Source organism: Ptychodera flava, chromosome 8 (assembly GCF_041260155.1).
Source record: "Ptychodera flava strain L36383 chromosome 8, AS_Pfla_20210202, whole genome shotgun sequence".
NCBI classification, from domain to species: domain Eukaryota; kingdom Metazoa; phylum Hemichordata; class Enteropneusta; family Ptychoderidae; genus Ptychodera; species Ptychodera flava.
Genome location: NC_091935.1, coordinates 26,427,590 through 26,483,591, shown reverse-complemented (window position 1 = coordinate 26,483,591; position 56,002 = coordinate 26,427,590). Strand labels below are relative to the sequence as shown.

Here is a 56,002-nt window from a genome sequence, read left to right as displayed (position 1 = left end):
TCACGTCTTGACTAAATATTGTTGACTCTAGTTTACTGAAGTGAAAGCATCTCTATGCAAAATGAGGCTGAAATATCTATAAGCCCTAGTATTTCAAAGTCATCCGAATTGATTAAATTCTCATTCACAGACACTTCACGATGACCGTCTAGTCCTCAGTCTTGGTCGTACAGTGAGCGCATATGGCAAACACCCATCATAAAAACAAAGGTGACAGTGAATGCCGCCGGGCAGACTCGTTGGGGTGGCGCCAATCTGCTGCGAACTAAAGTGGGACTGAGTGGGAAATCTGGCAGAAATGTTTTTCTTTCTTTGTCAGAAAACACAACTTTGATAATAATATCAATATCAAAAGATTAGCAATTGCAGGAATCGAAAATGATAATAATGCAACATCTGACATTATTTATTGTATTACTTCCTTTGTAAAATACACAGTTTGGAATATTCGAAATTCGGTTAGTCTTGATGGGGTTCCCTTCAATCCTATGTCATGCAATGGTTCTACTCCGGAATAAAAAGGACGCGATGCGTACGCCGTTCTACATACTCAGTACGCCCAAATAATCACGTGATGCCGGTACAAACAAACCCACATGTGTACTGAACGCGTATGGAAATACACGTACGTTCGTGCGAATTTGCGCACATGGCTTTGTTTGTACCGTGGTCGATTCGAATTCCGGGTTTGGCCTATTGAAATGTTATCTCTCCTCATGGATGAATACATTATATTTCACTTATAAGATGATGATCAAAACTAAGGATTTTATCGCAAAGTTTTCAAGCCTTGTAAGACTTGAAGGAGAAGAATGCATCCTGAATGCATTCATATGATGATCTTTGTAATTAAACAGCTAATTATTTGTTTTTTCAGACAAGACGCATTGTAATTTTAATGCATTCACAGTTATGTAGATTTGTTTTATTTGTGACCTTGTTGAAAAAAAAGGACTGAGTGGGAATGAGACATCTCTTCAGATATTGTGTAGAGGTAAGCGGAAGGCACTAAGGTCTGCTGAAAGCAATTAAAAACACGATCGTCCAAATGATCAGTAAGTAATTTACTGTTAGTTGCCTAGGTTCCACAAAATGGTACTTTCATTATTCTCTATTTCTTCGCTAAAATTGGTATACGTTGAGTCGATGTAATTATTCTATAAGTTTTGTTGGACGATATCAGTGCAGATTGGCAAGTTTTTTGTAATTAGTGTTTAAGTTACTTTCCATGATGTACTTCATTTACACCCACATATCTAACAGTTTCCGTCAACATGAATTTCCTTTGTCTGTACAACTGACAGAGGTTGCCAATTGACGGGTCATTTTTTTATTCTAGAGCTTTTCATTTGGATTTATTAGGTGCGTTCTTCAAGCCGCGGGACATAAACGGTCTCTTAATTAATTGGGTGCTCACAGTGACGACGATGAAGTACAAGTCGGTTAAACGTTACCATGAAATTGTGTGACAACACATTTTGAATACGCGCCACTGGTAGCTTGAAAATTATAGGCTTGCCTTCAACGGTTCTTCCCCCATTTTTTTATGAATTTTATTTGATACGAGATACTATTTATATTGTTTGACATGTTGAAAGATACTGAATGAATGGGTGACCATGCATATATTCGACCCCGGTTTTAGACAAATTAAACGAAACCATCGCGAGAATGGTCATGACCATTAATCCATTTTTGCGATGGTTTCATGTGTCGTACGTGTCTAAAACCGGGGTCGAATATATGCATGGTCACCAATTCATTCAGTATCTTTCAACATGTCAAACAATATAAGTAGTATCTCGTATCAAACAAAATTCATGAAAAATGGCCGACTTTGTCCCTTTAACTGTGAAAGCGTTTATCGCATTCATTCAATTTGCTTGGCTATAAAAATAAGTGACAGAGGTAGATTATCATGAATTGCTAAAATTGGACAGACGAACGGATGTGATTGCCACTGGTGATTTTTGCCATATACTTTGTAGCGAGAAACCGCAATAAAGACTGCGTCGCCCTCAGTCTCTAGTGGGTATTTCTTGTGATCTTTTGTTTTTACATTTTGCCACAGCTGTATATGATGATTACAGACAATGAGTTATCAGTGTCGTCAGCTTCATCTTTTCTTCACGCCTATCTTTGCAAATGAAATATGAAATTTCAAGAAAAGGCGTTGAAAAACAAAAACACCTAGCAATCCCCGTGCCGGTAATCTCAAAATTTCTCCTTGTGGCCTTTTATGATGGATATAGGAAACATACTGTCAGCGTATTTGGTACCAAAACGGCAATCGCAATAAGCACGAATTCTAAACTCCTTTGACTTCATTAGAACTTCTCACGTCTGCCTGTTTAAGTGCTGAGCATCGATGTATTGAACACAAAAGGTAAAAATGAAAGAGCACAGCCGGAATAAACAAAAAAAAGAAAGAAAGAATAAAGCATTCTGTGAGATGCAACAGTAGCAGACAAGTCATCGGGCAAAAATCGGTTGTGTTGCAGCACTGTTTGACGTTAATGACGTCACTCGAGGCGCCCCAGCTGAGATAATCGATCGCACGCGCACTCATGCATATGCACAACTTGATGAGTGAGAATAACGTCTAGCAAGTAGCCTGAGAATGAAAATATAACGGGCAGTTACAAAACACCAATACTGGGATGGTGATACTGACCGAAATATTGATGGTGCCCGAGTCGCAGCCGAGATCAGTACTATAGGCCAGGTGTAATCAAGCTATTTCCATCAGAGATTCTGATGAAGTCTTTCAGCTAATTGAAGATGTACACACGGAAGATTACTGGACATCCACATCTTCATAATTGTAACCTGCCTTTCCTTTCCGTTACATATGACACTCGTCATCGTAATTCAGCATGCGACTTCCAATTGGTAACTGCATATGTGCATACTTGGGGCCTACGCGCACGCGGGAAATTAAATATCGTAAACGAGATGAACCGATAGTCGCCCTTATAATTCACGCTGAATATACTCCCAAAATTTAGAGGTTGTCTGCGGCACTACGTACGTGCCCAAAGTTTATATTGAAACAGCAGTGCCGGGCCTATTTAAACTCCTGACTTTTTTTAAACACTTTGATGGCGCTGTTCGGCTAGGTAATCAATCGTATGAATCGTGAATAGGTGTCATTGAAGGACGTCCAGTCCTAGCATATCAGATTCACTACACAACACGTACACCGCCGAACGGATATTACACTCACTCTGCGGTACAGCGCACAGACCCAACCTGGAACTATACAGATGAAACCGCCCAAGGTACGTATATTACATTTGAAAAGACTGACTCCAAATCCACATAGGTCATATCGTCGTGGCGAAAAATTCACCGAAACACTGGTTTTGACAAAACTGAGGAGATGACAACTTTCGATCCCCGTGTCCCGCGCTGCCCTTTGATTGCTATGCACCTTGACGGCCCTGAACCCATTGATAGACGAGCAGTCACTTCACAGGGTAGGGCCGAAGCGTGGCCCGCACGGATACGAACAAAGCGTAGGTCGTGGCAACAATAGGACAGGCATGCTGGACGGGGACATCAATTGACAGTGGGCCGCAATGAATCGTACATCATGGGTAAATTTAGGCAATGATCAAATCGAGCGAACAAAAATAATCAAGAAAACAGTTTCGATCTATCTGGCATTATTTACCCGGTCCTGACAGTCGAGTACTGCAGTAGCCGAAAGTTCGTAAGGTGGGTAATGACTTGGTGATAATCACGATCCACGAGATCTTTCAGTAAAACAAAACAACGCGCCGATCTTATATGCAGTTCGTGTCCTGAAGTGTCAAGCGCTGGTACGGTGTCAATAGACAAGCCGCGCACAGTCGCGCGCGTCCATTGAACATAGAAAGTAAACTTACTGAAAGACAGCAGTTTTCAAAATGGATGTAATCGCATAAGCGTGATTTCACCAGCAACTCGACAGTTCCCCGCATGTGTCTGCTCGTTATTGCTAAACGCGGTACATGACTCCACTACAGCATTTACTTATTGATTTAGCTGCGATGGTGTAGCCCGCGGCTTTCTCCAACCAAAAATATGTCCACTGCTGTTGCCAGCCTACACATGAACACTGTGTACCTAATAGCTACGCACCGTTCGAATGGCTCAAATTTTGACCTGTGGTTTACGAGAGGTGGAGAGCGCACTGTACACGGTCCTGAAATTGAGTACGTCGCGATTTGTCTGAATATAATCGCCGACAGGTCAAGTTGAGTGCTTACTTTCTAATCAAAACACCAACAGGAAATACTCACGTCATTAAGGCTATAGCGTCGCGAGCGATTTCATTCATGTCGTGAAGTATACCAGTTTGGCCAACAGCTGCCCACATTTCATATTGTAAATCGGGTGAAGATCATGTATTGTCGTGAGAAAGCTTATACGTATAATTCTTCTCGTTCATGGTAGTTTAGGTGCAATTTCATTTCGATTATTTAATATTAAAAAGCCCAAGGCAATGAATAAACAGTCCATATGTGTGACGGAACAGCACAACAATACAGCATGAGTTACAAAATCTCCCCACACTTGCTCTTTTTATCCAGTAGCCATGTGCATTTCGTTTTGTTACCATGGCAACATTCAGTCTTCCGCTACTGAACTGTGCGCAACTTTTCAAACAACTTGATTCCTGATCATTCCGGGATACCCTACCCAGTCATTGTCACCACAGAGCACATACACACCAATGTGAAGCTTCTTCATTGCAGGCTCTCATCACCAGAACAAGAACAAATCTAAGACTATGTGCTTGAAAAACAACAATTTTTCCCCCTGAAATTTTTCTACTGCTCACTATTCCTATACCCGGATGGACCATGAGAACTTTCCTGGGTAGATCACAAATGAGAAAACATGTGAAATTTATTTGAAAATACTCAATTTTGCAGGAATGTTCACATCTATTGAAAAAGGAGAAAAAGTCAAATTCTGATTGGGAATGTTGGATGCTTGTGCACTCCTAAAATTATATATGTTGTATCACAGAAAGTAAGATTAAAGTGTGTCAATTTACCAAGGCCCTCTCCCCCTCCAAGATGTAATGGTATATCCTAAAGGTTATATTGCCTGAAGGCTAGGTGATAATTTGTTCAAAAATTGTTACAACTTTGACAAATAGTTTCATGATGTTACAGTAAATAGCTTGGCACTTTGTTTACATGGCACTTCTCCTCAAAAGAGTTTGAGTTTTGTAAATCCCTTAAAATTATTACCTAATAGCTTTGATGGATCTAGGTGATCAGAACTGTTATTGGCAAACTTATGACATCAGATTCCCAAAGTTTACTCACATGTCACAGCCAAGGTCATTGGTCATGGTGTGTTACTGACAGTAAAACCATAAAACACCTGATTGTAAAATTCAGGTTTATAGGGTCATTTACAACAGGTTAGAAAAAAAAGACAAAGTCTACCAGAGCTTAACCCTTTGAGTGCCGTAATTTTTCCGACCAAAATTTTAGTGCAGCAACATTTTACCAACTTTTATGAATAATTCGGTAATTTTTTGATAATTTTGAACCAAATCGACATTACATTTCATTTGCTACAAGCTTTTATAAAAATTTTGGCAAAAGTCGGAAAAAAAATTGACTATGGTACACTTTATAAAGGTGACAAAAATTGAATTTTCTGCTCAAAGGGTTAAATGTTCCTCTCTTAAATGCTGTTTATGACAACTGACAGAAATAAAAGCAATCAACATCTTCAAATTTTCCACCCTAATATTTCTAGTATCAGCAAACACAAGTAAAACATAAATTGTTTAGAGTCTTATTATGCTTTTGAAAATTAATGTATAAATTATCAATTCCCTGTTCTATTCAGTTTCAACATCCATGTACGAAAATTGCATAAAACCAGATATCAACCACATCAGTTTGAAGAACCTCACTTTTTTACTCTGAAGGAAAATCAGAGTAGGCTAGGCTGCCTTGGATCGAGGAAAAAAAGGGAGAATGGAAATTTGTTTCCATTGAAACTGATCAGCCTTCTTTTTTTCAGACGGAAAACAGGCATGATAATATAAGCAGTCAACTTCTTAGTGTTTTGTAGTCATTGAAATTCTTAAAACATAATGCGTCCATTAAAGATTCACAAACGCGTGTAGTTGCTGTCTTGTTGCTGGTAGGCAATGGTATCAAAGTAGTACCGCTCAGAATTTATTCATACTCCCATTGCAGTTAGAATGCATAAATTAGTCCATTGAGGTGTCAGTACATGTGACATCAATAAATTAACATATATTCTGCATGTAACTATATAGAAAGACAATTTTTTAAAAAATGACAAAGCAGCTTTAGTGAGGCAAATGCCACCAATGATAGTCAAAGCTTCTTTATTGAGGAAGTGAGTACATGCAAACAGCACAACCACAGGGCCATAAGGCATTATAGCTATAGTAAATGAATTTGTGCATATTGTATGGATTATTTTTAGGGGTCTATATCAATTTTCAGTGGAACACACTCAGCCACACAGTTTTTCTTCTGTTGCAATAGTTCACACTTTAGTAGGTCATGAGTGTCTTACAAAGTGTGCAGCTACTTGTTTTACATTGTCATCTTGGCAGACTTTGGGTGTTGGTCGGGAATAATGGCATGCCCCAATGATACTGCTCTACTATGATGTCTATAGTCATAGAAGAATGTGGCTCTTCTTCTTCTGTGAACTTCTGTGAACTTCCTATACATCTCCACAGGTTAGACTGACACCATTTTATTGTTGGTAGGTTCAGGACTATGGGGAAGTGATCGAGGCTTACACTTGAATATCATTTAGAATTCAAGTACTGTAAAATGGGGGGATCTTTTATTCTAATCATTAAGGCACAATGCACCTGAGTCACAAACAGAAGTTTAAAATCTCAAACTTTTGCAATACCTATTTGGTCTGCACTTGTAGGGGCTCATTTTAAAGCTTACAGAATAAACAAAGTTTTCAAAGGCTTATTTTGGTGAAAATTGAAACTTTATTTTTCCCCATAGTGCATAGTTTTGACACATGGATGGCGGCCATTTTGACTTTCAAGTTTCTGGAAATTTTGGGTAATTTGATTCCATTGCATCAAAGTTTGCACTATGACCCCTAATTTTCAGTTTTGATTTTTGAAAGAGACTGGTTGAAAGTTTCCTCGGAATTTTTCAGCAAAATTTAAAAAAAACAATTTCAATTTGAGGCACATACTAATTAAGCCTTGTGCCAATCAATTGTGAATTTTATATCAGTGAGAAGAACGCATCAAAGTACATTCATGAGACAATATTTCTGCAACAGTTCACACTAATCTAATTTTTGGCTGTGGTATAAGTAAATTTTCTTAATGTCTTCCCTAAAGTATGTTAAAATGCATTGTGTGTTGTGTGCAATATGTTATTTTTCACGTATGAATTTAAGTTTAAACACAATATACCAGCCAATGTGTGACTTGGAGTATGAAAGAAATGGGCAACACCTGTACAACTTTGTTGGTTATGATGAAAGTTAACAGGAAATCATACAGCCAGTGAAATGAAATTTGATGTGGATTAAGGAAGTGAAATTTTGAAGCAGAAATTTCATCTGAAAAAATGCTCGGAAAATTACGGCATACTGATATTTTTAGACACACGGAATCTTTTTCTCAGATGCCTACTATAGTCACTGAAACGAAAACTTGAATTTTCAGATAAGCAATGACTGTTAATGTTAGTATTTGCTTGCACTGAAGTGAAAGTTGATGTACATTACTCTAAAATGTAAAATATTATACTCTCTGTAAAATTGGGAATCAATTATGAGTATTGAATTTCATTGTAAAATATATAAGTCCGAAGAATAGTTTGATTTGAGTTGCGGAGGCAGATCATACAATTCTTTCATCAATCTTCAAAGCTTTTTTACCTGTAACTTCGCATGTGTGCCCCAGTATTTTTGTTGTATTTATGTATGGTAAAGCTCCTTGTTCTATCAAATGCCTATGTTTGTGTTCAACTAGTCCAAACATGTATAGCCATGTAAGTTTGAAGTTTAATTTTCAATGTTGATGACTGCATGAATTTTACATTTAGTTATAGTCGTTTTCCCAATAGATCACCCAATAGGGACAATCAGCAGAATGTTTACTCTTGATTACAAATGGGAAAATGAAGTTCTGCTTTGCAAGACATACACGTACATGTATGTCTAGACATTTATAATTCAATTAATGAAGTCTTGGATCTAGGTATACCCAGTAATGTACTACGGGCAAGAATTAACAGTATAGCCCCAATGAATATCTCACAAACCTCATTTTATATATTTTAATTCTCACTGTCAGAAACGGCATAATTTTTTTTTTCCTTCAAATGTATAAACACCTTTATCTGCACAGGAAAGATGGGGGCGCAAACCTGAACCAAGAATGTACACAACTACCTATAAGTATCCATTGATTAATTCTTATCTTGAAAGGGTTTGCCACAGGATATGGGAGTGCCCTGATAATGGTATGACCTTTGAACTTTAGTGATGAAATCGGTTCACAGTGGGAAAGTAATTATCGTAAAGGTCATGACCTGTAATGGAAATTGCAACTTTTAATGATCAGGTGATTGTGAAGTTCTGTATCTGAAAATCACAAATTGTTTGTCAAGGAAAAGACTAAAATATGCTACCAGGTAGAGACTCCGTTCAACTGTTTTTCCTTTTCTCAAGGAAATAACTAAAACAGTACCATCAGGGTAAGTTGTTCAACTGTTTTTGACATTGTTGTCATTTGTTCTGTGCTTCTCACTGGTGGCCTTCACCAAATGTTTGTTTTGCAAACATTGAATTTGATACAAGGTCCCTGAGGTGGATAAATATCCACTTACTGATGTGTGTGCTTAAAAGGTGAAGATATTTTGGTCAACGGTTAATGCCCTTTGACCCTTTCAAGGTGGATACACCTCTGTTTTACTTTGCTTGGTATATGCCTTGTTAATCCTTCCCCTCTCCCCTCCCCACCACTGCACTTACACAGAACACTCTGGGTAAAAGTGTTGACTTTGTACCTGTAAACGACATTGGCCTTTGACATTGGATCACATCATTAGTTTGACAAAAACGACATGAGGGACTGTTTAATACATTCAAACAAAATATTTTAAATTGTGAAGGCATTATTATTTTTACAATATTGCATTGGCTGTACTCACTACATGTGACTACGATATTAAATTTTTGTGCAGTGGTGACTGGATTTCACAATTAAATGCAAAAGTAAAAACTCAGTTGCAACAGAAAGTAAAGTACGGTATCGTCATGTAGTCTGGGAGCTATACTGTTTCCAACCCAATGCTGCCACATGACATATGTTTATACCATTATCTCGTAAAAGTCCTAACATACATTGAAATAATCTGTACTCATTTCATGATAATGCAAAATATATTTTTTAAATGTACAAATCCTTTCTGTTAAAATCTTGGCCTAGAAATAACATATGTTCATCATGCAAGGCTGACTAATAGCTTTATTCAGTCTCATTGAAATTGTCACTTTCATCGTATTGGATCAATGTAAATATCAATATATTCCAAACAAAAAAATCATCTAGGTTATTGATTTTTTGGCCAGTCAATTGTTTAGATGATCTTATTCAGTAAAAAAATCATGATAAATATATATGCTTGAATAGAATGACCTTCCGAATAAGTTTCAAAATGTAACATGCACAATGTATGAATTTCATAAATTCCTGTAGCATGGATATTGTTCATATACTGATATCGCGTAACAGCTGATCTATTTTGTCGAAAGCTGTAAGTCTTTTCCGCATGACTAAACACTCACGAGAGTTTCACGTCATTTGGTTCTTGATAACTGACATATCACAGTCCTGCTGTTGTAGATTTCACAGAGTAATCTACGTCAGGCGTAGGTATTGCCATCTGTGGACATAAATAACACCATGCACATTTCTCTCAGGCTTAAATTCTTTCGCTTTCTCTTGGAGAGAAGAACATTTCAGATCTGTTGAATATTTACTCTCTGACACTGCCAGTTCCCTGTGAAGATCTCGGTCCATCTTCATCATTGAAAATAATTGAGGATTGGGCCAAACCATTATGGAGAAAGGGACGAACTGTAAATATAGTTTTAAAAATTTAAATTTCATACTGTACTTCACAAGAGGAAATTTCCATTCATCTCTGACAAGTACAAGTGAACCTGAATGTGTTAAATTAATTTGAAGATTTTTAATTGTGCAGGAAAATCGTCACACTAAAAACTGGAATGGGATATCACAGTGAGAAATGATACAATGTAACTGCATGTAATAACTGCCTTTTACACATTTAATACCGACAGTACATGTATGTGGCAGTGGCGTACCCCACACTTTGAGGTTAAGCATTCCAAGACATTTCCTTTCCACATTGAATTGTCAATTCTCATTAACTTTATTGGCTGGGAGTTGGTATGTAGATCATCATGTACTCTGTGCCGTCAACAGTATTCTAGGAATCAAGCTCTGGTTTCCCTATTCCAGCACAATGTGGTCTATGCTGTTTTCACTTGATATATACATGTATTAAGAAGTAGACGTCTAACATCCCATCTTGGAGACAATATTGACAAAATGCTTGCGGCAAAATGCTTTCAACATAAATGCAATCAAATTCAAGGAAAAATTTAAGTTAAAATCCCGAGGCTTTGTCACAATATTGTGTACCATATTAGATGAGTCATAACAATAATCCTAAAAAGATATTCTTTATACATAATTTTTATTTTCACACTCAGAAATATAGTTATCACCTGATTTTGGTATTTTCTGTGAAATCTTAATTTATACATTAATAAATAAATATGTCCGTTTCAAATTTCTCTAATTGCAATATGCACTGTCACTTGTACAGCCATGTTGTGTATCTGGGTTTAAAGGTTCATGGAAGGTCTGTGTGGCGTACTTAAACTATCGTTTACATGTTTGTGTTTGTCATGTTTCTATATAATTAGTGGTTGTTGTACAGACATGTAAAATTACGGCCAAACAGATCATGCCCACATTTTGAAATCTTGTCTGAGAAGTTTTGACAACTTGAGCACCACTTAATCACCTTTTCAGTGTATGAACAATTTGTAGGTCATATTTGAAACCATATGGTGAGGTTGGGTTTATTCCAGCTAGGTACAGTGAATTTCTGAAATTATACGCTTTGTATGAATAAACTGTTGAAACGAGCAGCTGAGACCATACAGTGAAATACAGTTTCCAAACAGACTTGTATAAACATTTGTACATTAGGATCAAAAGCAGTTAAATAATTGTTTTGAACTGTAATGAAACACATACACGTACTTGCAATGCTAAAGTTTAGCTGAGCTGTAGTGTAAAGTTGATAAATAGATATGCATTTCTGAATGGTTGCTCATGTAGTTCACAATTTTTTTTTCCTTATTCAATGAATACTCTATACTTTCATTCCAATTTTCAAGTATCAAGATATGTGACAAAGATAAACAGGCAAATTTAAATTTTAGGTTTAGAAAACTGAGACAAACCCTCTCTGGACAAAATCTGCAGGCTGCAGCTTTCACATCTGATTACATTGTATATGGCCACTAGTCGTGTTATTTTCTGAACGTGATCAATTTACCATTACACACATCATTTTTCAGTCAGAGCTATCAAAAGAGGTATCGGTTCACCGGGACATCTGCAGAGTAGGTATTGTATGATTGGTTTATGGTGTCATATTCCTTTGTTTATTATATTACAAATAATTGAAATTTTGGTAAAATGGCACATTCGTCATCACTGAAATATCATGTAAGAGAAAGCATTGTATGCGAGGGTAACTTTAGACTCGACTAGAATTAATGAGATGAATTCTTAATTTGTGATCCATTTAAATTACAGTACTAAATTAAAAAGTACTTGTTAAAAAAGTTACTGCCGTCTCCGCCTATTCTCCTGTTCTGCGGTGTTTTATCATCCTCAAAAGCATAAAATCAATAAGTAAAATTGGAGTTGAAAAATACCTCTCCTTAGTAAATTACTGTCCCATTTGTTAAGCTCACAAGTTACCTCCAGCCAGTATCATGTCAGGTAACAAAGTTCCTGATGACATCTCAATATATTGCACTGTCAATTTTTTCCCCTCATACCAATCTTAATTACCCTCCCCCATTTGAATCAATAAAAGAACCATTTTTGTTAAACCTTAAACCAACCCCTCCCCCCCAAAAAAAAAAAAAAAAACAAAAAAAACCAACATTTTAAAAGTCAAGGGAGCAGGATTTTGATCCGGTATAGTTTTGGGTATAATCACCAGGCTCAGCTCATGTTTATTTTTAAAATCAATGAAAGGTGTTTTACATATCTGAAGGCTACATTTGCGTATGTAGAAAGAGAAAATTTAGCATGAATGTCATTGTAAAATGGAATTTTTTCTGAAGCCAAGAGCTGTACAGTTTACATGTATATACCTTTAACCTTGTCAAGGTATTACAAGCAGTGTAAAAGTGTACTCAGGAACAGTAAATGGAATTTTATGGTGAAAGAATGCTGACGTTTTGAACTTTTTGAAATTCTTTAAGGAGTCTTGAGTGTCTGTTTATTAGTTTCAATAACAGTGTTAGGACAAGGTTAAAACCAGTCAGGTGGATTAACATACAAGTAATGCTTTAAAAAGAGAAAAATGGTTGAGAAAGACCAAAAACTGATAGTCACTCTATCCCAATCAATGAAGCATGATTCCAAGACCCAGTCAAACCCTCAACCAATCAACTGCCCCACCCCCTTCCTATATATCCAGAAGGGAAGAACTTTGCAGTCAGTTGAAAATGATATGGTCTCATCAAAGTCAAGTCAGAAAAGATACAAGTCATACACTGTGAAGTGAGTATATTAAGGCAAAAAAAATAATAGGTTTGTTTCTGGTCATTGACATGTGGCAAAAATGATGCGCCAACGCAATTTTTTTTTTCAATTTTTTTAAATTTTTGATGGAATTTGATACGTTTTCCCCTTTTTTCCATAGGGGCAAATGAAAAACAGTAAGAAAAAGACTTAACATGCACACTTTGAAATTCATGCGTGCGATGACCAGAAACGTCCAGCTTTTAACTGAACCCTTTTCATTGTCTAATCTTCAGCATGATTCATTGTCATTTATTGATTGCTTGTACCTACCGTATGTATATATCTAAACAAAGGAAAGGGGATATGGAGTTTAATGGTTGACTTACACTGGTTAAGGTCAATTCCAATCTAATCTCATCTTCCCATTCCTGGAGGCTGTTTCACAATTTTATCTCTGCACACTGTAACATATCTAGAAACTTCAAAAGCAACATCACTGTGTGTTTCTGTTCAGCATTTACAGTACTCAGTAAACAGAAAATGGAAACTCCACTTTTACTGAATTCATGTAGGCTGTCTGAAAATTTGAAAACTCTTAATTTGCAAATGAAAAAATCTGAAATCCCTCAATGTTTTTTGAGTGAGTGTTGTGAAACCTCAGTCTTATTGAACGCTCTAGCAAGCTATAGTGTATCACAGAATGGTGTCATGTGACCATTGACAAAATATCTTGTAAATAATATCTAAAGACATTACAGTACACGCCCATCTTAAGACCTGGCCAGCCAGTGAGTCACGACGTATCGGGTATTGTCTGTCATTGTATTCAACCAAGTGGTTATTGCATGAGTAGCACTTTAGGATAATGGTTGACCCATTTATTTCAACATATCTGAGATACCACAGTTTGATGTCTGTTTGATCTAAAGACCAAGTGAAGAAAGACAGAGTGGATTGACAATCACCATGTTTTTTCAAATTCCCAATGGCAGTGTGTGTTAAAATGACTGCAGTGCTTCTGAAAAAATTCCACTCAGCTCTGCAAAACCATAAGTGTACCACCCCGAGTTCTTTACCAGTCAAGTTTTGTCAAAGAAAAGTATAGGGAAGACTACACAAAATTTGGTGAGTAAAAGAATTTGGACTGTTCCCCTCCATCCCTGTTAAGGTTTGGGCCAATTAAACCATGATAGTGGGGTTTTGGCGGGTGAGAGGTGGCACAAATTAGCAGGGATGAATTTTAAATCTTTATATGTTTCTACTCTGAGAGACTTGGATTTTGTCCAAATATACCCTTGATGAAATATGGCAATGCAAATGTTAATCTTTTTTATGTAAATTTAAAGTTGTCTTCATTTGTTTAGTGTATTTGAAGTTCATCTAAACAACATTACCAAGCTCAGAGTAAATTTAATTCATTCTTAGGGTCATGTATGGTGCCAGGGGATGCAAGTTGAAGTTATTAAGCTATCAAAACACTTCTCATTGAAGACAAAAAATCATCACTAAAATTGTTTGAGGATGACACAACCTTTTTTCTGTTCCCTCTCCTTAATGGTGAGCCTAGACCAACTGCTGACAAATTATTATTGACAATTGTAAATGAATATAGATGAAAAGTAATATTTTAAAATTTAGTATAAACATTTTATGAAATTCAAATTGAATACCAATTGGTATTCAAATTGAATACCAATCAAAAGAGACGCTTCAAACTGTAAGTTGAAAGAAAATGACAAATGGCAGTATAAGTACCCAGTAGCTACAGCTGATGCAAAAGTTGATAAATCGTCGGCTTACACACAATTGATGACAGACACTTTACATTCATCCATGGAAATATTTTGTGAGTATAGTAGTTGTCTACAAGCTGGCATGTGCTGCATGGACTCGTCAGTTTTCTTTCATAATGTAAAATCTCACAAGCTTAAATTAAACACAGATGGCAAACTGTTCTTGTGTAATCGATCAGTTTATCAGATAATTGATAATTTTAATAAGATGGTAGCGATTAGCCAAGTGATCAGGGATACATCAGAGATAAATAAACAGGATTGATGAAACCCAGAGTTTATTGTTAAGCAGTAAACTCCTGAGGGCATCATTAGAAATTGAGAATTGTATAGGCCTGCCATATATGGGATATATATTACAGGAGAATATACGTAAGTTTTATTGTTGATGAAAGTGAATCGAGCGTAAAAAACATAAGGCTCCAAATGGTTGATAGCCATCAGAAATAGTCAACTGTATCAAGGACGATAAAATCTTTCTACAAAGGGAAAAATTAATTTGGCATTTTAAATCCAAATTTTACTCCCTAAAGATTTGTTGAATTGAAGCTTGAACTAGGTCACTGCAAGTGTGGGGACAGCTGCATGCTTTTATGGAATTACATTTTAATGGCATGGAGCTACTTTGCCTGGAAACGGCAATAATGAGTCTTATCGCAATATGTGCTACAGCTTGCTGTATTGTCCATATGGTTAGGTACATAGTAATAAATGAAGGGAGTTAAGGCTGAAAATTCTAAAAATTCAACTACCATTATTCTGATTTTGGATTAGTGTACATGTAAACTCTATTTCATTGTTAATTTCATTTCTTAATTTTACAAAATGACATGATAATGTAATTACCCCTTGTGTGTGATTGTCATTCAAGGAGCGTAACGAGACATTTAACTTTGACATTTCATTTTTGGTGTAGAAATTCATTCAGAAAATATTAATCTAGATAGTTCAATGCATTATTCTAACTCTGTTTCAGTCATTTTTTTTCTAAACTCTGAAAGATTTGTTATTCTCTGGTAAAATTGTTGATTTCCTTATCAAATTACATGTATTGTGCGTGAAAAATACTCAAGCCATAGCCACATTGTACTATCTTTCCAAATAGGGTAACATTGTAATATATAGTTGATATGTTGTATCTGTTAATTGATTTTATTCACCATTTTCAAAAAGTAATTTGGGCTGTACTAAATCTAGTTTAAAAATTTTTATTTATGGCCTATAAGTCTCATAAAGGCCATCTTGCCCTATATGTATATACTTAGCCATTGAGTACATGTATGTGGAACAAAATGAATATTCATATGTGCACAATTACACATAATGGTATTGCAAGGTCACATGGTACAATAGGGTACCTGACCTCGCCTATTGTTGACTGTGTCCCTGTTTCACCTATCAATTTCAACCAGCTTTCAGTCTAAATTTTCACTTTCCAACTGGTTTTGATGATGTTTTCATTGGCTCTTATGGAAATTTAAACCCAAATCCATACTCGTTATTATTTTAAGCTGATTGAACTGCAACCCGATGGCAGCTAAGGCCTGTACTGGTTAAATTAAGTGTATCATCACAGAAACTCTGTACTGCATTTCCCACAACCTGTTATTTAGAACTAATTTTCAGTCACTCTATAGCATTGTGTCAGCCACCGATATCGCTCTTATCTGAAATGGTTTTTTCTACATGATATCTGCATTAAAATGTCACTTTTCCCAGCTCTTTGATCACACATGACTAGCAAACACCCAACTCATAATCAGCTGAGTGTAGCAATTATCTCAGCCATGAAGTATTTTCAAGGTATTTATATCGCCATTATCAATGATCGAACACACCCTGCAATGTGACAAGGCCACCAGGTGACACAATAATGGTATCAATTTCACCTGCGTTGATCGAGGTTCTTGACTGCATCAATGAGGATCAGGCATTGCTATCATTGCTTTTAAAAAAATATTCACATGGTGAGCATTTAGTATCTTTTAATATATTTAAAATTCAAATCATATGTAAATCAGAAATGAATTAATTTTCCATGACTCTGAAGGCCAGTAGTCATTTTGAAATATAAAAATTACTTAAAGGGAGACTGTTGTCAGAACTCTGCTCAAAGGAACCCCTACAATCGATGTATATACGCTGTATCTAGGGTATGTTTGCTATTGATGAAAGTTAGAATATATGTTTGTTAACAATGAATATTGTAAAATTTAAATGTTGCGGTTATGTTGATGTTATGCATCTAAATATCATGCATGAAATACATTGTTTGTATCAAAACAAGAAAGTCACACACGCGCAGTTCTGATGACACTGCAATTAGAGCCTCCTTTTAAAGTAGCAAGTTAGTGAGAAGTTTTCATTCCTAAAGCATTTGAACCTACACTGAATAAAAAAAATGATAAATTAATTCACTTCCCTTTTTGACAAAGTCACATAGGGTCACATTTTGTGCCAAATATAAAAATGACATGACATCAGAACTTTGAGTGTGGACTGAATGTCCATGGTCATTGCAGTATGCCTGGCCAGTCTAGAAAATCTATACACATACTCTGTACATATGTATTGTCTCTCTAACAGAACAGCTAGTACTGAGGCATGCATACAGACAAATTAAATTATGGTGAAGACTCACTGTGTATGTCCAGTAGTCATAAATATTCTGAGGTCAGCAGAGAAACTGAGGTTTTTCATTACTGTGAAATGAGTTGCATGCCCACAAATGTGGATTATAAACACTGATACTGCTTTCATATTGAAGGCAAAGTTCAAACCTTTATTAGAAATATACCAGCTGATGCCATTACCAATACTCAAGCACACACTGATGTTTTAAATCATATGCTAGGATAGGCATTCAACTTTTTTCAAAGTAGGTCAAAAATGAAATCACAAAAGGGAGATAGGTTTGCCAAGTACATGCTCGATAGGAATCCTTAAAAGCCAGATGCATTTATGACCCGCGAGAAGTACAGGGGTCAAGATGTGGATTTCAATCCATTCATGATGTCTTTTTTTGAAGGGCTACCACCAAGAGGTGGTACAAGTGGCGGAGAATAAAGGAATTTGGGATTGAGTGTTAAAACAAGAAATTACCTCAGGCTTTTCAGGTCTTTTGTGTAGAACAGTGGTGCTGAACAAGGACATAACAATTTATGAGGTGTTTGCTATTTGCTTCTGCTGCATACAAAAAATACTACAAAACTTTGAGACAAGATTACATGTAAGTTGGTAGACTTCTCAAAATGAGTTTACTTGCTAGGTAGGGCAAGGTGAATGTCTCAAGGTAATTCCTGCACGTACGTCATTTGAAGTATAGACATCCTGTGCCTTTGATATGAGATGTCAGGAGATTTGCATGAATTGATGTAATGTGATAGTGGATGGGGTTGTTGACCCTCTACTACTGTGGAAATACTGGGTGAATGTAAACAAGGTGTCAGAAATGTCCAGGTGATGGAAAGCTCCGTGTCAAATATTACTGTACAATATACATTTGGCATGTCAAAGCTGCTAGTATGAAGACAGAAAGTCATGTGTTTATTAAAGTATACAAATTGGATAATTAGCTTCTTTTTTCACAGCAAGCAGAATACTAGGTATTTCAGTTTGCAAAAAACAAAACTAGTAAAAAGTCATCAAATGTTATAGCTACAGGCCCTTTAAACCAAGGTGTGGATTTGAGTATATATGTCTACTCTATCTATATTCCAGTAGAAGCTGTTACAACAGTATGTCAAGAAGAAGAAATAACAGCATTTATTCCAATAAGGATCCATAAACGTGGCATATATGTTCGGAAATACATTGTATTATATAAAAAAATATTAATAAGTTAATACATGTAATTTAAAAGCTTACGGTAATTTTTAAAGTGTAGTAAACTAATAAAGTTTTGAAACCATATACTGTAGTGTAGTATGCAAGCCCTACAATTTGCTTGCTTGACCCACAGTTGCCTATTAATCAGACATACACTGAGGGTGATCCTGACCTAGTATGCAATGGTGGTTTTCTATTTAGCTTCTCCATGGAAAAAGTCATCTTTCATTAGTTTTGGTCACGGTGGCCGAGTTCCAGAAGAAGTGTCCAGGAGAAACCACTTAGAGTAAATGGACCAGTCAATTGATTTAATGTGTGAAAAATGTGTACTGGGAGAGATAAAAATTGAAATCCCCCCTCTTGAGAACCATCACCACCCCATCATCCAAACAATACATAATTTATCGACATCCCCAGTGGACCACAATTACCAGATTAGTGTGTAGCTGTTGTCTGGCTAATCAAATGAAGGTACTGATCTGTTTGGATATCAGATAGCGCATCACAGATACCAGTTGTGGATTGTTTTGCATTCCCTATCTGTGCACATATGGCAAGTTTAAAAAATATACAAGCTCAAGGCATTCTTGAAGTTCCCGATGCCAACAATACTTCTAAACACACTGAAGTTATCATGGTTATATATATTTTCGGGTTAAGGTCTTTCCCACAGGCTTTAAAGTCTTCATGAGGAATTTTTGCGGTCTGTTTTCTCTCCTTTTTTTCCATCCTGTAATTATTTATCACCCCTCACCAAAACATTTGCAGTTCATAACCTCTTGTGAAGCCTTGTGTAGAGATTAAGTGATTTACTGTGGATGGCCAAGAAAAAAGTGGTGGCTTGGGGCGATCAAGATAATTCAGGGTTGTTGAGATTAGAGTATTAAAAGATAGTTTGTTTGCCTTGTACATTGCAAATACATGGACACAAGTACATACAAGTTTTATGCAAGATTACACAGATTATAAAGTTTAACTTAAAGGTCAGGGTGTTTTCTAGTTTTTCAGTACTCCCCAGTGTTTCAGCAAAAGAATTAACCCCCCTTGTTGGTAAAAATTGGAATGAGTGAGGACCTTAACCCTTTGAGTGCCAAAGCCAATTTTTGTCACATTTATAAAATATAGCCCAGTCAATGTTTTTCAGATTTTAACCAAAGTTTTGACAAAAAACTGTAGCCAATGAAATGTGATGTCCAGTTGATCCAAAATTATCATTACAGAAAAATTAATAAAATTCGTAAAATGTTGCACTAAAATTTTGAAGGGAAAAATTACAGCACTCAAAGGGTTTAAGCATATATGGTCACTTTATTTTCCGTGGAAACATTGGCTCCAGTGCACTTCAGATACATGTATGACATGAAATCATTGATTCAAGATGCATAATTAAAGATGGGTAGACATCAAAGATGACAATACATCAACACAAATCAGAATGAATTAGAAAAGCACTTTGTTTGAAATATTATATTACTTCAAAATTATTGCTTTTCCAATTCAATGGTTCTAAATTTCCAGCAAAAGCACCTGGGTACACACAGAGTGTTCAGATTTGTTTTCAAATCCTTAGCAAATTATGTCATTGATCAATGGCCAAGGAAAGGGAGAAATTCAAAGGTTTACATCCGTCTACATGTATGGATGGGGAAAATCCAAACAAGTAAAGTTGTGTTATTACTGAAGGTTACTGTTCAAAATTACTGAATAGCCAGTCAGTTTAAGTCTGGTATCCAGCTTAAAATGAAAATACTGGCACACATATATACATGTATGTAGGTTGAGCTAACATTTCCGAGATTTTTACTTATTCATGTATTTTCCTTTCATTTTATTTCAGATTATGTGAGGAATAACTGCTCTCATCAAACAAGATGAAGCCAATACATCTATACATCCATGTTTTGATAATTTTCACTGATTTATGCAAATCAGCAGGTAAGTTACAACAACCTTTGATAGTCAATTGTACGTTGGTGGTTTGTGTTCAAGTGTATATAAGACCGCGGTACAGGTTGAACGTCAGCTAGTCCAAACATTTGGCTTTGCGAATACCAGCTCGTGATAAACTGAGTGTAAACAATAGCTTGATCATGGATTATTTCCTTGGTATATTCTATTTAGGCAATTGATACTATAAATGTGCAATATACTGACTGCAATGCTACAACAATAGACCCTTCATGTATTTCCGACGGTCTGTGCCATGTACACCGTGCCAATTTGGAATAAAATCCAAATATCATTCAAAATTCCAGTGCAGTTGGGTCTTGTGCAAGCTAGTATACAATAATGACACAAATGTTATATTTTTATCAACATTGTTCATAGATAATAAATTTATTAATAATTTAAAGCAATTTTCAAACTGTTGTTATGGCTCATAATGGTATGTGTTGTAAGCATCGTATATATTCCACCGACTTTGGTACATGTCGTGGATAATCAGTAATAAAGTTTGCCCTCTACAGTTTGAAGTATATTTTGTAGGACATAGTACAGTATCTCATTGCATTGCTTACTTTTTCAGTGTACAGCCAACGCTATTATTTTTCCATCAGAGTAAACAATGAAGTCTGAGATGTATTTCATTCAGCTGAAAGGAAATAAATTATCACTATTTAGAAATGTTAAACTTTAAACACTCATTATTCACTCTCAAAGTTCTTCTTTCAAAACAGTACTGTAAGAAATAGAATGATGGCATTGACAATACAATACAAAGATATTTGAGAAGGGCAAGAGTCAGGCTTTTTGTAAAAGGAAATTAATGTGAGGGAGAATGAAGATGGAAAATTCAGTGACAAAAAACATAGTCATAATTTGTTTCCTGAAAAACTGAAATATTAATGAAAGTTTAAAATCTTCACTGAAAATCAGACTGTCATATCGCTGCTGTGACTGAAGTGGCCTTTACAAGCGGCCTTTTGTGAGTTATCCATGATGATAGGGTTACTTCCTAACCTAAAGCTGTTAGTCCTTGTCCTGCAATGTCCCGGATTAATTGTTTTCAATGAGTTACAATGCCAGGGATATCAGATATCAGCAATTCTATCCCCAAAATGGAAATCTTAGATAGCTGGGGTGCACAGTTGGAAAGACTAGCAGTGCTTGGAGCTGCAGGGCTTTACTGTAAGTTCTTGAGTCAGTTTACCAGTTTTATACTTGGGAATATGGTTCAACATTTATTTGTAATACAGTGTAACTTCATTATGAGATGAGTTTAATGCAGTGTACCGTTGTGTGAACGACCAGTTTTTTTGAAAATTATGAATTAACAATTTGCAAATTTGCAAAAAAGTGATATGTAAATGTTGTACATTTAATTGCAAAATTAATGTTCATATATGTATTTTCAGGAATATTGCTGGCTCACATTTTATATATTGCATTTCTTACAATATCCTTTGAAATTTTAGAAGCACAAGTAATTAAGATACCCCATCTTTGTCTCATTCAGCAATGTAAATTTACAAAACATAAATGAAATTTTCTATATTTCATTATCCAATTGCACTTGTACATGTATGTCCCAATCAGATAAAGTGTGTTTTAGATAAAAAATTGAATAATTATCATTATTTTTGACTCCTACTTAGCCAGGGTGTCAGGTTATGAGTAATGTTTTGTCTGAGAATTGCTCATTTGTTTTGTATCATTTGCTTTTTGAATAGGGATAACATATGTATATATTGTGGCATACATGTATTTTTTATTTGTTGAATATCATATTGATTGCCTCCTTCATATGTACATGTTGCTAAGTTACAACTTTGTGCAGGATAATAGTTATTTGAATTTCTTTGCACACAGGCTAAAAAAATTTTCAAGCCATCATATTTTGAGTCTATTTATGTGCGGTATTTTCAATTTTCAGAATATGGAGGTAGCCTCCTCTTCATTAATTATTAATTCTTAGTGCATTTATAATTTAGTTTTCCAGATTAACTTAGAAAGTCAGACAGAAATTTGCACTCCAGAGCAATGAAAATCTGGAAAACATAAATTTGCCAAAATTTTAACTAATTAGCACTTTGATTATTAACAAAACAGTTCAAAGTCAAAGTTTTTAATGACACATCATACATAATGATGTACATTGTAATTTCATAATAGGGTTGTCTTTCAATTGTTGATCACATAGGAGGTATAGTTACAATAGTGTCTAGGGAAAAAAGTCGTCGTCATTGCATTACAGTAGTTACCTTGACAACATGAGTAAGGAAGTTCAAAAGTTATATTAATGGTACATAGACAGTTAGCTAGGAATATCACTCATCTGTAACTACAAGATGTCATAAAGTTGATGATGTAATAGATATGAACTTTATAATGAACAAAATATTAACCCCACTAACAACATCAAAATGAGTTTGTACTTTTAAAAGTAAAAAAGAAAATTCCTGAGTCACTAATTCGAGTGCAAAAGTGACATTCAATTACCAAATTTAACTTTACACCCTCTCCCTAAACAGAATATTTTTTGCATTTTTAACATCTGTGACAATCTGAGGTGGTACCCAACAAATGTTTTGTAGTTTCAGAATTTATGTGCATTGTCCAATGGCTGTTGTATTGGCTGTTGCATCAAAACTTGAATGACCAATCAGAAAGATGTCAAAATTCATCAAGCGGTTTAAAGAAAATTCTTTGTTTGCCGTCCTTGGATTTTTCAAAAACCTACCTTCCAGCCAGATCAAAAAACAAACACAGACAAAATACACAAGTGTATCAACAGAAGTAAATTTTTATTTGGTTTCTTTTGAAAAAAAGAATATCTTTATTTGTTATAGTGTTAACATTGTGTTTGTTTTCTTGATTTTTTGTGAAAACCTACCAGCACTCAGACGGCAAACAAAGAATTTTATTTAAAGCGCCTCATGTAGATTTGCATATAACTCTGAATGTATGTTTTTTCTTTCAAGGAATGCCACATTGGTTGAGGGTTCGCAGGGCTGACAGCACCTACACAACATCTATCTGTGAAAATTCACAGGCGATCCTCAGATGTCCCTCCCCAGGCGACACCATGCACATCGTTTCCGCAAACTACGGCCGCACTGATGATCGGACATGTGTCAGGGGGCAGCTGGTCTCTGAAACCAGCTGTATCTCTGACACTTCATTCCACATTATCTATGACAGGTACACGTATATGTCATCATTCGTCCATTTTGATTAGTAATGGTTGCATGGCTTAACGCATTGTCAATTGTTGCCAATTAATATCTTTTCTGCTTGAGCTCTCTCGGAAGTATGTTTACCACTGATGAGTATTAAGAGGTCACTTTGCACAAAGTCATATTGGATGTATCTCTGGTAAACTTATTCAGTTTGGATTATATTGAAATACATGTTGAGAAACAGAAGAATGAATTATCATACATTAATTTTATTTTAAAGTGTGGAAATTCATGAGTTGATCATTCCCAGCATTTGTCAAATCTCAATGAATTAGTTTTACCGTAAATCATCGGTCAGCTAAATATTCTATTGTCTTCCAATTTCTCCAAAATGAGAGCTATTAGATATTAAAAACTTGAGGAAAAAAGTCAGTGGCTCCATGATTTCATATTTTGATATCGATTACACTGTAAATTCCATGACAAGGGGATGCACTGGGATAAGTGCCTGGAAAATCACTACTTTTGAAAAGCCTGACATACGGTTCTACTCCATTTTAATAGGGCCACAGAAGCATTGTGTCATGGTCTCTCTTTGTGGTCAGGGACTGTGGTTGTTCAATACATAGTGTATTTTCTAATTTTCACTGTTTGTATTCACAATGTTTAGATAGTGTAAGCTTGCAGTGTAACATTTTTTGTCAATTCTGAGATGTACTCTCTCAGTATACTTTTGAAATGGCCAAGTGCTTTTAATTGGGAACTTCTATATTAACATGTCAAAACACTGCCACTTGATGGCACTGCTATAAAATCCATCTCAAGATGTGGGTCTATGTGAAAGAGGTTTTCTCTGGGTCCAAAATCCACTGCATGAAAAAATTAAAAGATCATCATGCAATGATCTGAATGTCAATGTGATTGAAAAGAACTGATGAAAGTTGTACCCATCAATATCTGTAGGTGTGAAGGCAGGACCACATGTGTAATCCCAGCCAATAACGGTGTGTTCGGTGACCCTTGCCCTGGCGTTAGAAAGTATCTGGAAGTCAAATATTCCTGTGGTGCACCGCAAGATCAAAGTAAGTGGGAATGAACACCTATTTCAAAATTAACTTTATTTCAAAGATGTTCTTTTGACAGTCACCTTTGCTTGTACAAATTTTGAACAATACTCTGATATATAGAACACATGGAAAAAGGCTGAGACAAAGTGTTTGCTTACACATTCATATTATCAAATTTTAAGGTAGAATGTGCCTCAGAGACAGATATTCAGACTTCCAAATTTCTACAATTCTTTACTGATCTACCACAAGTAGGGCTCATTTTAAAGCTCTTGGAGAAAGAAAAATTTTCAATCTTAATTTCCCGAAAATCCAAAATATAATTTTTTTCCCAAAACGTTAACTCAGGGATTGCAGCCATTTTGAATTTCAAATATCACAATATTTTGGTAAATTTGTTTCTCTAGTTCGAAACTTTGCACGGTGACCCCCGATTTTATTGTTGATTTGGTAAGACAATGGTTGAAAGTTTCATCTAAGAAATTTTGAGCAAAAGTCTTAAGTCTTTCAATTTTGAGGCGCATACTTAACCTTAAATGTCCTCCTCACAAGCCTTTGAGGTGGCAAATGGAAATATATGTAAATTGATGTTTGTGAAATCATGAAAATTTTGCAGTATGTGCATGAGTTTGTGTGTGTGTGTGTGTGTGAGAGAGAGAGAGAGAGAGAGAGAGAGAGACAGACAGACAGACAGACAGACAAAGATATTGTGCAAACCATTTGCAAACCATGAAATTTTGTAAAGTCAACTGTAAACGCTGAATGTGAATGTTAATCTTGTGCTTCGATGTTACATCTAACTGTCCTTGTGTATCTATTTTATCTCTTAAAATTATTTCTTCTCTTTCCTAGCCTTACTATCCTTTCCGCCAGTCCAAAGATAATCCTCTACCAGCTAGTAATCCACACTAACTTTCTGAGTAAGTTTTCCATACTCTTAGCAAAATCTTTTATCTTAATCCTCTGTTGGTTTCTCATATTCTTCCTTTGCATTTTATCAAAAAAGTGCCACTAGGCCTGAAACAAGTTTATAAAACAGCAAAAGTTGCAAACATGTATAATGAAAAAAGCATACTAATAAAGCAATGCAAAGGCCTGGAATGCTGTATAACTTTTATGTGAAATGCCTAAAGCTGCCTTAATCTTAACCAAGAGTTTGTTAACAACAGATCTTGAATTGATATTTAAAAATGAAATACAAAAACAAGAGAAAATTTGTACCAACAGCAAGTGATGCACCTGAAATTCAAAGTACAGTGAGACAGACAACACATATGGGGCCAACCTCAATGGTGCAGACAGGAAGACAAACTACAGATTTGAAGGAAAGGTTAACATACTCTCTCCGTCCAACTACAAAATCTGCTGCTCAGGAGACAACAGTCGTGATGCAGCAAAGTACACAACACAGCACTGTTGCAGGAACGGCTTCTGTTTCATGGGGAACATCAACAACAGATTCAAAATTGGTCACCGAGCAACTAACTGATGAGAGATTGCCCAGTTCAAAGAACCCGTCGGCAACAATTCAATCACAAACCTGGGATGCTCCGTCAACAACGGGTCTATTGCCCAGGCAAACAACAGATGCTGTACAAATGGAAACTTCAATGAAAACAGCGGCAAAACCTACATCTCAACAAACAGGGTACACGTTAACACAGCCAATAACTCTGCCAACAACTGCTACCATACAGGTACAGCCAGAAACGCAGAAGACATCTAGTGTTGCACAGGGCACATTTCAACAAACAGAATTTACAAGAAAACCAGTCACCACGTTATCAACAGTTATGAAACAACCTGGAACAATGGGAACACAAAGTGCCACAGCACAAACAGACAATGAACCGACAACTGTGGAAGGACAACCAGGAATCTCTCATACAACGATGGTTTCACGACCAGGGACCAAGGAATTACCATCAGTTTCTCACTCAGAAACGAAGCAAACAACTGTATTTGGACAACTGCCATCAAGGCAGGTAACATCATCAGAAGAGCCAGACACCCATCAAACAATGGCACCAAAACCAGGGACCGATCAAACTGTAGTCAAACCAGAACCAGAAACTGATGCAAGAACAGAGGCACCAACACCGGAAACAGATCACATAACAATGGCACCACAACCAGAGACCCATCCAACCACAACCAAACCACAACCAGAGATCAGGCAAACAACAGTATTATCCAGATCAAGCACCAATCCAAGAACGATGTCACCACAACCGGGCAATGAGAAAACAACTATAAAACAAGGAGAAACTTTACAATCAACAGCTGCAGGACAAACAATCAACATGAAATCAACAATGGAAAAAACTCTACTTACCAAGGAAACAGATGTTGTAACAAAACCAGAGACAATACAAACAACTAATACAAACCAGTTTACAGTAATATCTTTGACACCAACAACACAGATTGTGACTGAACAGAGAGTGACAGATAAAATACAGTCAGCTCCCAATCTTAGACAAACCACAAGAGTCGAGAGAGGACAAACAACTGTACATGACACTGATCAACCTTCTTCATACAGTCAAACTAAAGGTATCTTATGATTTTCAAAACTGTTTGAAGAACTTAAGTTGCCAGAAATTTATGAATTGTTATGTTGTTCATGGGAAACTAAAACTTTGCAGATATTTTGCTTTTTTAAAGGCAGGACCAAATTACCATTTTGAGGGTTATATACATGAACAGTAATTGTTCCAGAGATGGATAGATTATTTACCTTTATGAGATATATTACATTTATGTATCAGCCTATTATTTGGTTTCTACTTAAAATCTGAAATAATTATGGACAGGAGTAAATTAAGGCTTTGGTAAAGGGACACTACACTTTGCCCTCATCCAGGTTTGTGAAGTTCTCGATCGGCAAGACTGAATCAACACTGTCAATAAGAAACAGTTAAAATACAGATCTACCTTTACTACCAAATTACAACCCAAATCAAATCTGTTTGCATGTTCTTTTTTTCATTACCCTCTTCAAACTATTATCCATCTCTTCCCTATCATACTATGTCTTTAGTATTTGTGCATAAGTGTTGCTTGTAACTAGCTTAGTCTTTGTGTAATACACTGACTTGTGTAATATATCCATGTGCTGCGTTTTCTCTCCAACAGCTACAGCTGCTCCAACTGTCGCTGTCCAGACTACAACAGAACCAGAAAAACCAGCAACCACACATACAACCATTTCCACAATGGAAAGTAGCACAGAGGAATTGGTCGTAACAGTGGAAATGGGCACTGAATCACCTGTCAAACTGACAACAGAACAACAAGTTGCCACCGTAGCAACAACATCAGATGAACTGCCAGCGACAGAAGAGCAACGGTCATCATCCGCAAAGCCAGCTACTGAAGACAACATAACTATGGAAATGCCAGTAACAAGAGAAAATGTACCTGAGTCACCTACACAACCCATTACAGTAGAGCAAGGTGTTACCATGGCAACCACTGAGAGTCATCTTCCCCTGACTCTGCAAATGACCACAGAGTCCCAAGGAGCAGGTCAGACTACAGAAAGCACAGTGACAGGGCAGGGGACAGCAGAAACACCAGCTCATGAGTTTACCACGAGAAGAGACCATATTTCACTTTTGTCCACTTCAAATGGTCTGCCTTATCCTTCATGGGGAACATCGCCAGATGTTGTTACCCAGCGATATACTACCACTCCCCAGCCTACGATTGACACCAACTCACCTGTGAACCTGACACCAAGTAAACCTTACAGGCAAACAACACAATTATATGTGTCCACCAGACACCAATCCTCTGAGACACCACAACTACCAGTGGAGACACCAGAAACACCATTTGGCAATTACCCAACAGTACCATCTGATGCACCAAAGACACCTGCTGAGACAACTAGAACACCAGCTAGGACACTTCAGCCACCCAATGGAACAGTAGAACTGCCGACTGAGACACCAGCACCAACAGCTGAAACACCAGTGTCATCTGTTAAGACACCAGCTGAAACGCCAGCAACATCTGCCAGGACACCAACATCTAAATCACTGACAGGAGCTCAGACACTAGCGCCAACAGTTATAACACCAGTGCAACCAGTCAAAACACCAGGGACACCAACAGCTGAAACACAGACAACAGCAGCGGAGACACTGGCACCAACAACCAGGACACCAGTGCGGCCAATTGAAACATCAGTCACACCTGCAATGACCCCAGCACCAACAGCTGAGAAGCCAGCAACTCCTCATGGGATACCAGTGTCTCCTGCCCAGACACCAGCTGAAAGGCCAACAACCCCAGAAAATAGTCCAACACCACCTGGAGAGACTCAGACACCAGGTGCAACCTCCACCGGAGAACCAGATGAGGATCCTGGACAGCAGTCAACTTCATCTGATCTGCCGTCCATGGCAACAGCAGCCATGGCAACCAAGGATTATGGTGAGACTTCAACACCAGAGAACAGGAGCACCAAGCCCTATCCCAGAATCACTACCAAGAAACTCCCACCTCCAATCACTGACCCAGTTGTGGGCACTACAAAGTCAGAACACCTGTCAACCAGGGAAACAAAGCAGCCAATCATGACCAGTATTACAGAACCAAGGACTAAACAGACCGAGGAACCAATAATAACACCTGTAAGTTCAGGAACACCAATTAAATCTACAGAGCAACCAAAGCCGACTACAGCAACTGGCTCACAGTCATCAGCTACCAACTCTGAAGAGCCAATCAGAAGTTCTGTGTCAGAGCCATCACCAAGTCACACCGAGCACCCGACGACAAAGATTACAAATGCAACAACAGGAAGACGGCAGACATCAACAGCAACAACACAGAGAAGAACAGGTAAACAAAATCATCAAACTATATGTATTTAAGTTACCATTATTCATGACTATTTGAATATTTGTAAGGTATGTCTGTGAGAAAGAAATTGTGTATAAAGAACAGTATGCATGAAATATCAGACAACAGAACCAATTTCTGCAGTTTTTAACAATTAAGAGACATTGAGAAGGTGAGCATACAATACTGACAGAAGTAGCAAAGACAAAACTATACTGAAGTTATGTTTAAGCATCGTATGTCTTTGCACTAATTTCAAAACTGTCCTTCATCAGTTTCATTAAAACATTTTGTTCTATGTCTTCAGCAAAGCCAACCCCTCCAAGTCCTGTGATGGTTTGTGACTCCACTGTGGCCAGAGATCTGACATGGCCAGCAACCAAGACTGGTAATCTAGTGATACAGCAATGCCCGGAGGGGACCACAGGTAGATATATCTTCTTTCTCATAAACTTTGCAGAATTTCTTGAATTTTTCTGGAAAAAAAATAATAGAAGATGATATGTATAAGAATTCCCTGTAATGTTGCCTGTATATGCATTTGTGTACCGTAGACACTCAAGCATTTTCCACGTAGGCCATAACTCATCATTGATAGGTTGGTCACGGAAGCGGAAGAGATTTCAAAAAGTACATTAATTCCCCTTCATTGAGAGGAAGTTTTCTAAGGGAAAATAGCTAGCCAAAACTTGTTAAGAGCCAGTAATTTGTTCAGTGTGAGGCTAAAATGACACATGGTGGATATCAGATCAGAATTTTGTGATTGTTTCTTTCATATTTCATTGCCTTGTATTTTTAGGTCAAGCCATCTGGTACTGTGATGGCACGCCTGCAAAATGGAGTCCAAGTTCAGGGCCAGATCTTAGTGACTGCAAATCACAAGCTGTTGAACAGATCAGTGAAATGGTAATCTTCTTTTACCTTTTTGGCAGTCATGTATGATGTAGCTAAAGTGTCCTGCAAAAGACCATTGAGAGAGAGAGAGAGAGAGAGAGAGAGAGAGAGAGAGAGAGAGAGATTGTTTGTTTGGAGTTCCCCTTGCTACATCAGAGCAATTGTATTTTAGAATATTGGAAATATTAGCAGGGTGCCCACTTTGCAAAACAACAACCGTCGTTTCTTTAACTTCAGCAAAGTCACCTTGTCAGACATATCCTATTATATTGTACACATTTTGACAGATTTCAAATATTAGCAGTCCCAGTGATGTCCAGATGGTGACAGAATTGCTAGTGAAAAGTACTTCTGGCAACCAGACACTCTACGGCGGTGATATCGTGGGATCCATCGATAATATGAATGAACTACTACTGAACATGGATCCGTTCCTTCAGAACATGACACCAGAGGAAAGCTATCAGTTTGCTGATGGTGTGGTGGAGGTATGGCTTTATATCCCAAGCTGTTTCAAGCAGTTACAACCCTTTATAGCAACATGGTGTAAAAGCATTGACAAGCACAGTGACAAAATTATCATCGGTCAATATTTATTTCTGGGTACAGATGTGTCATAAAAAAAGGTCTGCATGCATTGTTACACTTTCAGAGATCCTGGGACTAAGTACACGGTGTATACAGTCTGTTATTATATACAATGGATTTGTATTGTGGTAGTGATCATTTAAAGTGCATATCACATTTAGACTTTCATGAAAGTGTATAACTTTGAAAAAAAATTGTAACATTAATTCCTTGCTGTTCTTGTCATTACTTCCCATGCTATTTGGGTGGAAATGGCCGTGATATGCCATTCTGACTAAATTCACTGTAGGATAGTTTGTTTTTCAAAACTTGGAAAATTATGGCCTTCCATATCATGGGCACTACATTTGAAAAAAATTTGATGTAAAGTAATTTATGCAAATATTTCGTTGCATTTTATTTGTTATATGTACATGCAGTTTCTTATCTGTTAGGGTATCAGCAATTACAAAGTTAAACCTTGCAATGAGCTTATGTCCTCTGTGGACTTGTGAGTGCCATATGAACTTGATATTACTGTATGAACTTGAAAGTCAGAGAGTGCAGTCATTTTTGTCAGATCAGAACTTCAAAATGTAGAATATACATGAATATTGATATTGAGTGGGATTTTTTTACTTCAGGCGAATCTGAACACAGGCAGTAACCTACTTGAACACAGCAATGCCTGGGTGGATCTACCAACTGACAAACAGTCTGAAGAAGCTACAAAACTACTGCAGTGTATGGAACAGAGCGGATTCATGCTTGTCAATCAGTTACAAGTTGGCAGTGCTGTGGTCACAGTGACAAACAAAATTTGTAAGTTTTGTTTTGCCAGCATGATCAAAGGCAATGCAATTGACTCAGGTTTACAAAAGTAACAGCAATAATATTGAGTGCATATTGCTATTAAACTTGCGACCCATAGGGCACATACTTAACAAAGAAGAAAGGTATCCAAACCCCTCAGCTGCTTCCCATCCTCGATAAAGATGTTTCAATAATTGAGTTGTATTGTCACAATTCAAAGCATGCATGACCCCTTCAACTTTTTATAGCAGATTTGACTGAATTCAAGTGATGCAATTGTATATCTCTGAATATTGAACACTATATTACATGTATAGCACATCTCCGGCTGCTCAAGAATGACTTTAAAGTTATTTTGAGTCATGAATTTTTGATAAATAGTAAGAATTGTTGTATCCACATTTCAATAATATTAAATAATTCAATTTTGCATATAATAGTTTGGGTGTCCTTATACAGAACATAATTCTCGGTTTGCTCTCTGCAGTGATGGAGCTTTCTGCCCAGAACACCAGTGATGAAAACTTGACAGATGCAGAGTTTCCTGGCAAGGACATGGAAGATGATGCCACTCAGTGGAAATATGTCACAGATTCAATAAAACTGACCAATGAAACATTGAAACAGAAAAGTGTGAATGGTAATTTCCATGTCTTTAACCCTTTGAGTGCTGTAGTTTTTCCCAATTTTAGTGCAACGTTTTACCAACTTTTATGATATTTTCCAAAATTTTTCTGGTAATTTTGGACCAAATGAACACAAAATTTTATTGACCACAGTTTTTTATCAAAATCTTGACAAAAATCTGACAAAAAGTGACTTAGGTATACTTTATAAGGGCAACAAAAATTAACTTTGGTACTCAAAGGGTTAAATCTCTATCAGTGTATTTATACTTCTTTGTGCACTGTAAAGTCTGTCATAAGTTCTTCAAAACCCTAATTTGCATCAGTGCTACTCAGGTTACAAAGTTTTTCTTTTCGTTCCTAAATCTGACTTCTTCCTTTCATAATTGCTATCATTTTTTCCAGTATGCCCAATCCTCTGAATGTTAGTCACATGACCATGTTCAAATCAAGAAAATTAAAATTTTCGGTAAGACTTTTACATGAGGGAAATCACAAAGTGACAAATTATAGACTCCACCAAATAACAATGACAGTGTATTTGCCATTTATGTTGGTCTGCTTTGATATTACTTAATTTGATTCATGTTCAATTCTCCTTTCCCAGACACAACCAGGTTGGTGTTTTTTTTATACGATGAGATCAGTGGGTTTCTGTCCGTTGGTGGCAAGGGCAATACTGCTGAAGAAAGTAACAATACCACAGAGAGTATTGTCAATTCTAAAATCATATCAGCATCAATAAACCAAATGAGTACCCCTTCAAATCTTGCTGAACCAGCTATCATTGTGCTTGAGCACACGGAGGTGGGTGTTTTTTTTTGTAGAAATCTTCATCCTAAAATACAAATGTTACTAAAATTGACCAATGCACTGATTTTTTTGCTTATTCGTTTAGTTTGAATATGAAAGTCTTTACAAAGCCTGTCAAAATAGAAGCATCAGTGTTTGTTTTCATTTTGTATTTTTAAGCATGCTTCATATTTCTTTTTCAATGAAATTTATCTATTTGTTATAGACATATTACAAAGCATTGCATGTTATGTCCATGGAACAAAGATTGTTACTGAAAATGTTGTGAAATGGACATTTCCTAGTTTTAAAGCATGGTTAATGACAGCTGTCTTGTCGTTCATTTCTTTTTGATGTTTAGACTGAAAATGTAACAGCTGCAAGATGTTCATTCTGGAATTTCACCAGAAGGTAAGGGAGATCTTCAGAAATATGGGACCCAAAATTAATCATACAATTTTGAAAACTGCCATAATATTTCTAATTTCCAATGGATAGAAAGTTCTTACTGTATTCCCCATTTTACTTTCCTCTACAGTGGTGATGGTGAGTGGTCAGACTATGGTTGTGAGACAGTGGAAAGCAATGAGACACACACTGTGTGTGCATGCAGCCATCTTACAAATTTTGCTATTATTATGGATATCAGAGGCCTTAGGGTAAGTCAAACACTTTTTTATAAATGCTCCTATTATATTGCGTAAGTGTTAAAAGCACTCTAAATTTTAGTCTCCTTGTTCTGTTCTAAGTTTTGAATAGAAATTAACATGCTTTATCACAAACTGTCTAATAGAAGAATGTCATGGTAAACATTTATTTATTTAAACAACTTTCTTTATTTTTATACTTTAATGAATTCACAGACACACTTTTCAGGCTGGTTTGAGATTCTTTCTCACCCCTAGAATTACAAACCTTTTGGAATCGGTTCTCATTTAGCCAAAGATCGCCCTCTTCAGGTATACATTGTTAAAAATCAGTACTCTTGTTTTTATTTTCAGATCCCGCTGGTACACCACTTTGCTTTATCAGTCATTACATATGCTGGGTTTATTATTTCTATATGCTGTATGGTCCTTTGTCTGGTCACATTCTGTGCTTGCAGGTAAGCATACGTCTCTTTCTCAACTCAGTAAAACAGGGTTTCCTCAGTGTATAATTATCAATGCTCGAGTGTGAATTTGAACAGGCAGTTTCATGATATAACTGGCTGTGACACCAGGAGAGATTATTTTTTGCATAAAAGAAGCAAAACAAAGTGGACATGCGCTTGTAAATGTTGACATACTGTCGCAATCACCCAGAACAATTATTTTGTGACTCTGTCCAGATTTTCAACTTCATAAAAATGGACAGTAGTTTGCCCGATTATTTTTCATGCATTTACCTAGTATATAATCTCTACCTCTATGCCTGACAGAAATCTACAGAATGACAGGAACACCATACACAAAAATTTGTGTTTGTGTTTGCTGATTGCTGAGGTAATCTTTATGGCTGGGATAGACCGGACAGAAAATGAGGTAGGTACTGATCTTTAAAATCCATTAGTTCAATTACCTTTGTAGGGACACTCATAAGAAATATGCTCTTCCAAACTTGGAATGCAATATGAATATTTGTAATGGCTTGAGGAGCTTCCATCTCTGAAATGAACGTGTATGTATCAAAGTGTATAAAAGAAATCAGCTCTTCCAAACTTGTAATTCATTATGAATATTTGCAATAGCTTGAGGAACTTCCATCTCTGAAATGAACATGTATGTATCAAGTGTATAAAAAAGGATGGTTCATTTCATGTCCTTGTTGTCAGGAAATGAATTTCCTATATTTCCAAGAAACTTTTAGTTCCACTGCCTGAATCTTGTTGCTACAAAATGCCAGTAATTATCAACCAAATTATACTAAGATATAATATCGATTTTGTTACCTGCCCAACCCTCCCTCTCTCCCACAGAAAACCTGCGCCGTGATTGCTGGTCTTCTCCATTATTTCTTCCTGGCGGCATTTGCATGGATGAGCTTGGAAGGCATTCAGATCTACGTGATGCTGATTGAAGTCTTCGAAGCTAAAAAGTCAAGGAAGAAATACTACTACCCTTACGGCTATGGTAAGCAAATCAGAAATCCACTCACATCTATTCTACACTGTCAGTCTGCTTTCAAATATGTGAAGTGATCTCCATATCATCAAGTGTAACAATGGCATATCTGCAAGCGTAATAATGCTTTTTGATAAATATTGTCAGAAAAAAACAATATTCCAAAAGCAAAGATTGCTTGTGATGAACAAAACAACATCCATTATACCTCAAAAAATTTCAACTTTTGAACCAGTTATAAATACTACTCTTACAATCACAATATCAGGAGAAAGGAGATTCTAAATGATATGATGTATTTTTTTATCCTTTCCAGTGGTTCCAGCCATTGTTGTGGGAGTATCAGCCGGTATCTATCCGCAGGGCTATGGCACTTCACAGTAGTAAGTTAATCTTTATTTAGGTGTTCAGATCTTGTAAGAGATCAAGTCTACTGTTTAGGCAAACAATTTCATTGGCAATCATCAGGGAACAGCAGAAATGGATTGTTCCCATTGTTGCGTCTGCTTGGGAGTTGAATTCATTCACTGGTTGTAGCAGTAATGTTTATGACATGCCATTGTGAATAAAATTGCTCACTTAGAAAGCGTATATGTGTCTCTTGTTCGAAAGAATTATGAATTAATCTGTGGCACATACACTTTGCACTGGTTTCTGAACGGGTTATTCAGATGTATTAGGAGATTAGATATGACAGCTTTCAATACATAAGAGAAGTAGTGGGTGATTGTTATGACATTGTGACACTAATAAAGGCTTGAAAGTAGTGATTACAGCTACTTCTCTCAGCAATTCTCTCGTTGTCTGATTCATTCAAGTAAAATTTTCCATGAACTTGAAAATTCATCTTAAGTTTGCAAAATAAAACAGCAAACCAGCAACAACTGTCGAAAAGATCTTTTTGCCCAGAAGTCAGTGCAGAAATCAGTAGGTGTTTTTACAAAAGTATGCCTTTGATTGAAGTTTTGCAAAATTTTGTGAAAAAGATATCATTTAGACTCGATCATCACTGTTCATCATGATGCATACTTTTGTATTTATACAGTTTTCTTGTAATTTTAAAATCTTGAAGCAGTCTGGATGGATGAGATCAAAATGTTCTTTTTAAGCCAGAATCTCTGGTAGCAAAACCTGCGATTCACTGTTACAGCAGTGGTCTCATGGAAAATTTAAAAAGAAATCTTTTTACTGACTGCATGTGCTTATATTCTTGCAAAGATAGTGTCAATTCCGACTGTTGTCAATTTACTCCTGTGTCCAGTTGATATTCTGTTTCAGCTGTAAATGGTATTTGACAAACGAATAAGTAATTGTTTTGGTATGCATTGTTGTTACTAGTATTGTGAAATTTTGTCGTGCCAATTTGGCAGACACAGGGGTAGATCTCTCACTCTTGGTAAACTCAGTATTTAGCTAGTCTCGTGTTGTGATTTAGTTAATGGGTAACATATGTCATTTTCAGTGTGCGTAGAATTCAGAGATCAATGATAGATTGCAGGTTACAGTGTACTATCTTGTTTAACGACAATTTTATCTTTAAAAGGCTATTTTTAATTTTATAAATTAATCAGCTTTTTTAAAAGTTCAAATATTATAACATCGGTCAAAACTTTTATTATTTTTTAATGGAGATGTGTCAGCTCTGAGCTGTCTGTCATTTATACGGAAATTAACAAGATATTGGAAGAGGGATATGCAGACATTGGCAAATATTGAAAGAGACAATATTAAACACAGACAATGGCAACATCAGCATGTATAGCAGACACTGTCAAATTTATTTATGTTACTATGGCAAGTTTACAAGGAAGGGAAACTGACCGTTTATCAACCACTCTCGCAAGTACTACATCCACAAAACTACTGGCGTTAATATTTAAATTTTGATTGGAATTGCAAAATTGAAGGAAGTGTGAATCACAGATCTTAATATCTGCCAGATTTATACCAAAAATCCAATGGAATTTCATCCTTCCCCACTCAGTCTCATCTGGATGATCAAGTAGTGATTACTACTGAATCTGATTTCTTCTATTTATTTTCCTATTGCAGTTGTTGGATTACCATAGAGAGGGGTTTGATATGGGCATTTGTCGGACCTGTTTGTGCGGTAATCCTGGTAAGACTAGTGTTTGTTTCCTCTTTGTGTTTATTTGTGTAACATTTGTTTATTGAGATCTCAAATTATCACAGTCTATTACTGCACAGGTTCAAGTAGAAGGATTTGCGTCTGTAAATATTCAGACAAAAGCAGATTGACATTCCTAATCATATATAAAGACGGATATTATAAACTTTTATACATATCTGTATTAAGATTCTTTCTTTGCTCATTTCCAGGTGAACATAATTTTTCTGCTTGTTGCTGGTGTTATAATGTATCGTCACTCTGGCCATGCTCCTAGTATACAGCAGAACAAGGATGCATCTCAACTGAGGTAAGAGTTCTGAAATTGGCTGTCAGTGTTTATAAAATGTGAGATTCAGACTTTGAGCCAATTCACAAAAAAAACAATCCTTGTTCCTGATGCCAACATTACAATGTTTTTGTCTTTATTGGATTTATGAAGTTTGGACAGATGATTGTAATAGCCTGGCTGAAGCTGGCTTCCTGACATCTTTACCCATAATATAATTATGCTTCCTAGTTGCTGTTAGGAATTGTCCCTGTCACACAAATGCTTATTATAGTGTTTTTGCTAATGTAGGAGAACATTGATAAATGATTTGGGAACTCTCATACTGTTTCTGCTATCCCCCAATCTGATTACATTGATATACCAAGGGGAACTCTGGTTAAAACAACTTGGGAACATTTTTCTGCCTATATTGCCCTTAACGAAAGTTTAGTTTATGTATTACACATACTGACTGGATTAATAATCTGGATATGTTGGTTTGAAGAGAATGAAAAACACTCTCAGGTGTCTCAAAGTGACATTCTCCAAACTCTGTTTCACCCAAATTACCTGTTCTAATCCTCTGGATTGCTGTGAAATCCACTTTGTTCAGCAAAGCACTGGTTAACTCACAAAGGTTTAATACTTAAAGATTGCCAACACAGATTGCCGACACAATTTGCAGGCATGAACAACGTCATAAGCTGCCGTTTTATGTTATAGGTATACATACATGCACTTTCAATACCAGTGGTGTGTAGCTTGAAAATGTCAACAAATCTGTTAGACAGATTTATTTTCTCCACTTGCCTTTTGGAAAAATATATGAGTAAATGTTAACAATTTTCATTTTTATACACTATTGAAAATTTTGTTAAAATCAGAAAGTTTACTAATGCTAGATGTGTATATTTTACCCAGTTCACAGCAGCCATGCCCATCAATGCGACGACGCTCAAGTAGTAAATTGATGTAAGGATGAAAATCAGCCGCTTTGTGTCTTGAACTCATTTATTTTCTGCATTCGACAGTAATGCTCTCAGTCTCCAAATGCATGTTGCGAGGTGTCCTTTCATAGTCTTCTGCGGTATCTCTTATTGCATTTCAACAACGGTTGATCTTAATATGTCACTCTACATGAAATCTCTCTCAATTAGGGCGTATTTGCTCTGATGGCAGATCATACTTAATGCCCGTCAGTTATCACAATATGTCACCCAATTACTGCGGACAGCATGTTTAAGCCCCGTTGTCCTAAATATCTGACAAATCTTTTCACACATCACTTCATTTTATTCCCTGCTGCCATTGAACTGTGCTAACATATTCTTCTACGAACTAAGTTGGTTGTCATGGCAACAAAGGTTATGTTTATTACTCTAAAAACACTTTCATGGGATGTAAATATAAAGAGTGTAAGTAATTGTGTGCAAGTTGTGTTGTATGATTTTACTGATTATGTCCAGATTGTGTTATCATTTAAACACTATCTTAAATACAGTCAAGGTTTGATTGTGTCTGCATGTCTTTTCTTCATCTTTTCCAAATTTCTGACTCTACAGTTTCCTTTTTTTTCTCATTTTCAATCATATTCGACTTATAAAAAAATACTTACATCCAGAATATTTTTGTCCTTGATCTCTTTATTTGAATTCTGAAGTCTTGGTAAAACCAAATGCCAAGAAACTCAGTAAGTTTCACTCACTTGAATATACATTATTAATCTATCAGCTGGGTTGCAACATGGAGCAGGGTTTTTTCCCTACAGCACTTTTCAATCGCTCACGACTCTCACCTTCTGTACAAAACACCACTCTCCCATTATATACATTGTCGGCTCTATCATTAACTATGGATGTTGGCTATTTTGGAAAATTCCCTCACTATAGGGAACAATTTGTCAGGAATATTACATGGGAAAGGACACCATAACCTTCTCCATCTTCTGTTTTTTTTATTTTCTATGATTACTAGACTAAGTGTACTTTTAGATATGACCATAATTTCAGAATGGTTTATCGGTATAGAGTCTATCAATGGACATGGTGAAGTCATCACACCATATCATCATTCATTCTCATGTGATATACTTTTTCTATTAAATGCTATGATTAAAGGTATACAATCACCTGTAATCTAAATATGCCCATATATGGTCAATGGGGCGTTCCTAGGTATTCAAAATGCTATGTGAGGGCGCTGTTTTTTAAAAAGCGGCCACCCGCTTAAAATCTGTGATTGTTAGATTTTTTCTTTCCATGGTAACTTTGGCAAAATTTGAACAGGTGACAGTATACCTTTAAAGTGGCAGATGGCACAATGTTTGGAGAGCACTGGGCAGGATCTTCCTTACAAAAGCAATCAACTTTTCTTAGAGGGTCCTTGCATACCTTGTTAAAGCAACTGGACCCCCTAGAATTATATTGATTTATAAAATTTGTACAGATTGGGCCTCGTGTTCTACAGTCTTTCCCCAGCAATTTGTTCTCTTCAGTCTTTTCAGTCTTGGCAGCATAAATGGTGATGGTTGTTCATTGTACACACAGAACCAGATTTTATGACCTAGCAAGTGTACCAATGATGTGCTTCGTACATATTTTTCAGCAGAGCGTTATAAATAGTAATAACACAAATTAATTCAAGTGCAAAGTAATAATATCTGTTACTTAAGTTTCATGCATCCTGCAATCTTCAGACAGAAGTGAAAGGATTCCTAGCAACACTCATATTTATATGTTTGGGACATACCATTCAATTTGTAGGTAGTGTTAAAGTTTGATAAATAATATTTGTTTTGGCGGCAACATTTTGAAAGCAACTCAGAGCGTCTGTTATCAGCTATCCATCAAAACAAATAGCATTTATCCATTTTTATCACCATCTGAAAACACAGTATAATGGTTCCTCCCAACCATATAAATGAGATTGAATTTCAAAGAAATTTAATTCTGTTTGAAGATTGCAGGATGCATGAAACTAAGTAAGAGTTATTACGTCGTACTTGAATTTATTATTTTCACTTCCATTCTTTCAGAGCCTGGCTAAAAGGAGCATGTGTGTTGCTGTGTCTACTGGGCATCACATGGGTATTTGGACTGTTATACATTAATTCAGAAACACTCTTCATGGCTTACATATTCACCGTTTTGAACGCTTTCCAAGGTCTCTTCATATTCGTCTTCCATTGTCTCATGAATGACAAGGTAAACCTATTTTGATACATAATAATTTGGTTTCCATGTGACTTCATCCATGCCAGAGCCATATAACAACTGTTTATTCACTGAAATTGAAGATATGACAGGACGTGCTGAGTGATGCCAATGTGTCACGCTCATTATGTATGTTGGCATTATTTCTAAAGAAAACCTCTTTTGTCAAAATTCACAATAAACACTATTAGGACGATTTTTGGATCATCATATTGTGACAAAAGGTGGAAGTTAATCTGTATGTTTACTTTTACCTTTTATTATTGTATCCAGTCATATACATCTGAATGAAAATCGTTATTAAATTTCGATTAATTCTTTATGCTATATTTGATAAGAGTGGAAGACAAAGAGAAAAGTAGCGCGCTCAGATTGTTTGACGCCATTAGCCTCATATGATAACTATTTTTAACCCTCTCATCAAAAATCTGTCGTGACAAATGGATATTTCATATAGTGCATTCAATTTTTCAGTTACAACCTGAATGAAAGTCAAAAAACAATTCATGTTTGTTCTGAAGGTAGACATTAATTGAAAATGTGTACGCTAGTATTTTATTATTTTGTTCCTCACTTGAAGGTCAAGAAAGAATACAAACGTCATATTCGTCACAGTCGTTGCTGTCCTTCATGTATCCGTGACCGTATTTCAAGTTCTGCATATTCAAATCAAGGTCAAGGGTCAAGTGGTGCTTCTAGCAAGGTAAACTTTACATGCAAATGTAATTTTCTTCGAATAAGCAAGAAAAAGAGATGTTGTTTCTCATCCTAGTTTGATCTAGATTAGTCTCATTAGCCTATTTTTCATGTTCACTTGAAAAAGATTGCACATTAAAATGACATTTTTCCATGCTGGGCAGAATGTGTAACCTGTAGTATTTTTAGGATCGCGTGTAGGCACTCTAAAGGTCTGAGCAGTTATCATCATCATTATTCCGTGTATCAGAAACCCACTGCATGTAGATATTCCTGTTCTGCTGTTTATGATGTTAATAGGGAAAGCTTAAAAGAGAAAAGACCAAGAAAATAATTATAAAACACTGAACACTAATTAGGCTTGAGTGACAGTTGTTTTAAATCTTGGTTTATGTGATATTGTTTGACATCTTGTTATTTTGGAACGTGGCTTTGAAGAATTTCACATTCAAATTAGATGTCATGTTATGCACGTCATTGATCTTGATGCCAAGACAGCTGCAAAGATTTACTGTGTTTTATTCTACTTTGCATTCATTGTATTCATTGCCACCCTGGTGTCAAGATGATCATCTTTTAATCTCATCATAATTGCTGTTAAAATGATATGATCGATGCACAAGAAATCTGTCCTTTGAATTGCAAAGTATTATCGGAGTTTACTCACCTACATATTTTACATACTTATGTATCTAGATATCTATGAAATTGTTTATGATACTCAAAAAGAAATAACAGAGATAGTCATTAATTTTTGTAGCTCATAATGACTGTTCGTTACAATTCCTGATGGATTAAATTCATTTTGGATTCTCATTTCGCTGACATTTAATACATTGATCTGTATGTATTGTTAATAGTTGTGTGTTTCTTTTCCTGCAGAAAGCAGCAAGAGCATCAATGGGGAACCATTCCTCTGACAAAAGACACTCTGCTTCTTCCATCAGTCAGAACATGGGTAAGTCGTCCTATCATTTTACAAAACTGCTCCTGTATAAGCACAGACAGCTTGAGGGCTTTTTACCATTGTTATCTTCGCACTGTGGAGATTACCTTCTGGATTCAGTGTACAGTGGTGAAATGTTCTCAAGAAATTGCTTTCGTCAAAAGTAGCATGCAATGCTCTTATAAAAGCCTTTCACTTTTTACATGTACATCTTTTATTAACATTGCCATTTTATGTGACCTGACAAAGCAGTTGTAACTGAGAGCTCATTAAAATATGTGACGACCAGTAATCGCCCCGGCCGAGGAAACTGACTGCATCAGATATTGAAATGCAAAGGCAGTTTGTCTCATAGATAATAAATGTCTTGTCACTTTGAAGTAAGATGATACAGTTATTGCAACCATGCATCCTCAGTAAGCCTGAGGAATTTTGAAATGTGATGAAATGTGAAAAGCATCTCCAGTTAAGCCAGTTAATCTTCTGGCCATGTGATTGTAACACACATCAAAAAAGGAAAATTCAAAACTGCATGGAACCTTCAAGGGAGTACTACGTGTACATGTATAATGTATTTTCTGTTCATACATTTTGTAGTTATTCTTCCTGACAGTATAAAAAAGTGAGATGTTCAGAAATGACCGCAGAAAATATAATAATTGTAAATTTTATTTAAATTCATAAGTATGAGGACAAAATGTTGTAATTCAAAACTGATCCATGTTTAATTTTCTCTTTTCTGTTTTCTTTAAGATTAAATCTGAAATTTTGATTTTTATTTGTTCATTTTCATTTTTTCTTTATTTTTTTTCCTATATTTACTTCTCTGAACAGTAGGCACAGCAGGAGCAACAACAAGAGCTGTAGCTGTCATCCAGCCCATGTTACACAACGGAAGTGTTTATGAATACAATCCAGAAACCCGGGAGAAAGGAATACAGGCAGATATTTCACCTGGAATCACGAGACAAGATTCACGTGAGGAAATGCTCAGGGAAGCTGTCGATGTCAAGTTTAATCTTCAGCCGCTTGATCTTAAGCGGACTAGTAGTGATCCTTGTCTTTTGACGCCTTTGAATCAAAATGGATATGCCACGTTTATGTTTGATCAGTTGAGTAGAGATGGAACATCTGACACCTTTGACAGTGTGGAGGACAGCGCAGCACATCACAGCATGCCAAATCTCCTACTGACATCCCCGCAAATCTTGCAGAAGCAGCAGCAGCTCGAACTTGTGGACAGAAAAATTTTACAGAATGGCAAACCGCCGCAACTTGAAAATCTTGGTGAGCAGGATGTGTCCCTTGTGCAGTATCGAAGAATTGGGAGCGACTGGAATGTTCGCAATGGCGGAACAATCTCCAGAGCTAGAACTAACAGCGGGAGTAGCAACTTACCAGTTCATATAAGGCACACCAAGATACTGGACAGTGATGGGAGACCTTGGAGCCGAATAAGTATCAGTCCTATCTTAGTCAGAAAACAACTACTTTCACTGTCTGGGCAGGATGCAGACAATCCAAATGCAAGGGGTTTATTTTCTCTTGAAGACAGAGCAAAGTCAGGGAGTGAAGGGTCAATTGTTCTAAAGAAATGGAGGACAACTGATGATATTGTCACTTCATCGTCCATTTCAGATGAAGAGACAACAAACCAACCAACTGAAATCAGCGACAGTAATGGAGATGTTCCATCTGTGAGGACTAAACCAGATGGCACAGGGTCTCATGGATCTTATCAGGGTGGCACCCCCAGAAAGAGCAGATACACCTACTTTGAGACTTACCTGTAAATCAACAATCATTTTGGCAGCAACACAGCCCAACTATTACATAATTACACACTGTATGTTTGATATACATTCAAAATTCATATGAGAAATCTTATGAAGCAATGTACAAGTATAATTTACGTGTTTCCTAATAGTGTTTGTTTTGCCCCTTATGATTATCAATAATTGCAGATGAAAAAATTGAAATATAAAGGAAGACATATTATTACTAACCCCAGCTAGGATTTCCTCACTGGGTGTCCATGATAGAATTTAATAATTCTATAATTATTATAGAACATTGTCACAACCATCATTTATCATGTTTTTGTTTAGATGCAAAATGTTTTTTACACAATAATAACTGATAGGATGGGCTAAATATTTAGAAAGCATTATTGATCTGGTGGGTTGAACATAATAATTTTTCATGAATAGCCATCAGATAATGTTACATGTTACCCAAAACAGTACTTTTTATATTGAAATGATGTATAAGTCCATAACAGTCTTTAATTAATTTTTCAGGTTTTCTTCAGTTTCCAAGTATTCATGTATTGACAAAACAGTGTTTCATGTTTGCATTCAGTTATGGCATTAGTCTGCATTTACAGTATGTGTTTGCCACTAAGGCAAAAAACTAAACTAATATTCAGACTTTGATTATTATGATTTATCAAATGAATTGCAGTATACACTTTCGATAGCCCAGTGCAAGAGGGGCATATCTCCTATGCTGTAACACAGGGGGTACGCCCGTCTTGCACTGGGCCATCGAATTGCAATCAGTTATTGAGTGCCTTCACGATAGTTAAACATATTTCAAGAAATAATGCCACACTGAGAAAGGTGCCTTTGATTTACCCGTGAAAATACTTGAAAAGTAATCATACTTTACTTTGTGAAATGTACAAATATTTCAAACTCAAGGCAGATGCAATTTCCTGCCTTAACTCTGTAGGAAAAGACAATTCAGTGATTATTGTGAAGGCAAAAAAGAAGTTCCAGACAACATGAATATTTCACAAAATTAACTTTGTAAAGTCTGGCCTTCTGTTTTGCTGATATGAAGTTTTCAGTGTCTGTCTAATGATGTATAGGATGTAAAACTGTGGTCACATAACATCTCTTCAACCTGAATGTGATGACTGCCCCAAAATATATACATCATCAGAATAAATGTATAAAGATTATTCTCAGCAAAATAATGTAACATCAGAATAATCTGTAAAATGTTTGTTGTTTTGCACAACAATCATGGAACTTGTAAATGAGTTTGGTGTATGTTTCATAAATTGAAACATACCCTAGGATAATGTTAAATTGCAGAACTGCGTCATTCCATCATTTACACAGGGTGTCAGAGGGCTATCAGTAACTGATAACTTATTGGTCATGAAAATGCTCAAAAAAAGGAGGTAATGTCTGATCTATAGTATTTACAACATAACGTAACTGCCATAGTATTTTCTCTGTCATGTGCAAATCATGTCAGTTTATTTTAAAGTGATCTATAACTGCTTGGAATATTTTATACACTGACATAATATGTAAAGTTGGATCCCCAATGCTATGTTGCCCCATTGAAACTGTTTTTGTGCCAAGCCTTCAAAAGCTGTGAACTTTGGTTAACGTTTGACAAAATGAGAAATTCAAGTTCATTAAACGTCAAATTCAGATGATTGATCCGCATTGAAGAGATGATGTATCAAATCGGAACTTGTTCAAGATCGCTTTATCTGCAAGGTTATCAAAACTTGAACATACCTTAATTGAAATTCAGACAGATTAGAGGTATAGAGATACAGAAACTAACATTTTGACAAAGATTTCAATCTTTTATTCAATGTATCAGTGAGAGTTTCTTAGTCTCTTCTATGCTGTATATTGGAATATCCAGTATTTAGTTTCTCAATGCAGTACAGTATTCATGTATGTTATTCTCGACATATTAATTAAGGCATAGACAGACATTCAGGTGTAAACAATAACTCATGACATGAACAACAACTGTGTTTACAAGCTAAATACTGAGTATCCTAACATATACATGGAAGCAGACCAAGGAACTACTTATACACAGAAAAAAGACTGAAAAAGTCAGCTTTAGATGTATATGTGTTTTGAGTGCCCCTGTAATATTATATCATTATTGCTCATCAGTTAATATTGACAGGAATGTATGCGTATTCAGTCGTCAGTGATAGATTTCTAACCATATGTATAAGCTTTATAAAGATGTCATGTAGGAAAGTTGTTTTTAGGGATTTTCTTGCCAGTAGATCTTTTTTTTTAAAAAATTGGCTCTCCTATTTACATACTTTAATATTTTCTATCATTGTATTTATACAGTCATGTACATATGTTTCATGATAAATGTAAATTTTATCCAATAAAAGTTTGACAATTTTTTATCAAAATCTAAAGTTTATTTGGCCTTTTCTAATATTTTGAGATCTGACAACCAAACTTTATGAATGTACATCTTTCAGATCTTGAGAAACCGAGAATAGGTACGGGACTGAGCACATTTATCATACCAAGGCTCGGTTTTGTTCAATGAACAGAGGTGAATTCTGGCAAGAACATGATGGTGGTACCACAATGCCGGCCCGCTCACCAGACTGAAATTACCCATAAAGCAACTTTTGCCAGTTTATTTTCCGAAAATGCCGCCGATATGTCCCAATCGCAACGTTTGGACACTGTTGGCAAAATGCATCCAATGAAGTCCTTCTCTGGAACATCAACATTGTTTCATTTCTTGGAATAGTTCTCCTCATAACATGGCACAAACAAAAATATATATTTCTGCTAAGGTGACCTACGGGTACATTGGTCGAGAACCATTTTTTAAATTCACATTTAGATTGGACCCATTGAAAAACGGCTAAATTTGCCAAAATCATGCGTTATTTTTAAAATGCAGAAAAGGTATTAAGCGTATGGTTGGAGGATCAGCCTGGTTATAGGAAACAAACACATTTTATTTATTTGCCCGAAGGCGCCTTTAATGAAATTCTGTTGTTTGCCGCCCGCAAGGGGGTATGGTTTCGTGCAAGATGAAGAAAACTATAGCTCTTTCCTGTATCCTGACTAATAGATCTAGCGAGAAATGGGTATATACATTTTTACACTGAGATTCATTTCTGCTTTTGTTTGTTAGCCTGGCGGGAGGGATCGTTTTCGGACAATTTGAGGACGGCAGACGAAGAATTTTATTATAAAGCTTTTAGAAATTTTAGAATCTAACACAGAATCGTTGGTTCCCATAGCATATGTAAAAGTAATGAACATATACTTATCGATTGTTGTCGGGTATATTGCTTTCTAACGTTACCTGAATAGAGTCACTCGTACTTCAATTTGTCACTAACATTGCGGGCAGTAAAGCACCTTACTAGTGGCAGTCCCATGGCGGTCATTTGAAAACTAAGCAAAACATTCTCAGTGTTAACCCTGCTTTTAAGAACAGCCAATTGAGCATAAACCCAACAAAAATTTGGCGTCTAAGGAAGTTTGCGCCTCGAAACTGAAAGACTTAAACTTTTACCCAAATTTTCCTGAATTAAACTCGAAACCATTGCGTTTCGAAATCAAAAGTAAAAATCAGGGTTCACAATGCAACATTTTGTTCTTCAGAAACAAATAATATATAACTCAATAGTTACGATCACCTAATATCCTTCTTTTAACTCGGAGGGGGGGGGGGATAAATTCTTCGATTTTCAGAAACATATGCCCGTGAAAACTTTATTCACTCCATTGGCTTCAAAGTGAGCCCCCAAGGGTGGTACACCAAAACAGTATTTTAAAAGGCGCATTTTACCTTAATATGGTAATGTTATGTTATATTTTTTTATTAGGCCTAAAGTGTCATGTGTGGACTTAAACAGCTCGGTTGTCACATCTTGCCCCAAGAGCTTACAAGACACTAAAGAGTGAATAAAGAACAGAGATATGAATAGCTCGAAACAAATGAATTTAAGTATAAAAAGCTTCTCGTCTCATTGAAAATTTATGACAAACATAGGATGCCAGTTTGGACGTCATCTCACTCATTAGAGATTTCAGTCGTATATATTGTTCGTCGTCTGCTTAATGTTGAGATCATATCTGGCAGGGGCCTGGTGGTCATAAAAAAGCATATACAATTTTTTTCCAAATCCTTGATGTATGTTTATAGGAGTCAGTATTTTATGCATGTTCTAAAACCTTTTTCGAGTCGTATGAACGCCGTAGTTTCGAAAAAATTCTTAAATGCGAATGCGTCATGTCTTGTCGATTTTGACCGTGAGATATAAAAAATGCTTTTCATGCTCATCAATTTTGCCGCCCCTTACAAGACCTAATCGCGAATATCTTAATTTATTTTTATTTGCATGTTGCGGTTCTGTCAAGCGTTTTATATTATCAAAATCAGACGATTATTTCAACCTGAAACAACTTGAACTTGAAATAACCATGCAAAGCTATCAGACATGGTTGATAAGGTGTTGGTCCAAACATTTTATCATCAGATTTATTGCCACTTATCATTTTTTCGAAAGTGAAACACTTTAAGAAGGATACGGTCATGCAACGAATGGGAGCAGCCTCATACACTTGAAGACTTTCACTTGCAAGGCATTGTTTAAGTAATTCGTTTTCAATTTAAAAAATATTTGGCCATTACCTATTTTTTCCTCTTTTTTCCTCTTCTGTAAATAAGTGATCGATTGCAGATTGCTCGTGGCATGAACAGCGGTAATGCTCGGCACAAATCGGTACTTGATCGCTGCTAATCATCTTAGCTCGCAGCCAGTATCATTAACCGAGACGGCCTGGAAGGGAGATCGATTCTCAAGCTTTCCAGAATAAATGCAGTTGATGAGCTCGCGCCAGGGTCTATGCAGCTGCTGACTGATGCAGTGTGCGTGATGCCTCACGGGAAATCGGTTTCCTTTCTCAAAGCGTGACCTGAGATCAAAACACTCACATAACAATGGCTTTGAAATGGTGGCTGTTGTGATGTAGTGTCGGAGGGTAATACAGCATTACTATCTAGCAGCCATTGGTCAGCACGAAAGGAATGTGATTTTTGTATTGATGATAATGTATTCTGCAGTTTGTTCGATCTTTCCATGGGGAATATTTTTTGAACTTTCCTATGAGAAGAGTGTCAATCAATTATTTCGCGAATATCAATATGCATTATGCAACCATTAAAAAATTTCAAATAACAGAAACTAGTAGTTAGGGAGCATTCGTTTTTTATGGGGAGGGGGGTCTGTGGTAATCGGGGGTGGACTTTTACAATCGTTTTTTGGGGGTTCAAATTTTATAATAAATGGTTGGAGAGTTTCAAATTTTACAAAAGGTTTGCATGATGGAATTATGGCAAATAACAACATAATTGACAGAAAAATAAGTAAAACAGAATACGAACGTGGCTTTATTCTGTCTTAACAGGTGATAACAAGTAGAAAAGAGCACTTTTGTTCACAAAATTAAATTTTCAAGTCGACCAAGAGAAATGTGTCATGCCAATGTTCACGACATAACTTTATAACACTGTAAACTGGGGAATATAGCTCCAATATTTTAAAATATGGTGTTATATGGAGTATTTGCAAAGATGTTTAGACTTTATGATTACACATATTTGAACAAACGGGATTAACAAATATAAACAAGAACACCAGTGGGACAAATGATTTTTTAATCAATTATTCAGGAAAAATATAAATTTTTATTGGCGGCCATTTTGAATATTTACTGATGTCACATGACCACATTTTGCATATTTTGTTCCAAGTGTTTTATGGTGATTTTAAAATTATACCGGGACAGGCTTTAATTATTTCAGAAGTCAGACGTCATGCCACATGGTACTTCCAGATGTCAACAACACAGGGCCTTAGCGTGCAATCTAATCGGATGAATAATTGGGGAGGGGGTAACTAGAAAAATAGTTTGGAGGGGGTCGCCTTTTGCATTTCATTTGTAGACTAAATTCCACCTCTGCGAAAAAAACGAATGCTCCCTGAGCACAGAATTTAATTGTGTTAGTTTAAAAGATCTGGGATCGACCAATTCAAAGAGAGATATACTGTCACAACAATATGTCTTTGTCCTCCGAATGTCCAGAGCAATTTGCTATGTTTGATGACACATTTACAACACTTGCGAAGACTGTGAAAGCTAGTGACGAATGATTCTGTATTTTATCTCGATATTACGGACAAAATGATGAAATAGAAACAATTAGATCTGATGAGGTTGTAGAGGAGTCTGCGCGCTGACGTTAGCTTGAGAAGAACCTGACAGGTCGCAGATGTTGAGTGCCCGATTTGCAAAATAATCTCTCAATAACATTCTAATATGAACGCATAAAATCCGGAATTGTGCCTTTGAGAGCTGTGACTAGATTTAATTATCATCAAACAATTAAGTCTCCTGACAAAATCTGACTGTCCAAGGAGAAAATGAAAAAACCCGAAAACTTGTTTGTCTCCAGAGATCTTATTGATTTTGAAGCTTAGCCTTAAACGATTTGTAAAAAAAAACACTCTTGCCAATATGGAAGAAATTTAATCGGACAAAAAGTATTGTGATCAAGAACGCAACAATGTCTGATAGCTATGCGCGATTATTTCGTGAAATCTAATGAGGGAGTGCCGACAAGGGTTAGCCCTACAGCGTACTCAGTCGGGAGAGAGAAAACATTCATGAATGTCAGTAGCTTCTGCTTCTGAAACTGAAGTAGGACATGACAGAATAACCTCTTTTATCGCACGGTTTACCCTGATCCTTGTCGTCTGTTACCATATGCCAGACATTGGTGTGATTCATTGATCATGTTATCACGAGATCGAGTGGCGATCGGGTCGTCGAACTAACCGACCATAGAGCAAAAAAAAATTACTACAATATAACCGGATTGGAACTGATTGCAGCGCGCAACAACACTCTCCTTTTCGTAATTTTAATTCACGTCGGACATCCGAAGTCTATTATAAATTAACAATCAACTCCAGAAAATCGTTGTTCTCCTGTATGTATGTATGTATGTATGTATGTATGTATGTATGTATGTATGTACGTATGTATATTATTTATTTATTTATTTATCTACCTAGTTATAATATACTTAATATTTATTTACCAGTACCTTAGATTAACGCAAAGTGTGTTCACGAGGTATTACAGCATTACTAATTTGAGGAGAATGTTAGCACATATTATTCATTCTAAATTCTTCATTCGTGATTACATGTCTTACCTGCAGTGACGTTTTGATATTCGGAACTGTTGATTTCGATTGTTTCAATCCACCCATCCATTCCCGGATCCCTCTCTACACGCACACACACACTCTCTCTCTCTCTCTCTCTCTCTCTCTCTCTCTCTCTCTCTCTCTCTCTCTCTCTCTCTCTCTCTCTCTCTCTCTCTCTCTCTCTCTCTCTCTCTCTCTCTCCATCACCACATTGCTCTGCTTGCTTTATGTTTAATCATCAGGTTTCTGTCGAAATAAAAATATCGAACGTTCATGTACTAATGTTCTGATTTCACTCGGCGCACAGTGTGACGTGTGAATAACTACAACTTCCGAACACATGATGTCATTCACGGTACATTGTCTGCCAAACACCCGTGTCGCCATTCGCTTGTTGTCGTGCGATTAAATATCAGGGATGTTTCTTTACATGTCTTAGGTGTTGAGTTGCATGAATTTCTCCTTACAAAGGACATTTCTTGTGAAAAGGTGTCTAGTGTCTCAGTAACTTATCGCCAATTCTATCTAACAAAGTCTGATCTATTGTTGATGTTTCAAAGGTATTTTATTTTCTCGGATAACTGAAAAGCATGTAATCGAATGATGAAAATAGGAGAGTATAGTATGATACTCAGTGTATCCACGATTATATCCATGATAGCGGATGAAGGAAGATTCCCAAGCAGTGTTACACTGGCATCGGCGCAGTTGACGCTATGGTTTCACAAGTGGAATACAACCGTTCATACAACATTTCTAAACTCAGTGCTGCTGAGTGTTGTCTGAAATGAACTTTAGTAATAATTATACAAACTGTTCTTTTTCGATTCCTCTCTCTTACAAATACCGTACTGGGGAGGTAATGCATATCTGGTTAATTATGACACATTACATGTGATATTACATATTGGATAATTCGTGCGGTTACATTGTAATTATTTGGAGATGACTTTTCTAAATCAGAGCGTTTGGATAGTGGAAACGCGGGCAAGTTATTAAATGAAAACCTTTCTTTCTTAACAGGAATTCTAAATGAGTTTGCTATACTTTGTTTTCGTAATGTATATTGAAATGCGAACCATTAGCCTTACCTGCACATCGCTTACTCCACAATATATATGGCATTGTGATTGTTGACAAATGAAATTTAGTCCGCACTGAAATTTACTATTCAACTATAACATGGAACGTTACACGTGTCACATACTGGCTGTGTTGACATGTTGAATTAATATCATAAGCGTCTGCATCTCTACATGATTTTCTTTTCGTGAAATAAGAACGAAAATAATGGAAAATAATCCAAAAGCAACTGCTTTGGATCTTTACATTGTAAAATCCAATTTCACATTCCGTCTTTATCGTCAACTGAGCAACCTATGTACGAAAATGTAATACAAAAATTAGCTGCGATCCTTTGTTAAGATTTTCTCTTGATATTTGGTTGGACAGGTGATGAACATATTCCAGACTAGAATCAATACTGTACACAGTATGATAGGTGCGATTTTCAGCCAATCAGCTATCGGTTTATTTTCATCGTCTCACTCTCAATTTTCTGACGTAGTCATGTGGACAGCTTCCCAGGGACACCTGTGTTCAGTATACGTGCGCTTACCGAACGAGGGATCCTTCTAATCAGAAGATAATTCGCCGACCATCGGCCTGTTGAGAAAACTCTTCCTTTTCTTAAACCGACTAAAGAAGAGAATAATGACCGGTCCCTCTGACATTCTGTGATGTGTGTCCGAGAACAGTGCTCGCCATAACAAAACCGTCACGCGACGGATGGTACGCATTTCTCTATACATCTCCATCATGGTATGATGTGACCATGACAACGGAAAGTGAGGACAATATACATTTCTGTCATCTAAAATTTTGACTTAGTTGTGAGGAGAAGAACCCATTACCTTTTTCTCACGGATCAATGAAGAACGATGACAAATACGACTTCACGCGCTGACTACGGCAATGATGATGGGTTCAGTCACCCAGGCGCCTATTTCAACGACCAGTACCACATCATACCGGTCTCCATGGTCTTGGTGACAACTTTAATCATATTGGGAAATGTTTTGGTGATAGCTGTGGTCTGCAGTACCAAATCCTTCGCCAACGCAAGCGGTTTGTTCATGATCTCGCTGGGATGTGCCGATTTGGGGGTAGGGCTATTCGTCACCCCTCTCAGCGTCTATCCGGCCATCATCAACCGCTGGCCGTACAGTTACTCGGCTTGTGTCATGGCAGCGTTTTTCACCGAACTGTTCTCCTGCGTGTCGGTCTCCTCGATGGCGATGATCGGAGTCGACCGGTACCTAGCGATATCAAAGCCGTTGTCCTACAAGAACATCATGACGACGGAGAGGGCACGGGCCCTCATCATCGGACAGTGGGCCCTGCTGGCAGCGCTGTGCATCCTCCCCGCCACTGGCACGGTCGGTGTGATGTACTATGCCGACCTCTTCGTCTGCAACGTTGCCTGGGAGGAAGAGGCGCCGTACGCTTTCGCAATGGTTGCTGTCGTGGTCGTGCCTTCGTTCATCGCGATTATATTTTGCTACTATCACATTTTTCGCATCGCTCGCAAGGCGGCGCGACAGATAGCATCCGAGAGGGAGAGACTCCAAAACGGCCAAACCAGAGTGTCCATCCTCAACCGGCGTAGAGGGGCACTTACATCGTTCGTGATTATCGGTACGTTCTGTATCAGCTGGACCCCATGGCTGGTCTTGCAAGTTCAAGAGTCTGTTGAAATGTCTATGCACGGAGAAGAAGCGGATGAGGCAGGAACGCATCCTCACCTCCCGCAGCTTCATTTCGTTGCTATGTGGATAGCCCTCAGCAACAGTTTCTTCAACTGCGGCGTCTACTGTCTGTCCAACAAGTCGTTCCGTCTCGGAGCGAAACGCGTCCTGCGGAAGCTCTTTCGCCAAACTGTCTGTAGGCCGGCCAGCGAGAGTGCGGAATGCACGATCGATCGCAGACTTGATATTTGGTCGATCGATGCGACCAGACCACCTGGTTTACAAACAGGAAGGGTCTTAACCAGTCCTGGTTAAGCTGAACACTCCATGATCTAAATGCAAACTGTAAACACATAATTAGAGAATTAGGAGACAAAAACCTAAAGACAAGTAGTGTATACTTCAATACCCATTCAATCAAAGTCAGTCGGCATTCGTCGCTTTTTCTGAAGTCCACAGCGACCACATACACCAAAACTTCAGTTCATCAATTGATATCACCTTATTTCCAACCACATATTTAAAGTGAGCTACTGCATTTTCCATCGGTGGAAAGGGCATGACAAAAACAGGGTGCACTTTGAAATTGATAAACCACTGTCCGAATCTTGTGTCATTTTCCCCTGGATGGAGGGGAGGTATAGGGGCTACTTTTACATTATGAAATGCGAACGCTTAGTCCTCAAAGCAGTCAACGCTTTGGGAAGAATTGACGATATGACGTCTTGCCGTCGTCATATCGGGAGTGATAACACCATTATCGGAGAACGCAGGTGATTTGTATGCCCATTGGTATTTCACTTTTAAGTTGTATTCATCACGGATTTTTGTCATATAACCGCCACGTTAAAAATGGAATTGAAATCAGAAATGTCTTCAGGTGACTTTCAAAAAAAAGGTGTTTTTGTAAGACATTAGAAATAACACACTAGTATTTATCAAGACTTCCATGTAAGATTGGTTAATTGGCGCAGATGTTGCTAACTGTAGGAACATGTTGTCGTGGGTGCCCGTGGAAAGATTGCGAAAAGGGTGCACGGAACAAAAAAACAAAACTGCCACATCTACAGTCTACTCTAATGTAAAATGAGCTATTTGATCCAAGTCAAACTAGTCTAAACAATAGTGAATACAATCTACCACGTCTAATATATTTCAAAATTATGTTAACGATGATAGTTTTGCGTAAAAATCGTAACGGTTTTCACGGATCATTATTTTGTTGTTAATCAATATTTGTTAAGACAAAATACCTGGCCTCAACATTATTTCGTGCCTCAGAGCGTACAAATATATCTTTAACATCGCAAGATTTCCTCTAAAAGCCATTTCCAATTTATTTAACCAGATGCCCGGTGTGTCTACATTTCACCGTACCTGATTTACTTATAAGGCATTTACAAGTAAGGCGAAGAAAAAAATTCTGGTAAACGAGTAAGATTGTTTCAAGGCGGGTCGATCACTTTTTTCAATTTGATTTTCCTTTTTGGTTTTTCAGAATTCCCTTTGCAAAATGCCTTCGTAGTGATTTTTTCTCATGTTGAGTAGTAATATGTGCCAAACAGAGTTTAACATGGTCTTTATGTTTTGTGCTTTCTCACCAGAAATTATGTAGGGCTTTATACTCATGTTTTTCTGGCACATTTATCTGGATAATGTTTAACATATT

At 36.7% G+C, this 56,002-nt stretch overlaps 2 protein-coding genes across 8 annotated transcripts; both read left to right on the top strand.

Annotated features, from left to right (window-relative positions):
* Positions 1-3,167: 3,167 nt before the first annotated feature.
* Positions 3,168-46,754, top strand: LOC139138909 (latrophilin Cirl-like). 7 transcript variants are annotated; one of them, XM_070707506.1, is made up of 26 exons: positions 3,168-3,281; positions 20,306-20,403; positions 23,391-23,610; positions 24,552-24,670; positions 25,883-27,211; positions 27,794-29,509; positions 29,817-29,936; positions 30,309-30,415; positions 30,691-30,891; positions 31,615-31,792; positions 32,271-32,423; positions 33,017-33,216; positions 33,563-33,612; positions 33,740-33,860; positions 34,203-34,306; positions 34,622-34,724; positions 35,159-35,312; positions 35,620-35,686; positions 37,356-37,422; positions 37,644-37,741; positions 38,624-38,674; positions 39,363-39,392; positions 40,737-40,905; positions 41,495-41,617; positions 42,493-42,568; positions 43,394-46,754. In XM_070707506.1, exons 2-26 carry the CDS (start codon positions 20,340-20,342, stop codon positions 44,347-44,349), a joined length of 6,576 nt encoding a protein of 2,191 aa, XP_070563607.1. In that variant the 5' UTR covers positions 3,168-3,281; positions 20,306-20,339; the 3' UTR covers positions 44,350-46,754. The 7 variants fall into 7 exon arrangements, with proteins under 7 accessions (XP_070563607.1, XP_070563604.1, XP_070563610.1 ...); XM_070707503.1 differs by having other exon boundaries at positions 43,391-46,754; XM_070707504.1 differs by lacking the exon at positions 3,168-3,281 and adding an exon at positions 3,558-3,720 and having other exon boundaries at positions 43,391-46,754.
* Positions 46,755-53,526: 6,772 nt separating this feature from the next.
* Positions 53,527-54,648, top strand: LOC139138049 (G-protein coupled receptor 52-like). Its single transcript, XM_070706271.1, has one exon. The coding sequence runs from the start codon at positions 53,527-53,529 to the stop codon at positions 54,646-54,648; it is 1,122 nt and encodes a 373-aa protein (XP_070562372.1).
* The last annotated feature ends 1,354 nt before the right edge of the window (positions 54,649-56,002 follow it).

Coding starts and splice junctions, on each gene's coding strand:
- LOC139138909 (XM_070707503.1), top strand. CDS start 20,340: ATGAAGCCAATACATCTATACATCCATGTTTTGATAATTTTCACTGAT. Junction 24,671..25,882: donor TGGTGCACCGCAAGATCAAA/GTAAGTGGGAAT, acceptor TTGTACCAACAG/CAAGTGATGCACCTGAAATT. Junction 33,613..33,739: donor TTCTGGAATTTCACCAGAAG/GTAAGGGAGATC, acceptor TTTCCTCTACAG/TGGTGATGGTGAGTGGTCAG.
- LOC139138049 (XM_070706271.1), top strand. CDS start 53,527: ATGACAAATACGACTTCACGCGCTGACTACGGCAATGATGATGGGTTC.